We start from the raw sequence: 72,089 nt of genomic DNA, 5'->3' as shown, positions 1-72,089 counted from the left end.
AGGGATATATCCCTGATTACGTCCTTCTGCCCCACTGCTCTGACAGTCACACATTGATCTGCAGACCAAAACCAAACTAATGCGAATGACTTAAAATAAAGTGCACTCTTTGGGGTGTTCATAAATAGTGATTTATGATGCATTATCACTGAGACTATGAATATGCCATGTAGAAACACCATGGCAAAGTACAGCCAGCGTAGAAAAAGTTTAGGGCTTGGGCTGGAATAAAACCACCAACAGGATACTGCTGGTGGGGAAAACCTGGCTAAGGGGAAAACTGGGCTCTCCTTCGCTTTTCAGAGGGACATGAAAAACCATTATGTTTGTGCTTGTACAATAACCTTACAGCAACTGAGAAGAAGGTACGGAGATCATTGGAGGAAGATAATTGTGATGAAGAAAGACTAACACAGCAGCCTTCTTGCAGCTGAAGGTCACTGACCATCAGCGTGCCCTGCCAGGCTCTCATCCCCAGCTGTTCCTTGCCCCGATCGCTGGCCAAGGCAGTAGGGAGCGCCATGCCACCATCACAGCACGCATACCAAAATAGCTTCAGCAAGGCTGTTAAGAAACTAAATTACAACCTTGATGTCTTCTGACTTCCAGAGGGTTGGTTTTGTTTACAGGATGGGTAAAACCCAGTGGACTCAGCTCAGCAAGAATAGAAACCCCTCCATTACTGTGAGGCTGGACAACAGATGGCAGGAAGGTCAGGGGCTGGGTTTGTAACCGCAGGGCAGCCAAATGCTGACCTGATCTTTGGGGACACACAGGCTTGGCCAGCAATTCCCTAACCGCCCTGTCACAGGCAGCATTTTGGGTGCACTGCTCTCCACCACCTCACTGATGACACAGTGGCTCGGGGCAACCAGGGCGCAGGTGGCCCACAAGGTTGTCGGCATCAGCTTCCACCCACGCTGCAGCAGGCCAGAGACACTCGCAGGGAGCCTGAGAGGTCAGGAACTGGTCCCTCTAGGTTATTTCAGGTTGGTGATTGCAGGTTGTGGCTTTCACTCCCCTCTGCTGTTTGACTCAAATGTGGTCTGATGGTGAGAGCAGCCAAGGGTGAGGAAGGGCTGTGAGGTTGCTCTGGGGTCAGGATCATTTGCAGTGGTAAGAGCCACCAATGATGTCACCGGGAAGGTGAATGGTTATCTGCAGCTTTGACATCAAATGACTGATGCTGCTCGGTGCTGCTTCTGCTGGGGCTGCCTGGACCAGCACACCCCATCATTGCTTTTTCCCTTTCCATAGCCACCTCCCAGCTGAAGCTCCTGGTTCACCCAAAGCTTGATTAATTCAGCTGGGTCTTTCAGCCTTTATGTACCTCCTGACCAAGGTGCTTTTAGCTAACAGCAGTAATTATGAGTTCCTGAGTGCATGACCATTGCAGTTCCTTCCAGCCAGCACCCTGACTTTGGCCATCCAGATGTTCCAGTATCACATTCCACTCTGTCCACCCCAGAAAATTTCATGGGACATTATCACATTTGTGTCAAGGTAAATGGCTGAAATACAGAAACATGGTCCCAAGAAAGATGCTTAAAAAAACAGGCAATTAACTATCCTCTCATGCCACACATCCCTTGGAAGTGTATGAAGTCACTGTCGCTGCCAGCACGGATGTGGGGATTACTGCCTCTGTGTGATGTATGAGTGCCCATTAGCTCTCACTCCCTGATTCCCCTCCTGCCTGTAGTACCACCATCACCAGGAAAAATGGGGGCAATTATTTTGGGGCCACTCCAAAATTACCTTTAATTCTTAGTGCAATGTGCCCTTACTTTTCTCCCTCTCTTTGTATTCTTTTTCTCTATTTTGATAAAGAATTATGGTTTGTTTTATTTTCCTTTACAAGGTCTACTGCAGCTTGAACAGGAGAAGCTTCTCTTGCCTTTTGCATGATGCTTCATAAAAGACAGTAGCTCTTGAACGTGGAGTGAGCCAGAGAGCATTATTTCTGAGGTACCTCAGTAATAATGCACACACCATCCTCCACAAATAAGAAAATAATGTCATTGCCAGGTTAACTGTTGTTTGAGAAATACAGAAGCCCTATTCCTGGAGGCAGCTGTCCTCTGATGGAGGAGCACACAGGTCGCTGTGGCAAACCAAACTGAATTGGCAGGCTGCAGCAATGGGCTCCCTTTGCTGGGGAGCTCCAACAGTGCAGAGGGCAGCCCTCTGGCCTGGCTCCTGCTGGAGCAGAGGGATCTGCCACCAGTTCCCTCTTCCTGGCAGGTATATGGGATGCCCAGGCAGTGACAGGGGTGCACTGCAGCCCAGCCCTCTGGGGTGCCTTACAGCCCAGTGCAGCTGAGCTCCAGTAAGGGTGTTACATTCTGACCCACAATTACCTGTTTAGGTTCTGCCCCATTGGCAAAAATGTTTTCTATGGAAAGTAATAGGCTCCTCTGCTTGCCAAAAGTAGAAATCAGTCCTATTGAAAGGCACTTGACAGAACTGTAAATAGAGATACCTTGAAACAAACATTGGAGGAAGGCTAATTTCTGAAACCTGTAACTCAGATGTCAGATCAGATTTGTGAATAGTGAAGAACATAAATAGATGAGAAGACTGTGATTAATGAAAATCAATTAACTATGTAAGAGGGGCTTTTGCAATCTGAAAGACAAAACCAGGTGAGCAGACCCCTGCCAGGTGCTCTTGGCAGGGCAGCCAGGTAGGAATCAAGGGTGTCTGGGGCCAGGTCCCTTTTCCCCTTTCCTCGGAAGAGGAGCTGTGCCAGGCACCACACCAGGGATGCACCAGGCTCATGCCCTGTCCTGGGGTTCTGGGAAGGCTGCTGGCACCCAGAGCATGTGGCTGACATGTGCCTGGGGGTTCTCCCTCCAGCCCCTCATCACACCAGCTGCTCCACCAACACAGCCAGCCCTTCTCTCCAGCCTCAGCCCCAGCTCACACCAGAGCAGCACAGCTGCAGCCAAAGAGGAACGAAGTGTCCCTCAGTGCCGGAAGGTGGTTAAAAACATAATCTAACCCTCTAACCCTGCACAGCCATCTCCTCTCCTCTGTGGCCCAGGGTGCTTTGGAGTGCTGCCGGGTGGCCTCGGGGCTGCTCCCCATGCTGGGTCCCTGGTGCAGCACGGGGGGCTTGCCTGGCCAGCACAGCACGGGCCATGGGCTGACCCTGCTGGGATGTGGCACAGCGTGGCCACACCACACCCGCCGGCTGGGGCAAGAGCTGCGCTGTGCTGCAACTGGGTTCCCCTCGTCCTGCAGCTATAATTAGATTTCTCAGTGTTAATATGTTGAATTAAACACCTACTTCTGGGAGGGGAGGAAAACAGCGGGTTGTATTTTTTTTTTCCTCTGCAAGTAAGCAATTTGCTGCATGCTGTAATTTGTCTGCATGCTGTCCCTTTTTTTGGGACACATGTAATTTTGCTTTGATGAATGACACACATTAGTGATAGCCCTCCTTGCCGGCCAGGCAAGTAGGCACTGACAGCCCGCGGGACGTTTACAAAGAAACTTTGTCAGCAACCGCAGGAGCCACGGCCTTTCCAAGGAAAACAAGCTGGGAGAATGGGGTGACTGAGGGACCGTGCTGATGGCAGGTCAACAGTGATGCTCTGCAGATGAGGAAACCCAAAGAGGATCAGCATCCCGGCAGGTCATGATTTTGATGGGATTTACCTCACAGCCCCTCTTTTTATGTTGAAGACGAGGAACGGCAGCAGGGAGATGCTGGGGGAGTGGAGTCTCAGCAGAGGCAGGCTTCTGAGGGGGAGGAGGCGTCAGGGGGCAGAGCGATGCCAGCCAGAGGGGGCCAACCCCCTGGCAGGCGTCACTTTCCCCCGATGTCTGCCCCATAAGGGCTGCCATACGGGCAGCAGATAAACCACTTGCCATATCCCTCCTAATAGGGGCCGGTGCATGGGTGGCAGGAGCCAAAGTGGCGGTTTGCTGCACAGCCTGCCAGTGAATTCATGACTCCCATCCAAGCACTGCAGAAGCGACTGGCAGTGGGGGAAAGACCTTATGGCATGCAACAATATTTGGAAAACATTTTTTTTAAAAACCTCAGGGAAGGGAAGACTAAACATCTGAGTTTTCTGTTAATAGGCTCTCCTAAACAATGAGCACTTCTGACACTGGTGTGCTGCATGGGATGGCCTTTCCTCACTGAAACTGAGACCAGGGGCTTGGGCACTGAAGCAGCAATCAAGGGCACATAGCCTCATAGAGCACTGCCTCTCTAGTTGTTTAAAATGCTGAGAGGAAGGCATGTATTTACTCTTAAGGGAGCAAAAGTATATATGATGCAGAGGTGATGCCTGAGCATGGATTCAGTGCACACCAGGAATTTAGGAGGGATTCCTGCACCCATGGGATGCTTTGCTGCCAAGCTCCCTGCAACCAGAGCACAATTTTGACCCCCTAATTGAAGTAAAGAGGCTCTCCTTAAGTACAACAAGAGACACAAATATGAGCAATTGCTTGCTAAGCAGAGATGATCATCTCTCTGTCACTCAGTTTTAAGGAGGGCTGGCTGTTCTCTCCTGTGCAAGGCATCTCCCCTCCCTCCCATGCAGGCTGCTGCCTCCTGAGAGCCTCTCACATCATGGTTATCAGTGCTGGAGTGCACTTAACCTCTCCCAGACAAAGCCAGCCTGGATCAAGATGGGCTCTTCAGCAAGGGTCATTTGAACCCCAGCTCATGCCACTGCCACCAAACCACCAGGTAGCATGAGTTAGTGCATTGTGAACTCACCACAGCCTTCACTAACTTGGTAAAATGAAAGACACTGAATCAAAGATCCCACAGTTCCTTGCTCTGTCACTTAATTTTGCAAAAGTGACTCTTACAAAGATAAAGGAAAAAAAAACATTTTAAAGCCAGAATACAAAGTTAGTTAACAGCTTGTGAGAAAATTTTGACATCTGAAAGCAATTTGCTGAGAGGTTCCTGCTGCAGGGAGAGTCTGCAGGGTGGATCAATCCTGCTACCAGCACCTTTGTGAAAGTCCACCCTCTCACCGTGGTCTCCTTCCCTTCGATGTTGGGATGATAATTTTCCAAGCTGATGATTAGGCCTGTGCAATGCCCTGTATGGCACAGGGGCTGCTCCTACAGCCAGGAACGGCTGACTGAGATCCCTCAAGACCCCAGCTGGACAGGAGGGTGGGCAGCTGCTGCCTCACCAGCAGCCAGGGTGTGAGCAGGACACACATCCTCTGCCAAAAACATGCTCTGCCATGTGCAGATTTGTGATGATCTGTGCTGGGTAACCCAGCTGCTGGAGCAGCTGCAGTCAGACCACAGACAGAGCATTTTGGGTGCAGAGCAGAGGGAAACTGCAAGAAGCAGGGACAGCTGGAGACAAAACTCCACTGGACCAGCTGGATGCAGCCACCTGTGCATCACCACACAGGGGATAGGAGGGCATTGCCAGCACTGTGGGATAACAGGGCCCAGAGTGGTTTGGGATGATTGAGTCTGCAGAGTTCCTAAAGCCCTCAGGGATCAGACCTGCTGTCCTGGGGCAGGGGGCAGTGCGGACACTGCAGGGGTACAGTGCCAGGGCCCACAGGAACAGGAAACCTGGGCAGTGCATAAACAAATCCCATTCAGCTTGAGGGTAAATGCAAGCTGAAAAACATCTGGGGGAAACTAATCCAAAACACATACGGGTTTTTTTTGCCCAAGTGATCAGGAGGACATGTTCATTCCTACAAACGGGTGTCTGTGTAGGGACTTGTGCCTTTGCCTGGCTGCTGCAGCTTGGGGATAGGGACCAGCCACCAGTGAGGAGGTCACAGGAGAGCCCACACAGCAGACATGTGCCCCAGAACATGCTGGCAATACGCCTGGCCATAAGAAGGGAAACGGAAATTGGGAAGGGGGTGGTCTAAAATGACAGAAGTGTCCCCACTAACACCATAGCAGCAGCTCTGGGAGTCAGAGGAGCCCTTGCAGCTGAGACCACTTTGGGGCAGAATAGAAATACTGCTGTGATTTCTTAGCAGTGTCCTTGCAGCATCAAGAAACAAGGGGAAGGGCCTCCTCATGCAGGACTCATGCAAAGGCATTGGAACAAGAGAGGGCTGATGACCCAAAGTGTTTACAATCCCAATGACAACATATAAAACTGCTAGTATTCAACAAATCTGGTTGATATCATTCCTTCCCCCTCAGGCAAGAAGGAAACCAGCTTTTTAAGAGAGGACTCCTCTATGCAGCCAAACATAACACCCATTCTTGTGCAAAGCTTTGCAGGAAAAGATTAAAACATCCTGTTGTTTCCCAAGCCTGCTCCAAGCCCCCTCCCTGAACGACCCCAGTGTGCCCCACCAGTACTGGGCAGTGTGCTTGGAGCTCCTGGTGGGGATCTGGGGATGAGGGGAAGGGAGAAACAGGAGACCCCTCAGTCTTCCCATGAACTCAACTGAGTGAGGGTGGGGTCTGAGTGGTCTGCAGAATGCAGAGAGCAGCCTGGCACTCCATGAACTGCCTGGCCTCACAGCACAGAAGTGAAGGCCCAAATTTGGTATCAGGATCACACAGAGTGTTTTCTCCAGTAGGAAGAGAAGATGACACTAGTGTCAGCTGAAAGCTGTGCTTAGATGTTCCCCAGGTGACATGGCTGTGACATGAACATGTCAGTTACCCCAGCGCTTTCCCAGGCTCATTATTTCCCAGCCGAGCTCAGCCCATGACTTTGTCCTTCTCTCTTGTTCACACATGGGTGCCTCACCACAGCACTTCTTGGATCCTTCTGCGTAAAAATTCTAATTTTAAGGTATTTTGAACTCCACTCTGGAAAGTCCCATTTGCCCCATTAAACAGGTGCTGGAACTCAGCAAGTTTATGTTTTTCCCAGACACTGTGCACAAGACCTGCAGTGTGAGATGAACTGAAGGCAAGAACTTTAATTTGCTGAAATTGAAACAGAGCTGTAGGCGAAAATCTGACTAGAAATACAACCATATCTGGTAAGCTACAAAAGTTTATTTGCTTCAGTTTATTCATATCACCAGTCTCTCTGAGTAAAACCTGGTCCTTGCTGCAGCCAAGGACAGAAGTGCCAGAGGATCGTCATCGCATTGGGGTGACACTGGGCCAGTGGCACAGAGCTGTTCTCAGGCAATGGGCTGCAGTGATGGCATCAGATTGCGGGAAGGACCAATTGCAAGGACAGCAGGCAAATCCCACGTTTCTGTCTACCTCTTAGGATAAAAGGGTTGGGATGGAAAGAGAAGACACCAGCTGGTGGGGTGTCATGCTTTGCTGGGCTCATGCCCGGCATTAGGCTCCTCTGTTGGGGTGCCCAGTGGTCAGGAGAAGGGGCTGCCTCCTTCTTCCTCACTTTCCCAGCCTGGCAATGCAGGTTGCCAGAAACATGCCAAGGTGCTCTGTGCCCTCTATCTTCTGCAGCACAGGGGAAAGTAATTTATCTTAGCATTGCCAAGATTTAGATATTTACCACAAGCTTGTCTGGTTGGTCGCCTCCAAGCATGGGGGCAGAGGGATAGCAGCCTGCAGGGCATGATGGTTGGCTTTTGTGAATGGCAAGAAATGCTTCAAGACAATGGAAATCAAAGCATTGTGGGAGGACCAGATGAGAAAGACAGAGAAGCCCCACATTGTTCCTGAGTCCCTAAAACATCTCCTTGGATAACGTTTAAGAACGAGAAATAGAGGGCAAAGATTATTTTGAAGTGTGAAATTAACAGACTCTTCACCTTCCGTCTGGGGAAAACTTTCAAGGCCACCAAAGATAAAGAAAAGGACCCAAGGACCTGAGCCACCTGAGATGTGCAGACGCCACCGCTCTGCCGATGCTGGAGACCTTGAAGCGAGTAAGTAGGGACTCAACAACACCATCAAGGGACAGGGACGAAGAATCCTTTTACAAAACACTGAGGTGCCATTGATTGCCAAGACAATACCTGAAAAAGCTTCATTGCAAGAGGGAAATAATCAAGAGGCACTGAGGGGTCTGCTCCTCCCAGCTCCATGGGACTGAAGAGGGGCCAGGGGCTTCTCTACAGCTTTAGCCCTCGGACACATCATCAGGGAGATGGGGACAAGCAAAAAAATGGAGCACAGACACCAGCCATGCACAGTGTATAGTGACTACTCACTGTCCTTGCAGCAGAGAGGGAGGAGAGGGCTGAGAAATCAAAGGGAGAAAGACAGCTTCAAAAATGTACAAGAGCTCATCTGGATGGACTGGATAAATAACACATTGCTTGTGGATATGTAGAGTTTAAAGGTGTAGAAAAATATCTGTGAGATGCACAATTATTCCTTAGACCTTCTTGAAAGGAGAACAGAGGTATAAGTATGGAAGCTTCAGAAATAAAGCTATGTTCCAAAAGAAAGGAGGAAGGAGGCATGAAAAAGGGATTGACAGATTTTTTAAGTTTGAAGGAATTAGCATCCCTAAAGGCTAACAGATATGTACAGAGGTAATGTTAAAATAATTCAGCTTTTCATGTCTAGTTTTCTGGTAGTGTTAGTGTTAGTGTTTGCTGGATATTAATCCTCCTGGCACTGGTTCTTCATCCTAACAAGTTGACTCAGATGTTTGTGAGCCCCCAGGTCTGCAGACACTGTCCCATCTCACACTTAGGCTGATACACTGATACCCTAAACCTGTCAGCAGGGAGGAGACCCAAGTGTGTGACTGCAGCCAGCCCCTGCTTGGGAGCAAGAGCCAGGTGAGATTGCATCTCCATGCACTAAACACTTGCTGTATTTTTTTAAAAATCACATTCTTCTGAAGTGAATTTACTGAGTGAGACAGAACAGAAACCTTTATCTTGACAGACACCCAAAGCTGCTCCTGCCTCTGTAGCCTGACTCCACGTGTGGGTGCCCACACTGAACTCTTCCAAGACTCTGAAGCCAAGAGCTTGCCATCTCTGACCATGATACATACCATTCCTAGCACCTGCAGGCTTTGGGCTTTCAAAGATGCTTATTTGCCCCTAAATCCATTCCCACTGATCTCAACAGGACTTCAACTGGGCATTGTTCAGCAGTGCCATTGCAACAGCCTTGGGAATCCAACAGGTCATTGCCAAATGCTTTCAGATATGACTCAGGTATTTAGGGAGATGCTCAAACCTAACCAGAGTTGGGTATCAGCAACTCAGCAGGTATCACTGGATTAACCTTTCCTTATGTGAAATTTGGCTCTCATACCACACTCTGCAAATGGGAAAAACATTGAGGGACACGTACATTGCCACAAATCATGATTCTGAGCTTGATGGTACATGCAGTGAGGCTGAGAGGAAGATGAAGTGAAATAATAGTGATACAATACAAAAATAAAATGAAAATGAAGATGCTTATTTCCATTGCCCAATGCAATTTTTTTTTCTTCATGAAATAAAAGTGACTTGAAAGAAGTGAAACAGCAGGTTAGTGCTGTTCTTGGCTGTTATAAGACATGGCCTTGCAGCAGGAAGCTGAGCAGGGTTTGGAGCCTTGAGGTGCTGGCTGACAGCTCCTCCTGCTGTGTAGCACGGCATGCCTCCTGTCTCGACTGGTGTGGGTAATTTCAAGCTATCCCACTGTTTCTCCACTCCAGAAGTTCCACAAGAATGGCCCTGAACCCTGCCTCCATCAGATTCTGGTGTTTGCATGCGCTGGTTTTCCATGTGCTCACTAAAAGAGATATGCAGTCCTGGGTCACACAACGTCCATATGGATATAGACATAAACTATGGGAGCTGCTACATTTGAACCTTTAGAATCACTGTGAAATTCTCTGCCTTTCTGCCACTGAGTGCCCAGTATGTGTGATTCCAGCTGGGTGAAACATCTGAAAAACCAAAAGTCCTGCAATGGAGTGAAAACAACCCTGGGAAGTCATCTAGGGTCAGTGCAGGAACTTTTTTATTGGGAGTGAAAAGCATGAGAGGTAAAGCTGTGTCTGGGAGGACAATGCCATGGGGCATTAGCCAAAAGGTTGCACTTTTTAGGGTAAATAGAAATAGGGCAAAATCTAAAGCCCTGAAGTCAGTGGAAAGAGTCCCTCTAATTCCAGTGGTCTATGAACCAGGCACATGTGGATTTGGCTGAAAAAATGTTTCATTTCATGGTACTGTAAAATGGAGTCTCCCACAGTAAGCCTTTGATGGTTTATGGGACAATGGCATTTCAGCTTAAGAAAAGGAGCCCAAAGATCACCATCAAGAGTGGCATTGACAGACACAATTTCTCTAAACTAATTACACAAAGAAGAAACGTGGGAGAATGACAGCTGCCTCTTAAGATAATAGGAAACCTGTCTCTTTAAATGTGCTGGGGTTTTTCAATGCAGACCAGGCAGGACTATAATCAGAGCAGCAGTGGGTCAAATTTAGGTTCAGTACAGTATAATTCCATTGCAGGGACCATCCAAGAATACTTTGGCAAGCTCAAATACATTGAAATTGCCTTGGCTAGTGGCTTGCAAAATGGCTGTGGAAAGTCAAGATAATTAGAGCATTGTGGAGAGGAGAGACAGTAAAATAAAGGGTAGAAGTCAAAAAAAGACAGGCCAATAAAAAAAAAAAAAGGGTTAGAGACATGAAGAAAGTTTCAGAACAGAATAATTGAAGGAGAAGGGCATAGCCAGCAGATTGGAGCCATATCATTTCTACAGCAGGAAAAGGACACACACACCAAGGAAAAGAAAGAACAACCTTCCAACAATTTGAGATTGATAAATGAATTTAAAAATGACAAGAAAGACACAGCTGGAAATTACACAGGGTTTTTGAATGGACCTAAGTTAAAAATCAGAGGAAGCATGAGAGAAGAGAATAAGTACTTTTGGAAGTAACACTTTTCATTGATCCTTTCCTGTTTTGGCCTGACAAGTAATAAAAAAAAATAAAAAAAATCAGTTGTATAAACTCAGAAGCCTTTCACTTAGACAGCAGCACCTTAGTCAAGTTAGCAAGTCTGAGCCCTGTTCAGCAAGGTGCTTGAACCTGTGCCCAAACACATGCATGGCACACACCATCACCCCTACAATTACACACTTAGGAGCCCTGCTTAGTACCAAATCACATCTTACCTGAAACCTGAGATGATTATACAATGTACCCAAGCCAACAGGAATTTTTCCAGCAATGGGATGAGTTCTGCAGGCATCTATTTTACAAAAAGTAGGTGCTGCACTAAAACCGGTGAGGTTGTGACCCCTTCCCAGTGCTCCCTATCTCCAGTGTTGCTCATCCTCCTGTAGAAGAGCAAACCATGCACCAGCACTGTACTTGTGCACAGAGTGTGCTCTCAGCTCTGCCCGTTACATTCTAGTTTCCCAATCCTGATTTCTATTGCTATTCGTTTTGTGTTTGAATGTCCAACAAAATGTATTTGCATGAGAGTGTGGGTCTACACAAACACTGTAAGAGATGTTTCTCTCCCACACAGAATTATGCTTCTACATATTACTTACACATGTATACATAATTTATATGTATACCTACTATAAACACAGAGATTTGTATATAACAGTCCTTGTGCAGTTCCTCTGTTTTCCACAGAGGAAACAACTTTTATACCTAATGAGCAAGACTATCACCCATGTTGCTGTGATCAGTTATGGAAGTAGGCAGGATAAAGAGTTTCTGAGCCCCTGACACCAGCCCAGCTCTGCAAGGCGAAGGCAGCAGCTGGTGCTGAGGGAGCAGGCAGTGCTTTCAACACACCCCGTGTGTCCCAGCCCCGAGCAGGGTGGGCTGTCCCTAGGGCTGGTTATCACCTGATACGAAGCACAGTTCCCTGCAGAAGCCTGGCAGCCCCCGCTCCCCTCTCACCCACTATTGATGCATTTCCTTCTCTCTGCTTGCACTGGGTAACTGGTTGGATTTTTTAAGGCTTCTGGGCCTGATTCTTAGCTGAGTAAATTCACACAGCTGCAGTGAAATGGAGCAGCATCCCTGTATCACAAACAGAAACCTTGGGTCTTGAAGACTGGTGTTGCTCACTGGCTGACACAGCTATTGCAGTGTGGGGTGTCAGCATGTTCCTCCTCATGTCATCTTTCCTGGAGATTTGCATCACTATCACATTTATTTACCAGTACTAACAATTGCAGTAAAAAAACCAAGAGGATTTCCAAAGAAACAGCAAGTCAGGACGAACAGTGCTCACTTCCAGTTGGGACAGGCAGAGCACATTGCTGCAGCAGGGACCTCTCACAACTCAGGACACGAGAAAGCTGCTCGTTTGCACAGGTTCACTAACTTTCATTTCAAACTTAGCATTACAAAATTTCCTTCACCTTCCTCTAACTCAAGTGGCTTTTGCCATGGGTGGGAGCAGGCTGCAAAACCAGACAGAGTGATGGTCCATCCAGCTTGGAGATTTCTCTTTTCCTCTGGCCTTAGTCTGGTTTTCTGCTCAAAGAGGAGAGCACCAAAGCAAAGAACTTCCCAGAAGAACACAATCTGTGTTCAGCAGCAAGACACAGTTAGCATAAACTGTGAAAATCGTCACCAAAGAAAGCACTAACTGCAGCCACTTTCATTAAATATCCTCTGGATATGGATGGGAAACTCATGGGCCACAGCCCTGTGCTGGGACACACGTTTGTAAAGGAGCTAAGCTTTCCTGGAGAAGCATGTTTTGGACATCAGAGGAGTAAAGCTCAAAGGTGTTGGGGTGAGGGATGCAGAGGTTCTGCTCAGCCCCGCTGTTCAGCCACCCCTGCCCAGCCACTACAAGACGATCTCTGCCAAGTGTGCACCATACCCACAGCTGCAGTGGTCCCAGCTCAGGCTGTCCTCTGGCTGTTTCATCTCACAGGCTGTGACAGACACAGGAAGACGAAAAAATGTTTCTCACTTCCAACCGCAATGTGGCTATAGCCCATCCCGAAAGCTTAACATGTTAGCAGGGAGCACGATGAAAATTTCATCAGGCAGCTGTTCCCTCTGGTCCTTGTGGGGACTTGTCCCAGTCCTGCAACCTCCCTCTGCTATGCCAGCAGGCTTGAGGTCCTGCGATGAATCATTTTAATCTGCAACACGGAAAAAATATTACCTGGAAATGCCTGGATGTGCAACTCCTGATGCAATGAGCATCAGCCCCGCTCTCTTTTCATCCTCATAGATGTGCTTCATTATTAACTTTTCATGTGACAACTGTTTGTGCATTAAGAGTGCTTCACAAAACATAAATATTGGAAGTGAGGACTTCTAACAGCCCATATTAGCGGGTCCAGCCTTTTAAATGATGGTGACTGAGAAAGTGGAACGCAAATCAGCGAGGTCTGCTCTGACCATCCTACCCTTGTTTTATTTTCTTCATTTAAACCATTGCTTTTAGCTATTCATTTTTATCAGTATTATATAAAACTAGGACAGAGTAAATGAAAATTTATAATTTATAAACAATCTGGAGGAAAAAAAAATCACTGAATTATTTATGGCACTTTTGAAATATGTGTTTGTTACTTGTACAGGAATTAGTTGTTAGGTCTTAATCACAGCAGTGCCACAAATATGTTGGAAATTAGGGCTTATAAACCTGCTTGTTTGGAAAGAAAAAAAGTCCTGTAATTCTACCTACAATTGAAAAACCCAAACCAAACTGATTCTGAATGGTCTAGTCAAACAAGTGCCAATTATTGAATAATTCTCTGACCTAAACAGAAAGTTATTGTATATGGAAAGATTTTTTTTTTTTTCCCAGAGAGTGCTTTATACCAGATGCCCTTTTAAATTGTTTTGAATTCTCTGTAGGCAGTAGATAACTAAACCTACAGAATGTAGTAATGGCAAAAAGGAAGCAATCAAGTTGGCCACTTCTAGTTAAGAGTCATGGAAAAGGCATCTGTTCTATATGAATTGCAGACTATAGGAACTTTGACAGGTCATAGACCAGACTTAATTTATTAAACTAAGTTTCTAATATAAACAGTAATTCGTTTCAGGCACTGACACTGAAGGTCTGGATTATGTGAATAAAATATAGAGACCTCCACTGGCCTCCTGAAAAAAAGGTAGTTTTGCTGCACAGGAAGAAAATAACCAAGTGTGCCTTAGCAGCAGACATCAGTGCTGAGGCCATACCCTGCATGCACCAAGGCACAGGCTGCAGCCCTCCCTGCAACCCTGGCCCAGCACAGGCAGTGCTGGCAGCAGGTCCAGCTGGCATTCCTGCCCGCCTCCTGTCACCTGGGCACAGAGCATCCTTGAGATCAAGGATGGCAGCTGTCAGATGTCTTAGCAAAACTGCAGTTTGAAGTCTTCGGAGAGAAGTTCATTTGCAAACAAAACAATGACTAATAGGATGAATGTTGGGGGAAAAAGATTGAAGTAGGAATGCCTCGATGCTGTGTGCCTGCTGCTTATCTAGAAAGGCTGTTACCCCAGCCTATGCCAGGGCATGGGCTGGTTGGGCACCCACCCACACCCAGCCAGCCTACCCAGGCAGAACAGGGGACACGATGATGACTGGTGTCTGCAACATACATGCACATGTGCGTACCAAGATAACTTCTCGATGGCAGGTCTGCTGATGCACAACAACAAATACTGCTATGAAGTGCCTGAGAAAATTAAATACTTAAGCCATGACTTATGGGAGACCCTCACTTTGTTTGCCCCGTCTTCATCCAAGTCTGAGAGTAGCACGGACTAGGGGGTCTCAGGCCATGATGTCAGCAAATGTTTATCTTCAAACACTTCAGTAATTCAGGTGAATGCAGGAGGACAATTTCACTGCTTAAAATTAGGCAGGTACCGAAACAATTTCCTGAATTAAGTTTGCATTCATCTCAAGTTTCAAGCACTGGATTTGCTGTAGCTTTGACCAAAAGTTTGGTCATAACTCAGAAATCACACACAACCATTTCCTTATGTCATCAGCCCTCAGCAAAGATTGAGTATGGAAAACCTCAGCTGGGGTTTTTCTGTTCCAAAAAGATTATGGATATGAGTAACGAGATGAAAGCGTTTTGCATTGGTGCTGACCAGTCCACTGCTGTTGGTGAGATTAACAGACCGAAGTTCTGATAGCCAGGGTGTGAAAGCAGCTGCCCAGCCTCCTCTCCAAAAGCCAAAGGCAAGCTCCCTGTTGCCCCACACTCCAGCAGGAAGCGAGAGGGATGGCTTTTGTGCAGCACTTTACTCAGGCTGAACCCGCTGTGTTGCCACCCCCAGCTAATTGTTTGATTCCCCATCTCATTTGCCTGAGAACGACTGAGAATGTGAGACAGAGTAGGGTCTATAAAATCATTAATTGAATTACTAGTGTGGAATAAGTAGTGCATCAATTTGAATTCACCATCATCCCCCTCCTCTCCTCCCCCGTGTTTTAGAGACCAATCCTACTGTTGATATGTGAACAGCTTCAGAAGCAGGCTCAATAAATAGATGTGCTATTCTAGCTAAACAAATTTATTTTTCCAGCTGTTCTACTGAATTAGTAAATTGTAATGTTGACTTCAGACTATCTTCCCCATAAAATATATGCTGGCCTGTATATTTTACTGACACTTCTTTTGTGACACCTCATTAAGGGCTGATCCAATCTGTATCCCATTCTTTTGGAATTATGCTTTGACCCAAATGAGCTTTGGACCGGAATGCAATACTGATTCAGTACCTTTATTATATTTTATTGTTGAATCATTAGCAAGATTTTTGTGTGCTCTCTCCCCTTACGTGGTTTTCTAAGAGATTTTAGGACAATAATTGCAGGTACAAGTGGGCTTGGGGTTTTGTGCCAAGTGTGCTGTCTGAGCACATGTGGTTTCACTGGCACACACTGATGACTGCTTGTCTGGGAAGCAATCAGGAATTTTTGTACAGCCTTGATATGGACAATTCTGTTTAGCCTGTCTCTGTGTTCAAATGGACTCAAAATCTTTTATAAGTTTTAGTTTGCTATAGTTTGTCATCTTCCATTTCATTTACACTAAGGCATAGTAAAGCAAAAGTGTCACCAGGTCCCAACAGCAGCATAGCAGCATTTTGATTCCAATGTAAATGTAAATTAATTCTGGGCTACAGTTCAAATTTACTATTTTTTAAGCCAACACACATTTCAGCTGAAATGAAGCTTCAGGTAAAGCTGAGCCTGGTGGCCTTTGCTCCACAGGTCCATGTCACGCAGCAGCACATAGTCAGTCACTGCAATTTTGGGGCTCCTGGGTGGCTTTGAGGAACAATTCCAGTAGGGACAAGTCCACAGACACCCTGTCTCCAGCATTTATCAACACTGAGCAGAGCCTGGCAGGCTTGCCATCACAAGGGCAGGATGACCCACATGTTTTGGAGATCTATTGGCTTTGGCAAACCATGACCTTCCTGTGAAAAATGGGTTTGTGGGGTGCTGCTGGGAAGCTGTATTCCAGACAGCAGGAACCAGGACCACTTTTCACAGAATCACAGAATAAACTGAGTTAGAAGCAACCCTCCAGAATCATCACTCCGACTGCTGGCCCTGCACAGCACCATCCCCAGGAGTCACACCCTGTGCCTGAGAGCATTGTCCAAACCCTTCCTGAGCTGTGTCTGGTGCAGGCTTGGTGCTGGGACCACTTCCCTGGGGAGCCTGTTCCAGCGCCCAGCCACCCTCTGGGTGAAGAACTTTCTTCTAATAACCAACCTAAGCTTCCCCTGACAGAACTTCAGGACATTCCCTCTGGTCCAGTCACTGGTCACCAGAGAAAAGAGATCAGTGTCTGCTCCTAGACTGAAGCCACTGCCATTTGTTCCCATCTCTGCTTTTTACTTCTTTGAAAGGTTTGGGTTCTCCCAGCACCACCAAAATAGCCTTTGATAACAGGGAAATCAGCCTGAAGTCCAAACACGACTGTCTAAGCCTCGGAAGAATGCTGCCAGGCTGTGTGGAGGGACAGAGGCAGCTCCCCGTGCCCCTGAGCGCTGGCAGTGGGAGCGATGGGCACAGCACCTCCGGTGCAGCGGAGCGGGCAGCGGGAAGGGCTCCACTGGGCTGGCAGAGGGGCCGGGTAGCCCACAGCAACAAACACACCCCAAACAAAACCAGCTCTGAACTTAAAAACAAGCAAATAAAGAACAAATAACATGCTCTTAATGTCCTGATGCGAGAGGGATCTAATACCATTTTCACATCCATTAGGCAAAGGATTTTGCATGTTCCCTCACAAAGAGTGAGCATTCTCAGCGACTTTCTCTTAAATTAAGATGACAGGTTACTGCTCCGGTGCTGTTAATCTTTTTCTAAAAGCTTAATGTTACTACTTAGTAGTTTACTAATAAATCAGAGAAAATATGTAATGTCATTTTGGTTTAGATATAGATGGATGACATTTTAGTATTTGTGAAGTTGTAAAACAGGTACTGCCACGGCCCTTGGTGGAGGAAACAGTACTTGCTGTGGTGGCTGTATTCCTTTCTGCCCTGGGGCCACAGTGCATTACACCACTCACGTGTTCAAAACCCATTTAATCCTCTGTCATATGTACACCACCAGTAACTGGCTTTCAGCTGTCCTTCACGCAAGTTGTATTTAGGATGGCTGTTAATTTTTGTGTACTTGCCATTACTTGAGCCTAATTTTCATTATTTTAACCTTTTTTTTGCCTGAAAATATTCTGATCATAATCTTTAGGATTTTATATTTTTAAGCATACATCAATGCTACTGTGATGCTGCAATTGATTTTGCTGCTGAATTTTCTCTTCTTTCTGGATTTACTGTTTTTGATGCCATACAGGTGTATTCAAATCAGTAGCCAGGAGGGGACCTTGCACCTAGAGCATGACAGGTAGCAGCTGGTGCATCTGCCATGCATTCCCCAGGCCCCAGTGAGGGGCTCACCCTGGGATTCCAGCAGCACTAATCCTCCCTTTACTGACAGGTCCACCTTTGCCTACATGGACAGGGCATTCCTCAGAACCAGGGGTCACCAGTAACCCACAGCACTGGAGGCACAACATCCCCTCAGCAGAGCAAGGAGAGAGGAGAAATGCCTGCTGCATTCTGCCATGATGGGTCCCAGTCTTCAGCCACCAGGGCTGGGAGTAAGATCCTGAGGGAAATGCACACAGTCCTAGTTTTGAAACCAGAGGACATTTTTGAAAAGCCTCTCTGAGGTTGGCTTTGGCCATGAGTTCTCCCATCACTTTGGGTAAACCAGGAGTAACCCAGTGAGTAGGGTTAGCGTAAAATCAGTATGAGCAAGAGATGAAACACCTGTGATACACCTGAACCAATCCCACAAGCAAAAACCCTTGGCCCTAGCACACACCTTCCTGAAGGCATTTTTGCCCAGTTACTGTCACTACAGACAGCAACAGCGTCTTTTAGCTGTCGGCACAGTGGCACAACCCTTTCTGCAGAAACACAGTGGCACTCTGGACAGAGGAGGCAGCCCCTAAGAGGGAAGTAGAAGATGAGAAAACCTCTATTTCCATTCTGGTCAGCTCCTGCTGCTGCACAGGCACTGACAGCAGCTGGAGGGGCTGCAGCTGTGCAGGGGATAGGGGGAGCAGAAACACAGACAAGGGGCCCCTGCCTGGCTCCCCTGGGGTGGGGACAAGCCCTGAACAGGGCGACAGGAGCCTGTGTCTACCCTGCCCAAGGCCATGCATAGGCTGGCCCCGTGCTGGGACATCCAGGTGCCAACTGTCCAGGGAGCCAGGGCCTGCTTCCCCTTTATGGGGAATTTTTACAAGAAAAGGCCTGGCAGCCCGTTTGTACTTTCTAACACCAGATCTTATCTATATTCCTTGGTGCTCCTAAGGCCTCCTAATTATTGCTTCCTGGTCAGTTTTACTTCTCCTTATTAACTTAATAGTTTCTCTTATAAAGCAAAAGCAATTGCAAGCACCCAGAAGCCACCACCAAACCATCCAATTTAAACCAGAACTCAGGATTTTATGCCACTGAACTATGCATTTTTTGCTGCACAATAGATGGCAGTAGAGAAAAAAGGCTGAGACAAGACAATTTATAATTTGGAATATATGCAGATGATTTTTTTCCCCCGTCAAATCACCGTACAGTATTTGTTGCTTTCTTCTCAACAGAGAGCTTTCCTAGAAAAGGCAGTCTGGGGCGGATGAGGCTAGATGAAATAAAAGATTCATGCATGAATAATTAACATATTGGAGGCCTCACTTGAACTTGTTGGCTTACCCAGATGAATGAGTTAACATGTTGGAGATTATTATAAAGAGGGACTATTCTGCTCCAGTAGATCAATTCAGCTGAAAATTATGAAGTATCGACGCGCATATAAATATATGCTTGGTACTTAAAAATAATCCTTCCAATAAGTATAGTCATATTGGAGTTCTGCTACGCTGACAGTCGCAGAGACAAGATAAAAAGATTTGGCATGAGTCATTCAGTTTGACTTTTGCACTGAAATGAGATGCAAGCCTGGGAAGTCGCTCTATGTAGGGCAGCCGCCGCGCAGGCGGGCAGCTCCCACCTCCCCGGTTTCGCGGCGCGGGGGAAGAGTGGCGGCAAGCGGAGCAAGAGCACCTCCAACTTCAACACAAAGACTGCTGGATGAACGCACAGGGCTCGCCTGCTGCTGCCTTCCATGTGCAGGGCCTCACTCAGGTGCTGAGGTGAAAGCTCAGCCGAGCATCACCGGCGGCCACGGGGTCCACGCAGGCGCTGGCAGAGAGCGATGCAGTCTGACAGCGGCCCCGCACCGAGCAGAAAGTGGCCCTTAAATCTAAATAACCATGCTTTGCCAGTCTTTTTAATTTAGCCACTGCTTTCCATTACTGTCTACTTCTTTGAAGGATAATTGCTGCAAAAAGGAGTCTTCCTTGTAAATTGACATCAAATTCGTGCTAACCATGGGAGGGAGAGAAAATTTAATTATAAACTTTAATTCTTACCTCAGCTTTACTAATTTTTAATTGTGCCTAATAATAGTGAAAACCAAACTGGGAAAAATGTAGGGGATTAAATTCACTGAAAATAAATTGCTAAATTTCCTATCCAAAAGTATGCCAAGGCTTTTCTTCCTCTCCATACCTCTCTATATCTCAACGCACTAGTAGTAAAATAAGGTTGGGAAATAAAGCCATATCATCACTTTTCCATGCCTCTGTTAAATAAAACCCTTTTTAATGCAGGCACACAGAGCTGTGGTGAGGCAGGGAGCTCGCGCCATGCATGTGAGGTGCCTGGACTGCAAAGGGATGGCAGCCACAGGCTTGTGTTGAGCAAGCAGGGGGACTTGGCAAGGCAAATTGAGAGTGCAGCACACCCTGTCCTGGTTGTAGCTCTCATTGCATTAGCTGTAAGAAATTATTTCAGAATCAAATGATTTCTCTTTCAGCCGAAGCTCCTCTAACAGCATTGCAGCCACCTCTCCACCACATGGCAGGTCACAGTGGCTGTAACACTCGTGCTGAGCAGGGGCAGCACAGGGTCACTCTGGCATTTGGCACCGGGGAGATGATGGGTCCTTCCCACACGGGTTTTTTGGTTTTCAGAGTTAAAGGTGTACCATTCCATGACACTATCCAGGGCTGCTGGAAAAATAAAAATAGATTGGAATTATTTTGGAGATGTTTCTGTATATTATCTCTCAGCTGCACAGTGCTGTCAAGCAAAATTTCTTCTTTCTTCAATCAATGCACAAACATAAACCAGATATAACAGGGCACGGAATTTGTGTGTGTGCAAAACCACCTGATTTCTATGTACAACTCAGTTTTTTTGACAAACTTAAAGTTACCACTAGCAGCAGCTCTGGGCAAAGCAGAGCTTTCCTTCCAGCCATGACAGTGAACCAGGGCTTGCCAGATGCCTGCAGCCAGTCTTGGGCTGCCAAGGTCTCCAGACTCACGGTGAGAATTGAACAGCACTTTTCTATACATGGCTCCCCCAGCTGCTCACACAGTCATAAGGTGATGCACTTATTTACATGCACCTTCAGTAAATTGATGCTCCCCAAACTCTGGGCAGCACTAGCAGCACAGGCATGTGCTGTGTGTGCCTCTGTGGATGTATTCAGCTATCCCTGAGGCTGCTGCTCAGGGAGGCGTGGGAGGGAGGTGATCCTCCCTAACACCCAAATACTGTGCTTCAGAGCGTGCTTACTGATGAAACAATCCTGCTCTGCAGACAGTCCAGGGATCTGGTAAGAAAACCTTCACCTGCTAGCAATATTTTTCCACTTAGATCTGTTCCTAAAGCTTATTGCCACATCAAATCCCATTATAGAAAATAAGGAAATGTTAAAATTAAGAACTAATGTTCACATGAAAGAATTTTTTTTACTATTTCCTTCAGCAAACCAATGAATGTTTAACAGTTGAAATTGCTTTGAAACAGCAATAAATTATTTCATGCATACATGCCAAATATTAAAACCAGAAGTTTTCTTAATATGAAGTCACTGGTACTAAGATTCATGTTTGTCTTTGTTAATTATCTACTTGTTTATTAGCTTAGTTTCACTGAGGAGCTGCTGATATCCCCAAGTTAAGGATTTTGGAGCTGTTCACAGGATGTAATAATACAATTTTATTGGGTGCTTGTTCAGAAAGCGTTTTTAGTTGTTTGCACTTAAGCCATAAAACTGCCATTTTGCTGCCTGCAGCCCCCTGCACGGGTTCCTGCTGGCCCATGTCTCCCCAGGGCAGCCACGGTGCCCCAGTGCTGCAGGCATGGATGCTGAGGGAAGGTGGGATGCTGCCCTGGCACAGCAGCTCAAGCAGATCTCTCCCCTGAACTAAAACCAGCCTAAGCCAGGACAAGCCTGCAACCCAGGCTCATGCTCCCTGCGACCCAGGAGGGGCTGCTTCAAATCAGGTTTGGAGTAGGCCAAACCAAAGAGATACAAACTTTGCTGTTGATTTAATATTTGGGCAGATTTTTTAATTATTCTTTTTTAATCAGCAGACTGTGCTTTCTCTACACAGCAAACTGCTCCAGGCTGTAAGGATTTCCTTCGGGAGGGAAAATCAGTGGCACAGACTCTGTGAGTATGTTACTATTGGCTAAAGTGTTTTTATCACTATCAGTAATGAGTTTTTCCCTCAAGTATCACCTCCCAGAGCTGGGGCAGTAGAGTCAAGTTTGAAAAAAAGTTTACGGTTGTACTGACTGCAAGGAAAGTCTTCAGGTACATTTGGGGTGAGAAAACAAATGCTTCCAAATCTCATCAGTTAGCAAGGACTTGTGGTATTCAAGCCAGTGTAATCCCTCTGGAGTACTTGATGTGCTCAGTACTGGCAACATCAAACCAAACCATGTCTCCCCAGCCATCGATCTGCCTGAAGCACCACTGCCTCCAAACAGTCCTGCCCATGCTGCCTGCTGTGAGTGCCCTGCACCCAGCACCCAGCAGAGGTGGGAGCAGGGAGCTGCAGGGCAAAGCCCACCTGGCCCCTATCCAACGTGGAGTGCCTCTGTTTGGGGAGCCTGTCCCTGTGCCACCTGGCAGCCATGGCAAGAAGAGGGCACTCGTGGCAGAGCAGGCTGCTGCTACAGCAAACAACAAACCCTTGCTTGGGGCAAATTTCATACACGAATACTAAGCTTTGCTCTGAACCTTACACGTGGCTTTGAACTTGGTCTTCTTCTGAGCAAAAGCTCATTTACTTCAAACTGGAGTAGTCAAAGAAGAATATAATAGCCTTTCCTAAAGGAATACCAGCACAATGGGTAAGATGGGACAGGTCTCAGCTCCTGTTTGGGATGTTTGACTCATCCTTAGTCCACGGAGCACAGCAAGAGGACAGCATCAACTTTGTATTGCAATGTCTTCTCAGTTTCCAGTGGATGCTGGGAGGCCTCTGCAGACACATCCAACTGCACCTTGCAGAGATGCAGTGCCCCAAGGCACTGATGTAATGAAGACTCCAGGAGAGAGGCTGGGAAATGCATCTTGGCTGCAGGCAGGAACCTCTGACCTCCTGAACAAAAACATGTTTTCTACTGACTGGGAACATATTACACAGAACCTAGGGCAAAAGAATTATCTTATGTTGTCCCCTCTCAAATGCAGCAGATCACTTTTCTAGAAATGTTTTTAACAATTTTTCAGTGCAACTGCAGAAAATATCAACTTTCTTTTTCAAAGTCTGCAATATTTTGAAACTCAACTTTTCCTGTTGCTGCTTAAAATCCACAGAAGTTTAACACAGAACTGCACAATTTAAAAAAAAAATCCTATAAGTAATACCAAATACATTAAACACATTTGACCTGCTCTGGTGCTTCTCAGAGGCAACACAGGTCCTGCATGGCAGTCCCTCATGGGGTGCACAGTCCTTCAGCCTGACAGTAACCAGCTGCAGGTTACCAGCAGACTTGGAGAAGTGCTTTTCCAGAAAGATAATAATTTTTTGGACATGTGTGGCAGATGGGAGTCTTAACTCATAGTGCTAGGAGTTAACCTGATTGTATTATAATGTGATAGCTCCACAGCTAATGCCCATCAGCACTGTGGGCCATTTACTTTATCATAAAATAAAATTAATTGAGTGAAAATAAATTGCAGAGAGATACAGAAGAGTTTGAGAACATATACATGAAATATACAATAGCTCGAGTCTCCTGTGACACTTATCTTCATTAGGGAGGAAACAATTATTATTAATTCTCTCTTTAAAAATAAATATCCTGAAACCCACAACAAGATTTACTGTACAGACTGCGGATGCTGATATGGCTACACAAGCGCTAAAATTTCCTTTGAAGGAGGACTTTCAGACTCAGCAAAACATTACAACAAGGCAGCTGCTAGTACCCACATCCTGCTGAAGCCTGCCCAGAGCCCTCAGGGAGCGGGGAAGGGGATGTGGGGGGCCCTGGTGCTGCTGTGGGAGCACCGATCAGGTGAGCAGCAGGCTGCTGGGCTGCAGGCACTCGAGTTGGCTAATGGGCTGCAATATTTCTAATAGAAATAATATTTCTAATAGAAAATGTTTATTTGAGTGCATGCCTGCATTTGGCAAGTACAGCGAAATAATGACATTGAGGCTTATTGATAATAGTTATAATTCCATGTAATGACCAACTGAGCAAAATGATACAGGCATCTCTCCTTCATCCATTATATTCTGCTCACAAAGATTTCTCAGTTAAGGGCTGTTTATTTCTGCAGCAAGACATAGACCAGATATGCAGAGTATAAACCTTCCTATTAGGACTCACTCATATGGTTTTTTTCCTTCCAAGTCATTCAGTGGCACACAGTTTTGGGGATCAGTTTTCTGGTTGTGTGTGAGCTAGGAGTCAAAAATGCACTCATGATCATTGTGCCAAGTGAGAAGTAACCAGCCTGTCTGGTCCTGGCTGCAGACACCCCCTACACTCCCACTCAAGAGAAGCTTTTATTTATCTTCTTACAAGTCAGTCATAAGTTCCCACAAGAGGATTTCTACATGTGCTAGCAATGGCATTTTACAGGTCACCATAATAAGTTTCCCTAAATAAAAGTAGGACAAAAGTTTTTTTCTTGTCTTTTTGACATCGGTATAGTGGCAGTCTCCCAAACTGTCCAATGTCAGCTCCATGCTGAGGAGCAGCTTGTGGGTAGCCCTCCCTAGTGCCAGCAGAAGGAGGCATCACTGGACATAGCAAGAATGCTGCTTCTGACACAGCCACCCCAGGTCCCTGTCAGGTCCTGCCCTGGACCCATTCTGCCACTCCAGCAAGGCTGAGGAAAGCCCACAGGGCTGCTTCGGCAATCCCAGACACCCTCCAGTTCTGGCTTTTACAGATCTGCAATAAAATTCACATCTACTCACAGCAAACCACACTGGCAGCTTCTGCATTTTCTGAGCAGTTGCCCATAGGTGCAGATGTGAGGCTTCACTTGCAAAAACACCCTGCTGAGTCCCCCACTAACGCCACCTCCTCTGTTTAACTGGCACCAGACACAGATTTGTCACCTCCAGGTGATATCTCCAGCCTGGCCACTGAGAGGCTGGGCAGTAATAAACCTCCTGAAGTGCTGGGTGAGCAGGAGAGACCCTTTAAACTCAAAGGCATTTTACTTTGTTACTGAAGACTTCATGTGCCTTTTACATGATGAGTTTTGTTCCTGGGTCTCAGCCCTCCATGCTGCTCAAGGTTAATTGGATAAACTTAATAGAAATAGCCATGTTTGAAAGAGTTCCATGCATCTGCCTCCATCTTTATAGGAAGGGATAACCCTCAAGCACTTGACCAGTGTGCAATAACTCCAGGTAGTGGGAACCTGAAATCAGATTATATCCCCCTGCAATTCCATTAGCGCTGCCCAGTGACTGGGTGCAGGTAGTGGTTGCTGGGCTGCAGCACAAGGTGAATGCTTGGTCGCAACACAGTCTTTGGGCACTGCTCTGGAGATGCAGGAAGACAGATAAGATGCAAGGGATGTGGTTTAATTAGACCACAACTTTATTAAGTTAACTCATCTGGGATCTATCCAGCACAATTCTTTCGTTAATCACTCCCACATGGTGGAGAGTTGCCATTAGCCCTCCTGCTCCCCACAGCTGGTAACCAGTCCTGTGCCGGACTCTGCCACCCAGGGCATGTACAAGGGTTAGGTTTTCCTTTTACAAGGCACCTTTGCTGCCATGGATGCCATACCCAGTGCCAGCTCAGCTTGGCAGTGAAGCATCCCACTCTGCTCCCACAAGGACAGCCTGTGGCACAGCTCCTGTCCTGCCACAAACCCCAGAGCCACAACAACCCAAAGACACCCCTGGCACAGAGCAGCAGTGTGCAGGGATAAATGGCCCCTAAGATGCAAAGATGAATTAGCATCATGTCCTGGATCATAATTTTTTTTTTCTAAAAACTGTCTCTTTAACCCTGTAGGAAGAGTAATAGCCAAAGTCTATTTTAGCAAGGGAGATCTGTTTCCAAGGGAGAAAAGAGCTAGGCTTCTTCCAGCTATTGTCCATAGCATTGCATAGCAGCCAGTGCTGGCTTTTTTCTTCCTCCTGACGAAATGCAGACTGCCTTCCTGCATTAGAAGATCTTGGTAACTTTAATTATCCAGTCGTGTGTGTTTGGGGCAAAGAGAGAGAGAGAGAATCCTGAATGCAGAACGGACATTACTCTGCACTGTCAAGTCCAGCGCTGGTCACCAAGCTGCAGTGAGGGGCTCTTCCCCTGTCCATGAATGCACACTTGCACCTTTCCACCACCCTGTCTGAACCCAGCAGTATCACTCGTGCTTTGATGCGGAAATATTGGCTGTGTGTGGGTCATCAGCAGCCAGTTTTTAATCTCTCTAGGAGATGAGCTTGCCATTTTCCTGCCCAAAAGTCAGCGCAAAAAACATCCTCTGAGGGCCATCTCCACATACCAGAACTTCAATTCCCATCTAGGGTGGCACAATATGGCTGGCAGGCAACAGAACCTGCCTTGAGGTTGCTCACTGGTGTGATGCTGCGTTTCCACAGTGTAACTTGAACTAATTCAATGTTTATTGTGTCATGGATGCTACTTTTTTCTAGAAAACATCAGGGGTCAGAGGAAAAGGGCATCATCTGTTGCATGACTTTGTTGTTGTATGCTGGTTGCACTGGAAGCAGCAGCAGCAGCATCGTGCCCAGGATCCACCACTACACAACAGCAGCTGTTCCTCCTGCCACGCAATACTTGGGCTTTGCTTTTCTCCTACAGAGCATTATGACTTGTTTTTATCTTCCTGATTATTATAAGCCTTTATTTGGCTGCTGCAAACCAAGGTCTTAATCAAGCTCAAGGCTAAATTATGCTGGAAATCCTCCGAGGGAGCAGAGGTGATGCCAAGCTGTGGGCTCCCAGGCAGGGCCAAGTCCCTGACTCAGCAGCTGTGTGGCATTGTTTATTTTAAGCTAACTATGTATGTGTGGAGCAGAGCATGTGCATGACAGAGACCTGTGAGAGTCAGCGGCCCTGTACTGAGCACTGATGCTGTGGCTGCTCTTGCTGGAGCAGCCAAGATGTGCCTGTGCTTTTGGCATTTCAGTGTTTCAACAAAGTGGAAACATATTTTTGCTAACATACCAAAATCTTGCTTTACCCCCTCTCCGTCCCATCCTGGGGTGTTGATTCTAGGTCCCTGACAAAGCAGTGGCAGTCATGAGCCTCCAAGAAAGGCTGACCCCAAATCCAGCCTTTGGGAAAGGAGCCATCTGCTGGTACCCCCATCAAACCTTGTGTTTTGAGGGACACTGAAGAGACTTGCATCTGGCGATGAGCCTCACAGTGATGTGCTGTGCTCTTACTCCCCAAACCCTGTGCAGAGTTGGTTTCTCCCAGCTGTTTGTGCTTTCCCAGGCTTCTCCCACTGCTGCAAAACCAAGCTACCCAGCTCTGGAAGTCACTTAGCTGTTACCTGTACTTGCTCCATACAAATACAGCAACACACCTGTTTTACTCCTTAGGTGACACAAAGCTTTCTCCAACAGAAGAATTGCATCAGGCTTCTTTTGCCAGTGAGCAAGAATAACCCCTGGGGAGCCCAGAAACCCTCAAATCTCTGACATACCCAGACCTGAACCTGCCAAGGGGCCAGAGGACAGATCATGCCTGTGTTTAAATGTCTATGCTTTCCCACCAAGGACAATGCTACTAAAGTGGGATCTTGGTGCACCCCAGGCAGTTATACTCCAGGTATCACCCATCCCTGTATTGTAGGTTAACCCGTGAGCTCTTAGACCAGATCTAAGGTTTTTGTTCTTCAGTGGAAAGCAAGTGAGGTGAAAGAGAGCAGGAAGGCAACGGTTGTGCTACCTGCCTGCACTAAGGTGCTCAAGGAACACCACTGTTCCTTGACTTTGAGCACGTTTCCACCTAAATCTTTCTGGGGGCTTATTTCTTCTCTGCTGTCCTACTGCTAACTCCTTCTTCTTCTCCCTGATGAATTTCCCTGAGCTTTTGCCTTCTATCCTCTTTGGATTCGCTGCTCTGTAGAAGTCAACAGAGCTGATATCCCAAGGATATGAGCTTACTTTACATCTACTGCTGTCTAAAGAGAACACCACATGTGGTATCCACAAAAGCACACAGTCTCCTTTAATAAATCAGTCCATTCCACAAGCAGTTAATATTTCCTTGTATTTATATTGCTTGTATATTTTCCTTCTGTGTCCCTCAAATACAAGCCTTTCTCTCTTGCTGTAATAGAACATTTGCCAAGAAGAAAATTAACCTTTCTCACTGTGCAATTGAAGTTATACAGCTCTTCCAGACCACACATTCAGCTCAATCCCTGTATGGGCCATTCATTTAAGAGTTGGACTCAATGATCCACATGGGTCCCTTCCAATCAGAATATTCTGTAAATTGCACCGAAAGGGGACAGTGTGCTGGGGCTGACACAGTGACACACTTCAACTACAAGGACACCTGGAAGATCAAGGTGTTTGATCTTATCAAACACAAAACATCTGTTTATGATTATTTCCTTTATAATGCACAAATACATGAGGCAGGTTTCAACTTGAGATGCATGGCTTCCAAAATACAGGGAAAGATGGACAAACACTATGTTGGCTTTGGTCAGCATTGATATACACACACCCCAGAGCCAAGACATGCCAAGTTTCCTTGTTCTTCTTTCCACTTTCCTCTTGCAGCTACTGATGGAATATCAGCATCTTGTCATTATGTAGGGATTTAATCTCAGCTGGCTATTTTATAACTTGCTTTGTCCCATCTCTATAATTAACATCTAGCATTAACATTTTTGAATATGACTTTAAAACCTTTGAGCAAATATAAGCAGAGATGTAAATGTATGTACCTATGTAAAACAGGTTTCCTTGGCAGGATGGCAAGCCCCCTGAAATGGCAGGCATGAAGGCTGTCTCTCTTCATGGGGTACAGTGCATGCTTTGGAACTGTTTGATAGTTTTAAAATATTTCTGATGCAATGGGTCATAATGCTTTCCAGATGAGTACATGGAGTGCAAAAGGTAATGGCACAGACACTTCACTGTTCTACCTCTTGTCCTCTTTCTGGCAATATAAGAAGAATCAGTCTCATCTTATCTCTTGTTTGCTGGTAAATGTGAGTTATTTGCTTCCCCCCCTTTCACTAAACTGAAAATGTTAAATGTACCACAAACAAAACTTATGAACTTTTTTATGTGATTAAAATGGTCATAACTATCTGATGTTTCTTGCTGATTGGATCTGCCACTTCCATTTACTAGGAAAATAAATAACACATGTTTGCTGTCTTTCTAAAAGGTTCTATTTATTCTGTGGTCATTTCCCACTTATGATATTTCCAGCTTAATTTCATAAAACAGCTTTTACATAGCTAAAAAAAAAGGCTCTTATTGTACATTGTCTTCAAAATATTTTGCCTTTAAGCTGTGGGCTTTTATTTGTAGGAACAACCAACCACCCTGTTTGTGAGGCCTGTATTCCTCCAAATTAAAAAGAGAAACAGCTGTAAGTCTTATAAACGTCTGCAGAGCTCCAGTGAGATACTGCTGAATTGTTTGCTTCCCTATCTTCCCACAGGACATGCCTCCTAAATCTACTGCATGGGAGAAAAGCATAGGTAAAAGCCAAACAAATGTTCTCCTCTGGGCACACGCTTGTAGGCACAAGTCATCCACACATCTCCAGCAGAGAGTTTACAGCTACATTTTGGGATTCACAGATATAAATGTGAACACAAATAGTTTGATAAAAAGTGATGGACCAACACATAAGTTGATTCAATTTTCTGAGCAAGGGCTGCCACACCTAATTTGTCAATCATCAACACAATGCTAATTACAGCCATCTCTTGGTGTTTCATTGAAAGATGTTTTTCTTCAATCCGCAGCCTGCTGAATTCAGATGATTACATGATTCAGATGATCTCCATCTCTCACTCATTGATCTCTCCAATTATACAGGTGGCATAAAAAGCCACCCTGTATCAGAGCTAAAAGGAGAAAATTTGAAAACAGGAGGGACTCTAAACTTGAAACTCTGGACAAAAAAAAAAAAAAGGCAAAGTAAGAAAGATTCATGGCTGGTTTTGTTGACAGCAACAACAAATATATCTGAGCTGATTTTTAGCCTACCTCACAATCCATGAGTGCTTCAGGTGGGTCGCCGTTTGCCAGCTGCTAATGAACACCCACTGTGTGCTCAGGCATCTCCAGGTCCCACAGGGCACTCCTGGGGGCCGAGGGCTGGTCCCAGCTCTTGGGGCAGGATGTGAGCTGCATCCCGGCACATCAGCTCTCACACATGCCTACCTTGTGCAGAGTTGCCAGTTTTACAAGATGGGCTGTGTTGTGTTCACACATAATGATGAGCAGATTTGAGCCCTAAATCTGGAGAGCTCAACAGCTGCCCCCAAGTCAAACAGGAACAGAGACAATGCATAACTGAAATGGCAAGTCATGGGATAATTAAATTATTTGTGACAGTAAACCAAAATAGAAAGAAACAAAAAAACCCTAAAACAAACAAACAAACCAGACAGAGCCATATGCTCCCATGCGCTGCACACCGCAAAGAGTTATTGCAACACAGCACAGAGACCCCACAGCCCCGGCCAATGGCTGTGCCGGGCGAGAGCCTCCGCAAAGCTCCAGGATGGAGGCGAGGCACAGCTTGGGCATATGGAGGCTGGAACCACTGGTGGGCCTCTCCATCCCACACACGTGCAGAGATGTGTGGAGGCTTGGGGCTGCAGCCTTGCTGGGGAGGATGCTGGTGCTTGACTCCTTCAACCTAATCAGAAGATGAAAGGCAAGAAAAAGGCTCTTCTCTGATAGCAGCACAGGGGCCCTGGGGTGATACAGGTGAATTCCTTCGTAACATCCCAGCTGATTGTGCTGGGACAGCTCCACCACCAGTGCTGTGCTATTAATTTACTCCACTGGCCCAGAACAGTGTTGCACCAGGCTGATGTGTGGAGCAGAGGGCTCTGCTCTCAGGAGCACCATCTCCCCTCCAGTTACCAGCTGTACAGGCATGCATACAGCCATGTCAGCGGGCAGCTGCTGTGGGACTGCCCTGCCAGCAGCACCACACAGCCCAGCTCTGGTCCCACTCCAGAGAAGGCTGAGGCCTCTGCAGCGTGTTTTCTCCTGAATGATAGGCACCGTTTGGCATCGAGTGATTAATGCTAGCAGATGGTAAAAGCCCAAAAAGCCAGGAAAAAAGTTCCTAGGATCTGTTCAGTGAAGTAGATTAAAGAGAGCTAAACTGACAAACAAACTCCAAATAAATCAAGTTTCTGCAGATGATCCAAAACCCATCCATAGTTTCTGTGGACTGATCTTTGAGAAGTTTTGAGCAGGCAGCAATCAGCCCCCATTCACAGGCAGGAAGGGACCAGCAGCTGCTTTCGTGTCAGTCCCACTGTGGCCACCTACGGCTTGGTATAAGCCTTTAAATAAGCCTTCAAGGAAGGCATGCAAAGGCTGTGAAGGGGGTTGTTGGGGGTAAAGGGCAGGCTGAGGAATGCAAAGGGACATGGGGTGAGGGGCTCTGGTGACCACACTGCCACCAGTGGCACTCGCTGCTGCCAGGTCACAGGGCCGGCTTCGCTCCTGTGTGCATCCATGTGCGGTTTCCTTTTTAAAACTGATAACTTGCAGAGTAGGAATATGGAAATATGGTAATGTTTATAGGCGACAGCAGCCTCCACCTTCGGATGTTAATTATACATTAGAACTGGACAAATTATTCATTGGGAACAGTTTGGGCTCAGGGGAAAGAAAACAGTTTTCTCCTCTAAATACTGCAACCAAAGTCTTTGTCAGTGCACTTAAAATATATAGAGAGGATTTGTGTGCACGCACTTTACAGCACAGCTATATTTATGACCAATGTGATCTGCCTGCTAACTCAAGTTCATGTAAGGGTCCAACTTTGCTCATCTATAAACTGCTCAGAATGATTCAGGTATGTTATTCTTCCAACATGTTACCCCTGCCATGCTGGATTTGCAGCCCTTGCCTCCAGTTTGTGTGCCTGGACCTATCTCCCCTAGAAGTAAAATCGTCTGGGAGCTGGGTTCCCGTCTGTCAGGAAAGGGTTGCTGGGCTTTCCCACCCAAGACAAGCATTTGTCATAGAATATCTTCAGACATGTATGAAAATCTCATTAAAAACATTCTGATAATGTGTCAGCAGAGGGTGTCCACATTTAATGTGGGCTCAGGTATCTCAATCACTCTCAGAGGTATTTGTCCCATCACCAGTGGCTGAACCTCAAGCTGCCCAGGAAAGTTTCAGCCACATCATCCTTTCTGCAGCCACCTCACTCCCTGCTCTGCCCACACAAGCACAAACCTCAGACATTGTGATCTTATTCTTTGACTGGGTTTCCATGAGTGGTGAAATCCCATTTTAACTATGCAGCAGTCCCAGAATTACTTTAGCACTTGAAAAAATACTGCTTCCACTAAACTTCGTAGATTTTAGGGAGACAAAGCCCTTACATGTAAATTGCTTGATGTTTTGAGGAAAGAAGAAGAGGAAGAAAACTAACACCAAAACTTTGGGAGGGAATTTTGTCATGAATTAAACTTAAAGGAAAGAAACACTAAAATAGAACAGAGTAAGATATTTACAGCTTAATGCTTTTTTAAGTCAGCAGAACAAAACTCTGGTTTTCCTGATTGGCTGTTAACCACAATAACATCAGACTTGCTCAATTTCATCTTTGTTCCTTTAATATTGGGAATTTCTTTTTTTATTTTATTGACGAGGAAACATCCAGTTTTCTGGCTGGAGCCTATTATGTAAAGAAAGCATAAAAGGATTCATTACTTTTTAACTACTAGCAGGGAAGCAAACAGAAGAACTGTATTCTTTTCGGTGAGTTCAGCAGCTGGTAGCATTAGTGTTTCAAGCACAACACTTGTAATATCCCATCTCCCAAACTCTTTGAAAGAACGCCAGTGCAGGATCTGACGACTACGTCATGCACACACGTACGCGTGGGGGCTGACGTAGGTTACAAACGATGCATTTGCCAACACACAAGGGATCACACCTCATCCTCCTTCCATTAACTGGCAGCGCGTGTCAGAGCACAAGCACTGGGATTCAGTCACTTCGTTGGGAATTCAGACTGGTTCTCCGTGCACTCTCCTGGTTGCAGTGGGACCCAATGCAGCTGAGCCAGTGGGACATGCTTTGCTCACTGTGCCTGTGCTGTGATGGCAATCCCCCGGGCCCAGCTGTGAGAGCCATGCCTGACTTTCCCCTTGGGAAAAGGAAACCAGACAAACAGCAGGGATGCTCAAGGAGACATGCTCTTCCCTTTCTCCTCAAACAGAAATCCTACTCCTAACACATCTCTCCATAGTATCTCTCTTTTTTTCTTTTTTTTTCTTTTTCAGAGACTAAATATTACAAAGGTTTGACATACAGGACATTTTAGGGTAGGTTTTGGGGTTTTTTTGAACCCACACAGTAATTAAACCAGTGGGTTAAGCAGCAGAAGAGAGAATCTGCCTCAGGGCTGAGGGCTGTGGAATACCATTCCCACCAGAGACTAAACACTGCAAACCACTCTGCTGGTAATGGATGGGCATTTTAAAGGAGGCAAATGATAAACAGCAAAGGAGTGTAATTGGCGCTGTTTGTTGTGCACTGGCTGATGAAATGCCAGCGAAACTGAGTCGCTTCAAAATGACATGTTTATGTGACATCAAAGAGGCTGAGCTGACTTCACATTATATCTGTGACAAATGTATATATTGGATCGCTGTTTGCCATTTAGACCTCCTCTGATTACTTCTCATTGTAAAGAGAAACATTTGCGATTCTGCTCACTTGGTAAATCTGTAGAGTGACTTGTTAGCAACACATGCAGGGAAAGTTGTTGAAAAGCCCTTCTGGGCCTACCGTAGTAAATATGTATTCACACACCCGATAACGTGCTGCTGCTTGTTGCCTGAAAGACGAATGCAGACAGAGAGTGCTGCACACAGCAGTGCTTCCACACGTGCTCCCAACCAACTATTTGCACTTCAGGCACTAAACTCAAGCCACCACCACCTCCTCCTCCTCCCTAGACCTTCATGTGAGCCCACTTCATGTGCTTTTGCCCCTCAGACATCAGGAAAGTTTGCTTTGCTGCCTGGCTGAAATACTAGGATTAAATTGTCCTGGGGAATGGAAAATAAGCAATTGTACTGGGAAGAGTTAGAAGCAAAAAGTTGCTTGCCTTTCCCAAATATGTGTCTCTTGTCTTTAGGGAGAAAACAAAAGTCCAAGGAAGCATTCAGTACTGGTATATCCTGGCTATAGCCTGGGAGGGCTGGGATTTTTCCCAAACCCAGCAGCCCTCCCTCTGGCAGTGGGGTGGAGTGCAGCACCTGTCAGCAGAGCAGAGGTTGCAAGCATTGGAGCTGACATAGCTTGGTGGCAAGTTATGGACATAACTTATGGAGGTGGCACAGGTGGACATTCCCAGCCACCCTGATCCTCTAGGTACCACTTGCCACCTCGTCCCCTGGATACCTGTGGCTGCTGCTTGGATCCCTGTGTACCCCATGGCCTCACAGCTCAGTCAGTCACAGGACACAGTTGCAGAGTGAGGTGTCCCTGTGCAGGGAGGCCATGGGAAACATGGGGCAGCTGGAAGGAATCCAGGCAAGCCTTTGGGGTAAAGGCCATCTTTGATGCATTCCACTGTTTCTTGTGCTTACTAACAAGCAGGTAACACGTTCAGGCTGAAAGGAACATGATATCATTGAGATACTTGAGCATGTGCTTCACCAGGAAAGCTAACAGTTCCCACAAAGCAAGGGAGCAGGATGTAGTGGGGAGAAATACATCTCCAACTGCTAATTCCTACCCAGACCTGCTGGGTTAATGGCTCCTGCCAGGCTCAAAATTCTGGGTGCCCCACAGAGAGCAAACAGACACAGGCAACTCCTCTCCATCTTTCTCTCCCTCAAAAGACACTGCCCATCAGTCCTGGATAAGGAAAGCCTTGGAAGATGTTGCCCAAAGCACTCCTAGCAGTACTCCAGGCCAGGGTACCACAGGAACTACCTGAAGAAATATCTGGGGCCAAGCATGGCATCATCTGATCATAGCAAGGGGAAGAGAGAGAGCACACTCACCTGCAATCTTGCTGGCTCAAGAACAGTTAGTGGCCACAGGGTGCTTGTGCCCAAGCAGGTGAAATGAAAGGACAGGAAAGGAAAGCAATTGCTTTGTGCTGGGGCCAGCTTGAGAAGCAGCTTTCCACTGAGGGCAAGCCAAAGAGAAGAGACTGGCCACAGAAAATCTGAGAACATTATTAGCTGAACATCAGAAGATATGGAGCCCTCAAATCAATTTTAAAAACAAGCAAAGCCCTGTCACACAGCTAACAGCCTTGCACCACTTACTGCTTCACGTGCAAACTGTGGGAAAGCAGGTTTTGAGCCCAAGAACAAAGCATCTGCTTTGGGAAAGAACAGCACACCCCTCTCTCAAGGGACTCAGAGCTGGCTCACAGATCCAGCTGTGGTCTCATGGCAGTTCCCTCACCCTCGGCACAGGGGAGGCAGCTAACAACAGCTGAATGCACCACATGGCTTCCCCCTGCCTCTGTGGGTCGATACATAAATAGAGAAAAGATTTTCAAGCTGCTTTCTATTACTTCTGTTATGTTTTAGCCTTCCTTTCCCCTCTGCCCCGCCAGCCCCCTCCATTTGCCCGGCAGGCAGCGAGTGGGGCTGGCTGCTGTCACCCTCCTCACCACAGCACTGCTGCTCTCACAACAGGCAGCAGCTCCACTGTCCTCCGAGAGGGCAGAGGCTGCCAGGACGATGAAGCCCCAGCCTCAGGGCCTGCAGCACTCTCTTCCCACTATCTGGCCAGCTTCTATGTTTTGTTTTGATCTTGTTAGCCTTTTTTTTTGTTGGGTTTTTTTTAGGCATGTTGATGATTATCATACTGGAGGAATGCACTAAGTACATAGCATAACTGGAGGAAGGAATTATTGCTGGGGGAATGTATAACATGTGTGTGCACAGCTCTGTAATGTTATTCCTGTCTCATTGATAAACTCAGGCAGATTTCAGAGGCAGATATATTTGTAAATATTGCAGGGAGCGGATGGTCTTTGAGCTGACATGCAGACGGGCTCAGGAAAGCAGCCCACACCTGAGCTTTGGTGCTCCCCAGCAATGCCCCTTGGCCCCAGGAGGGGAGAGGCAGCACCTCCCCCACCAGTCCACCACCCAAATGGTCTGTGCAGCCTTGTCTGCACACATTCATATTTGAGAGCACATTCACCTGGGGGGCAGCAGGGGCTTTTGCCACTAGAGAAAAACTTATATTTCTCAAATTAAAGCAGAGGTGGTCTTTTACCTCTCTTTATGGACATACCCTCATTACAGCTAGGACTCATGATACTTGTTCCAGGGAAGAAATGAGAAGATGCAGACTGGATGCTTTCTGCTTTCACTTGGATAAGGAAGACTAAGGTATAGTTTTTCTTAAACCAATGCCATTACAACAGCACCACACTGCCACTTCCACCTCCTGCACGGATGAGAGGGAACCTGAAGCCCCAGCTATGCTCTGGCTCACTCATCATCATCAGCCTTCCTGCAGGTCCTCCCTGGACCACTCCAGGAGCGCTGCTTCCCTTGTCCCTGTCCATGCATGGCAGGCTATGAACCATAAACTGACAGCATCCCTGCTGCAAGCTGTCCTGTCACTGCCAAAGTCTGCAGAGTCCAAGCACCAAGACCCCATCACTCTGCTGTAGGCCAGACCTTATTAGATACCATTTTTTCTTCTAGCCCATAGCACACACAACACAAATCTGCAGCATTTCCAGTCACAGGCAGCCACCAAAGATGAAGCTCCAGGCCTCTCTACAAAGCTTGCACAGGGGTAAACACATGTGGGGCCCAGAGCAGACGTGGTGGTTGCTGCAGGCCCTTTCCATCAGAGGACATGGCTTTGCCCTTGTGTAACATGTGCCACCGATGGAGCTGCGATGCTCTTGGAGTGCCAGCACTCCCCTCCACAGCTTTGTGCCTGCAGCACCCTGTGCCCAGCCCATCTGCAGCTCCCAAGGAATCAGTGCACTCCCAAACACACCCCTGCCTCCTCGTCTCTGCAGGGCACCTCCAGAGTTGGCCTAGTGAGCATGTTTACTGGTGGGTTACAAATAATTGCACATGTTGACATGCGATTGTTAATATGTCTGTTGATATTGATTAAATAAGGAGTAAGATGTTTCCCTTCTCCTTGGCGCGGCACTTTGCCTGTTTGTTTCTGGCTGGCGCCGGCGCCGAGCACTGAGCAGGGGAGTGACTGCCAGCAGCGCTTGGCCATGCCCGCGCCGATCGGCAGAGGCTCTGCAATGGGCTTCACGTTGGATCCTGCAGATTGAGCTGGGACAGCACTAAAAGCATGACAGACTACTTGGATCCTTTTGTGAGTTTTGAAGCAAAGCATTTTTCCAAGATTAGGAATGTTTTGCTGAACTTTGAGCTTCTTCCTCACCAAAGCTAGGACTCAATGCCTCCCATGGGAACTTCATTTTCTACATCAGTTCACACCAAAGGCCACAGGTCCTGAAAAAACCTTTTCCTTCCTGGCATGAGCACAGCTGCCACGTGCTTGTGCCAAAACTGGGACATCAATACCAGCACCATGCCTAGTACCCTCCAGTATAAGACCCTGCCCTTGCTGCCCATGAGGGACAGTCACACAGTGTCACCTCAGAGCAGGGCACCCTGTGCCGCACCCTTCACCTGAAATGAGCCAGCACATCCCCCCTGCCCATCAGAATGGTGTTTAAACACTTTCAGTCACCAGCAGTAGCACTTCGGGAAGCCTCATCCGGATTCAGAAATGCAGAATATTCCCCTCCACCACAAACCAGTCTAATTCCCTGGCTGCCCAGCAGTACCTGTGTGCCTCATTTCAGTCCTGCAAGAGCTCTGCAGCTTCCAGGGCACTTGTTGAGGCAAAAAACCCTGTTTGCAATACCAGAGCCTAAAGAGAGAACAGGTGTGCCGAAAGCACCATGTGAACCTCCAGCTGGGGATGTGGGAGAAGAAATAACCCTGGTATTCAATAACATGTTGTTAAAATACTTAGATTTTTTTCATGGTATGATTTATTAAGGAGGCAAGATTTATGCAACTATACTATTTACTTTCTGGTCCTTTCTGGTCCTACTGTGCTCTGATGGCTGATTTCAGTCAAAACTAATGCCACTGAGGAATCTCAAATGTACCAGATTCCTAGGAGTCTCAAGAAAATATGTAGAAAGACTTGAACTGCTGTCATCTCTGAAGAATAAGACTGCAATGTAGAATTACCCATGCTATTAGATACCCCAAATCCTGCATGGGAAAGCAATGCTATACTCCAGCCCCAGAAAAGCTTTCATCAGCATGAGCATAAGATAATCAAGCCATGGGAGAGAGCATCAGTGAGAAAAGAGTATCCCTAAGTTCTGTTGTTCTTGCAGCATTTTCCCCTCTTAAAAACTGAATAATCAAGAGGCTCTTTTTCCAGCCTTCTTTTCGTGCTCTTTTTGGATTGCCTCTCTCTAGCTGCTTCCAGGCAGCACAGAGGTTACTGGCTTTGATACTGCACAGCATCCCTGAGAGCCCAGGGCTGAGAAGGCTTCAGCTGGGATTTTGGCAACTGCACAGCTGCATGCTCCAAGAGGGGAGAGGAAAGGAGAAAAATGCTGCTATTCATGTTAGCCTGTAGCTTCAAATCTTAGTTTTGCTGCTTATGAGTAGCCAGGTGTGAGCTGAGAGCTCAGCGATGGGCCCTGACACTCTCCCTACCTGTGACAGGCACTCCCCAGCACTGAGGGGGCAGCTTGGCACAGCTCCACATGGGTACTAGCAGTGTGGTAAGCAAATGGCTTTCAACTAGAGATGAGGAGCAGTCACTGCACAACAGCAACCAAAGGCCAATGGCAGCAGTGCTTCCGGAAAGCAGGAAAGGAGACTGCACCAGCAGCTCACTGCCTCCCCTTCCCACTCAGGCTAAGGGCTCCACAAAGCCATGGCAGAGTTGAGCATCCCACATTTTTGACTTGCTACGCAGATGTGCAGAGAACTGGATCAGGCTGCTGGAGTTAAAGCTCAGCAGTTTAAGGGCTTAACTGGGCCAGGTTTTGGCTAAAACATTCTGGCCCTGCTGGACCCAGACACATCACCCAAGCTCCATTTAGAACAAGAAGGAGGTGAGGAGCCAGAGGAGCTCCCTGTCTTCCCCAGAAGCAGGTCATGCTCCATCTTGAATCTGTGCCATGGTCTGACCAGGGCAGCAATGGCAACAAACAGAGGCTGTCGGTAGACGGGGCTGTCTGCCAAGTTTAGTAACTATGCCCACCCTGTTGTTTTCCTTCAGAGAGGGACAAGAAGGAAGTATTATTATTTTGTCTTTGCCCTATACAGGCAGTACAAGGTCCAATGAGATACCCTTAAGCTGAGCTTCCACTTTAGTGCCCCAAGGCTGTTTCCTTTAATGCTGTAGATGAGTGGGGTTATCCAGTCACTTTGGCACCTCCCTTACAGCCATCTGTGTCCTTTCTGTTGTGCCACTCTGAACAATACAAGTGCTGCCATTCCTCCTGCATAGCCTTTCCTCGTCTCCACCAACACAGACTGGCCAGCCAACCGTTCCAGTCAACCACATCAATCCTCCTGCCACTCACAGTCATCTCAAAGGCATTTAATATAGACATAATGCACAAAACACTTTTACATATTCTGATAACATCCCACTCACATTCCCCTGTGTGCTGTAAGCTCTTTGAAAGAGACACACAAATGCTCCCATTGCACAACACACTTCTACCACAGGGCAGGAGTAGTCCTGCATGCTTGAAGAGGGATGGAGAGCCCTGCACTGCCCTTCTGGGCAAGTTGTGCTGCCAGACTTTCAGGATACAGCCCAGAGGGGACCAATGCTGGTCAAAGAGGTTGGGACTCCCAACTTCCCTCCAAAACCTATCTGAGCTGGGCATGGAAGGACATAACTGCAGAAGGGTTTAAGACACAGCTGGATCATGCATTTGATCCAGGGTCAGTAACTACATGTTCCTCTGCTTTTAGGGTGTCCTCAGCAAAAGCATGTTTCAGATAAAGAAAGCAGCCTCGACAACTGATTTTAATTTAGTGGTATCAGCTCCACAGGTGTGGAATAGGGTTTTAAAGAAAAATAAGGTCTACACCTCTTAATGAAGCTTAATTGGTTCCATCCACAGCTCCCCATAGCTATTGAACTCATTGTACACCTATGTTTTATGCATAATGACTTTTCTATCTGGTATCAGACAGTAATCATTCCAGAAGGCAAAAATCTCAAAATAACCACAATATATGCATACAGAATACATTTAAAAGAAAATCTAAATTGACTGTTCAGACCTTCCCTCACTTGCCAGTGGATCTTCTCCAAACAGAAGGCATTCCAAGTCGGCGTAGGAAATGCTAAGATAGCATGCTTTCCATATTGTGTTATCGGAGCGTCTTCCAAAAACTCAAGCTTTCCCGTACAACAAAATGTCATGAAGAAGGTTTTACTCCAGTCTGCGTATCACAGGCTGTACATACTGCTTCAGCTACTGTAAGGTTGGCAAGCAAAGCTTGTAATGACTTGAAGTACAGTTTAGGAGCAGAAAAACTTTGCTTCAGAGCCACTTGCTCCCACTGTCTGATTTTCATTAGGAGGGGTTTAATGTGCCTTTGTTTTTTCCCCCAGAAACGAAGACAGAGATAAATGTCAGAGGGAACTTTTTGGTTTTCAATTTACTGCACGTAGCTTGATTAATTGAGCTGATGTTGTATATGCAATGACAGGAGGAGGAGTTTCCCAGAACCAGATAGCCTGGCTGAACTGAGAACTGGGTCAAACCCTGGCAGCAACAACGCACTTCAGAGCACAGTGAGCATCTTGGTTTTAAAAACAGATTTTACACCCAAGCACATAGCTTTTCCCTCTCCCTCTTATTAACATCACTTGCTCTCATCTCTGTTTTCACAAGGCCATCAAGAAGCAGTCTCTGCAATACTTCACTCAGGCGCTATCACAGCAAAACCACCACAGCTGGTTTCAAACAGTACGAAAGGCAGTAAGTAGTATCAGTACCAGGATGCCAAGCGTAACAACCCACCAGAGAACCACAAAACAAACCACCAGGCCACAAATACATGCTCATACCATCTTACCTGGCAGAGTCCAAACCACTCAGTGCTCTTCATGCAGCATTTCTAGTCCTGCCGCAGCAGTGACAGGAGGGCAACAGGGAACCTGGGATACAGCCAGGAAGCCTTTGCTACACATCTACCTCCTGGAGCTAGTTGGTGCAGCTCAGCCCTTCTCACTGCTGCATGTCCTCTGCAGGTCAGCCTCAGCTTCCTTCCTCTCAGGTTCAGCTGAAATCAATGCAAAAAACCCAGCTCACCCAGAGGTTAACTTGGAGCACCTAGTGCCCAGGCCCTGTTAAGTCCTGCCCAGGGGCACCTCCGAGGACTATGTTCAGTCCCTGCTCTAGCAAGCCCTGTGCTGCCCTAGAGTGTTCCGACAAGACCCAGGCCCCTGGAGTGGCAGGCACCCCACATCTGCCCTGTGTGTGTCTGTGCAGATGAAGATCTCTGGGGGCTTGACTCCTCTGCCACGCTGGTAATGCTGTGCACAGCATTCAGGGCAGTGAAGGTGCTGATCCTTCAATCAGGCCCAGGCAAAAGGGAGAGGAAACAGTTTCACTAGAAACTCAGCCTTTGGCACATTGATTCAAGTTAATTTCTGAGTGAAACAAAATATGCTTAAAGACTTTAATAAAAATCCATTTACCCAAATAGAGTCCTCATTTTCCTTTTTTTTTTTTTTTTTAACTGTCAAAAAATTTGACAAATTTGATCAGATCATATCGCTGAGCCGAAAGTGTGAGTTCTGGGAATGAGCTATTTGCATCACTGTAGCTCCCCACTTACAGTTTTGGGCTTGCTACATGCCCCCCTCTCTGCCTACTCTGCTATTACAACCCATCTGATCTCACTTTGGGTGGAAAAACACACTTCTGCAGTCACAGAAATCTTCACAGCAAAAAGACAGAGTTCTCGTCCACAGCTCGAATGGGGCAGGCTGGGTGTCCTGGTGGGTGTCCTGTCTTGCCCCTTCTGGTCCTACCAGAGCCCCACCTCAGTCCACACTGCTGGGTGGCAGAGCCCCGGTGTGCTGAGCTCCACACGACACAGGTGCCAGCTGCAAGTTGTGTGCTTAAGTGTAAATGTGTGTGCAGATACATTTGCTTGCAAAGGTGTGGGCACAAAATTTGGCTGAGCAGCTGTTTGACCCAAGCTCCAATTAGACAGGATGGCATAAGGTAGATCTTTCTCCTAGAGGCACATGACAGTGAGTAAATATTCATTTCTCTCTCTCAAAAGCGAGGGTCATGCACAAGGTCCAGTTTGGCTGAGTCGCTATGACTACATGATGGCCACAGGAACTGCATCAGTTCCTCTGCAACAGTTCCTCTGCACTGCCCTGGCACAGAGAGGTGCTGCCAGCTTGTCATGGTTGTCTTCCATCAGAAGATGTCACATGGAGCTCACACACACGTGCTGCTCACAGGCTCCAGCTCCCACCTCTGCTGGAAAGCAGCCACTCTTCAGAAGAAACCCCTCTCAGCAGTGAATAACAGCTGCTTTGGTGAAGACCAAAGTACTGCTCTCTTTCATTTATTTTCCCTGTGCACAACAAATACTCTGATGACAGGAGCAGGACAACCAAGAAGTCCCCTTTCCCTCCTAAATTCCACCTTCCCTCAGGACCGGGCACCACTACAAGCCAGACGTGTTCCCCTCCAAGCAGCAAATCCTGGCAAATTTTCTGAAAGGTTTGAACATCCCAAGTGGTCATGCAGAAGCACCCTCCAATGCTGGGGGGTCCCTAGACAGTTTTTTTCTAGGTAAAAATGAGGATTTAAAAGGAAGCACAGCAGCAAAGCTCCCCAGACACAGGCTGTCACCCACCGTGGCAGCTGCAGCCACTGCTGCTCACAGCCTGCTGAGGAAGAAGCCCACAGCTCAAATGTAGCAGTGCTCTGTGTCATCCACCAGTGCCATGGCGTGAAAATGCCCACAGCTTTGTTGATCTGCTTGCCTGCTTTGCCTGTTAGTCAGTGAAGGAGAGTACAAACAGCTGTGGTGTGGCTCCTAACAGTGTCAGTTTGTGAACAAGTGGACTGTTCATAGGGATAAAACTGGGGGTGAGTTATTCAGGTCATCTTCTGTATGTGCTCACCTGTGCTCAGCTGTTCAGTGCAAGCCAGTTTTCAGAATAATTCTGATGTAAAACTGAGTATTCTGGAGAAAAGCTTGTGGTTTCAGAGGCGGTGGTAGCACTTGGCTATCAGTTCATTCCTTCTTTGAGCCTTGTTGCCCAAGCAGTCAGTGTGCCAGAAAGCGAGTCCAGCTGCTCACGCCTGGGATGAAAAATGAATGTTTGTCCTTTCAAACTCCTCAGAATGCCCTGACATGTCCATCTCCTCTCACCAGGATCGCTGTGCTCCTACAGTGTGCTGTGTGTCAGATGCAAGATCTGAAAAGTCATCCAGGCAGGAGAGAAAAGCTGGCGGCTTCATCCTGAGTCACTTCTGGTGGGAAGAGGGAAGATGGTGATGGGGAAACAGTTCTAACAGCTGCTCTGAGGTGAGAAGCAGCAGCGTGGAGGAGGAAGAGAATATATAGAAGGAAATACCTTGGTGTTCTTCAGAAGCTTGTTTTTCCTTAAAGAACCCAAACCAGAAGGTATTTCCACCAATCAAGTCAGGAGTCCTGCAATATTCATAGCCTGGAATTACCCCTGCTCTGTGGAGGGTTTGCTTGTTCAGCTCCTCAAAATGACCTGAAAATAATTGTACAAGCCATTAAAATAAACTGAGTTATGGATTTCCATTTTTCCCTTTCACAACAGACAGGTAGTCTCTATTAGAACAGTTTTTATTTTAAAACAGATTAGAAAAGCAAAGACAAAAGTAAATTTCTCCAGATGCAGCTCCATTTCCAAACATCACCAACCAAAAAAGCTTTGAAAGGCTCTACAAAATAGGACTGAAATAGATACTGTATTGTGGTAAACCTGAAATGTGTCATGACAATTTTGACTTTTTTTTCTTTCATCTGTAGTTTTCATAAAACTGTTTATAACATTACAAATAAAAATGGTTTTTATAAAACAAATTTCAACTTGAAAAATCAGAATATCTCCATCTACAAGTATGAATGCAGCTGCTTAGGATACTATATTTTCATTAAATATTTTCTTTTGATGAAACAGCATTTTTATGATAGAAATTTCCCAAGTAGCTTCAAGTGCAAGTCAATACACTGCAACAAAAAACTCCAAGCTTAAGATTCATGTTCTCATATTCTGAGCTGGCCATTGGGAAATAAAGGTTTTGCTCATAGACTGAACTAGTTTGGTATGCACTTGCTGAAATCTAATAAAGAGGAGACCCTGGAATGTAACCATAGATATTGGCATTCAAGTGAAGCAGGTTGAACCTACGCTTATTTACCTCACAGTGTTTTCTTTACAGAGTTTTTAGCTGAGTGAAAACATACATGCATTTGTCCAGTTCCCTATTCCTTCCCTAAAAGCATCCTGGGAGCATGCTGGGTTTACCACATCTGGTGGGAAAATTTCTCTGGCATGTCTGTGGCTGCTATATTAACAGCAAGTTTCTGACAGCCTCATAATAATCACCTAATCTTTTTATGTCCAAAGACAAAACACTTCCATTGGCTTTCCAAGAGATAGGTTTTCATAAGAGGATTTTTTTTTTCCAGCACTGTGGAAGAGAGCAGGGAGAGTTTCAAAAATGCCAGCATCTGCTCTAAGTCAGCTCAGGGGACCTGCACAGGGCAGGGCTGTACAGAACAGTAGAAGTGGGCAGGAGGGAAGGTGTATGCCTGAACATGGAGTGTCTCCTGTTTCCTGGGAGCACATGCTGGCCCTCTGCAGCTCAGGATCAACATGCAGCATCTGAAGGGTTTGTACAGTGAAAGTGGTAAAATTACAATTGCACAGTGTGAGTGCTGTCATTACTTAACTGTGTGCCTGTGCTGGCTATGTGTATGTGCACAGGACAGTTTATCAGGGGACTTCATGAGGGTACTGTTCCACAGCAACCTGCATCCCACTGGCACTGTAATGGTTAATGCCTAAAACTTGCCTTGGCTGAGATCCTTCTGCTGTTTGATGGCTCAACTGAAGCTTGATGTTTATGGTGGAAATTGTCTTGATTTCTTTAGATGAGATGAGCATCCATGGAGTTTGAAAATGTGTTTTAATTAAGATTCTGCTAAATTCTACCAGACACCTACTTGGAAAACAAAGCAACTGAATAATTAACTCTGATGAGAGCAGATGCTGCTCTAATGACAACCTGTTACTGCTCAAGTGCATCATTAGTTGTTTTACTGTGTTCTTTTAATATGTCCAGAGATCCTCAGCTAATGAATATATTGGTAGCAATGTATTTAAAATAATTCTTCAGTGTGGACTGCTGTTAAAAAAAAAGAAAAAGAAAAAAGAAAAAGCCTACAACCAAAAATCCCAACATACTGAGTTCAACTGAAATAGTGTTTCCACTGGTCTGCGTTCTGTGTGCTTGAAAGCAGACACTTCTTTAGTTATCCTTGTGGGATTATTTTAGCCATACATCAAGTGAAGCTTACAAATTGATGAGAATCTAATGATGCATTTATTTACAGATGTGCAGTTCTGTTCCCTGTTATGTTGCCGAGGGGTGAGAAGAGGGAAGGCTTTTTCTCTCCCCTATGTAATGTGCACAGTCGTGCATTTAAGAAAGTGACTAGAAAAATACGACCAGCAAAATTTTACCCTGTTATTTCCAGCCCTCAAAAAATAAATCTGTATCATCTCCTAAAATATAGACAGAACTTTTAAAAAATAGAAAATAGAATATTTATACTTAAATAACTCACTTTAATGACACACTGCACTGTCTGTTTTCACAATATCTTGTGGTTTCATCTAAAAGCATGTATTAAAAATTGTGGGTTTCTATTTTGGACTATCAACACCAGGAAGGTTTGGTCTCACCATAAAAGTAATGAGATTAAATTCAGTAAAGTGAGCAAAAACATCAAATGGGAGTATCTAGCTCATACTTTTATATTTCCTTCTCTATTTTTTTATAGTGTCAGAATTACATCTTCTACCTTCAAAGATATACTGAGGAATGATTGAGGTACTCTGAGATGTTTTTCAGAGCCTATTGAGCCCAATACTCACCAGTCTAGCAGAGCCAATGGCACCAGAAAAATCTCTAATCCCTGGAGAGAAGCTAGGGATTGCTGGGAAACGTGTGCAGGGGCATCTCCATCAGCCCCTGGGGAGCAGCAATACTCATCCAGGCCCAGCTGGATACCCAGAGTGAAGCTTTTAAAGCCCCAAGTTCTGCCAACCCAGCAAGAGTGCAACAAATACTGCCTAGCCCTTGCCTGGCTCCCCTCAATCTTCCTCCATGGGTCACAGCCCCAAGCTAAGATGCCAGGGCCACTGGCAAAGCCCCCGTGTCCCTCACAAAGACAGCAGCATTCTGAAGAAGGGAAGAAGCACCTGAAGCACCTGTGAAGAGTCACTCTTCTAAGAAAGATAGTCAACCCACTTCATCCCAGCATCTCACACTGCCTTTTTAACAATGCTTTACTGCAATCAAGCTGCTTGCATTCTTACTAGGGAGGGAGAAAAAAAAATCAACAAAAACAAATAACAAGTTTGGTTTCTTCTGTGACCAGCACCTAACTGCAGGATGCACAGCTTCACAGGTCACCTTTCCTACACAAAGGATAGAGGAGCCCTCTGAATTTATAGGGCTCACAGCTGACTGCTATGCCTTTTACAGAGACCTCTTTGGGTCTGATTAATTAGTAGTTGGGGCAGGAGCTATGCACTTCAGTGACTCTTGGTGCCTTGATTGTAAATCGCAATCTGGTGCTAAATCTCAGCAGGTCACATTGCTGTTTTTGCTGTGCCCCAGTGACACAACTTTAAACAAGATTAAATCTGTGTAAACAGTATCTTAACAGAAATATTTTGGGGGGTTGGGGGGGTGTGGATGGCTGCCTTCAGTTTGGAGGAACTGAGTAATGTATTTCTGTGGTTTCTGTCTGTTCTGAAGCATTTTCATCAATTGTCAGCTGTCCCAACAAGACAAACTTATGGTTTTAATGGGGCCTTTGAAAGATTGCCCACTGTGGGGGCTTTTAAATAGCGAGTATGCACTCAATTCACACACGCAAACCTAGGATGATAAACAAACTCTCTCCTGGTGGCTTTACAACTAAAGAAAGGACAAGGACAGTACTAGAACATATTTTTTTTCTGCATGTTCTCCTGCCAGGAGGCCCCGCAGGGCCTGGTGTGCAGCCTCCTCATCAGGCGTGCGCAGCACAGCTCACCTTGTCTTTGTGCTTTTGACCATGAGAAACGTAGAGCTGTCTGCTTTACAGGTTACTGCAGAGCAAGCAATGGCCCCACATGTCCCAGTCTACCTCTGGTGCTCCAGTCAGGGCCCTGGCTGACACCACCTCTGTATCTGCCCAGCTGGGTTCTCAGGCCTGTCCTGTTCCCTTTCCATGTGCTAGCAGGGCCGGTTTTCCATGGTGTCGCAGCCCCTGTGTTACCTCCCCCTCAGGAGATGCTCCTTATCTGTGCCCCTGTTGTTGGTGCGCTCCCCACAGACCCTTCCTGCACCCCAGATTCTGAACCTCGTGAGGTTGAGGCCTACCAATATTTTGATGCAAGGAAAGCAAAATAAGTTACTGTAAGACCATTGGAGAAGTATTTGACATGTTGCCTGCCTCAGAAGTTTGGTCATTAAACACCTGACTTTTCCCCCTCCACTTAATTCAAAAAAGCATCTTCATAAATGTCAGATGCAAACCAATGAACCTGGGAAATCACTGCCTTTCCTCAGCTCCTGCTTCCTCTCCAAGCATCGTAGCTCAGTGCAGGTACAGGGTGTTTCTCGGGCCACTACCTTTGCATTATCCAAGAACAACTGCCTCTGATGAGACAAGAAAACATTTGCAATATACTGTAATGCCGAACAGCTGTTTCCGTACGCTCTTTGGGAAGGAAGTATGTTTATCTGCAGCACTGATGAGCTGGAATGCTGTCCATGACCTTGCAAGGATGTCTCTGCTGTGTGGAGAAGAAGCCAGCCACTGTTCCCCATAATATTCCTTGGAGTGGTGGGGGGTGCATGGTGTGTTTACATTCATTTTCATGACACACACAAATACATGGCCAAGACTGAGGATTCACACTTGAACTACCTGCTGGCTATTGTGATTGAACAGAATCTGACCTGCTTTTAAACTATGTTAACTTTGCACTTACAAATTCAGATGTTCAAATTAGTTCTGCAGAATCTGGCTCTGGTACCAGGGGAGGCAATTTGCTCCTGAAGTTAAAGGTGGAGTTAAAGAGCTGGTGCACACTTTCTTGGATGGCATTCATGGAGGAAAAGGAAAGACCTGTGGAGCCAGTGGGGCAGCTCCTCTGAGGTTCACAGAGATCCTGGCCACAGCAGGCTTTTCTGAGTACGGTGTCCAGCTGGTGTCCAGCCTATGTCCCCACCACGGCCCCAACTCATTAAGTTTCGCTAGTAGTAGTAGACCCAAAGTAGAGCTCAAAGCAAGAAGGAAAATGTTCCAATGCCTGAACTTAGAAAAAGGAAACTACACAGGAGAGAGTATCAAAAAATCCCAATTTAAATTTGGCATCAGAGTTGGGAAGACCTATCCAAAACTTATTTCATTATAGACCCCTGGGATCTGGAACAGAGATTAAAAAATCCTGGAAGATCAGAGGAATGTTTTGGGGTGGAATTCCGGGAGTTCATGACTTTTTTCCCCACCAGGATGTTGCTGCAAGAATGCTTTCCCTTGTGCTAATTTGTTACTTCCTCTCCTGATTCCAGAAAACAGCAGTGAAGCACACAGCAGTGGAGTTAAAACTACTGAACTTTTAGAAGCCTCACATAAATAAATTCTGGTTGGGTAAAAGCCTTGTCTGTTCTTATCTTGCCTGAAATTGTTTGCCTTGTCTAAAGCTTCAGCACAGTCATGTTATCTAAGGAGCTGGAGAGTTGGTGACAAACTGGAGCACTAGATGAACCTGTGCATCACATTCTGGGCTTGTCATGATGAGAGATGTGTTCACATTAGCCAGTTCAAGTGGAGAACCACACACAGATCCAGTGGGGGTTGTTTGGAGCCAGCATTCGGGGTAGGCCGCTGGGGAAATACATGTGATTTGCAGAGTTCAGTCCTGGATTTTGGCACGACAGACTGAAGGAGGCTTCAGGTCCACAACTGGTGTTAGGACTAAGACTGCTTCTCCTCAGATCACTGCCTCTCTGGTGTGCAGCCTCTTACTGTCCTGTGTTGCACAGGCCACCAAGTGAGTTTCAGTCCATGAGACCAAGATGCTGTGACAGTGGTCTAGTGAGTGACCCAGCCTTTTTTCCTCCAGACACTATAGTACATATGGCCCTGGGATCTAAACGTTAAGCACATTACTTCAATGCTTCTGGAGACTAGGGAGAAATGCCCTGATGCCTTTAAGTAGGGGTCAGGCTGAGGATTTCTTATTGAGATGCATCAGGCAAAGTGTAAGAAATATAAAAGCATCTGCCAGAAGGCAAACAGCAGGTCACAGACTGGGCAGCAATATCATTCTATCTCCTGAATTCTACAAGACAGTGCTTGTAGTCTCTCCAGCCTTTCAGTCAGTTCCTCAGTATGGATTCCTCTTCTCTTTCTCACACTTTTTCAGTGAAGAGAAAGATCCCCAGCTGCTTTCACACGTAGTAGTTTTTATCTGACTAAAATTGAGGCCTTGTTGAAGACATCAGGATTTTGCTACCAACTTCAGTAGTCACGTCTGGAAGTACTGGAGCATATGTTACACTAACTGCATGGCAACTATTCACTGTGCATCTCTTAATTGCATACATACAGACAAGATGTTCTACTGCACATGGTCAATTCCAAATGAGCATGAATCCCGCTGATGAAACTAGATTTTCTCCAGAGCAACTGTAAGTGCTGCTCCTTATTGAGGACTTTGTTCTTGCCAAATTTCAAGATTTTAGCTCTATCCATTCCTGCAGGAGCCCTGTCTGAATAATCGTGGTTGATTGCTCCTGGAGTTGTGTGAATATTCACAACAGCATTTGTCATCTTCTTGTTTAGTGTTTTTTTAAGAAAATAATCTTGCTGTCAACAAAATCCTTTCTTGAATGAAAAGCTAGTAGCTAAAGTAGCATTTGAAAAAGAATGGGTTTTTGTCATCAGTTTGCCAAACTCAGCACTGCTTCAGAGCTTAACATCCAAAGGATCAAAGTGCATCAAGGGCTCTGAAATGTCTGAATTCTTTTTCAGCCAATGACAACTATCAGTATTCCATTACAATGATTAACCATGAGGTTTCTTGTGCTTTACTCTTTCTGTTCAAGTTGAGTCCTGGATCTGCAGAGCAAGAATTGGGTTGCAGATGTATGTCTCTGTTCACAATAATCGCACTACAGGATCACGGCCATCATCTGGAGCTTCTAAAAACAGCAGTCCATCATCTGTTTGCCTAGCTGATGGATAACACATATTTACATAGGCTCTCATCTTTGGAAGTTTCATCATCTCTTGCGTAGGAGAATGCTGAAATGATGTTTGCACCATAAATGTTCCAGATTCCACACATGCTTTCAGTCACCCAGCATGGTCTTGCAGGCAAAAATATGCGAATACCACTGTCCTGTAGGGTAAAAGCAGTACATACCTCATTAGAGTTATCCAGCAAATTCTTGGATCTAAAAAGCCCTGGCCTTCAAATGTTGGTATAGGATTATTTGTATGTATGTAAGTGAAATATATTCTTTAGCATTTTCCTTAGTAGGTCTGATTCACCAGGATGCCTAAAAATAGGATTAAGGGTGTGAAATACAGAAGGTAATAGGAGCATTTGCCCACTTCAGTTTCTTGAGTCAGAGTTTAACCCCTAAACAGAGTTTAAGCACTGATCACCAACTCAAAGTATACAATCTGAAATTTAGGAAGTGTGTATCTTTAGGCTCAGTTAAACTGGAACTACATACTTGGAAGCAGTCATAATAAAAAGAGCAAATGCAGCCACACTTGGAACAAGGGGGTTGCCCAGCCTGATTATGTGCTCCTCTTGCCATGTGAACTGACAACACCAATTGACCATGGCACAGGGTTAGCAGGTTTTCAGCCCCAGGAACCCCAGCTTTGCCCTTCCCTCAATTATTCATTGAAATTAGTCATCACCAGACCAATTCAATACATTTTCAAGCCCCTAAGCTTTATTTATGATGTATTTTGGTTTAATTCAGTGTGAATTCGATATACAGATGACAATTTCTTGCATCATCATATTGAGGGGTTAATACAAATTACTGTATTAACACTTTTTTACTCTTGCATTACATGTTGATATTTTGCAATCATATGGCTAAGTAAATTAAGAAAATTCATATCCTGTGCACAAGATCTGTTTGGGTGACAATAACTTAAAATAACCTGTCAGTCAAGAAAGATGGCTGGAGCTAAGTATGGAGTTCTCTGGGTGCACACAACACATCACTGTGGGAAGCTTGCATTTATACAGAATCCTTTGGTGATATACAAAAAGTATTGTGCTTTTTGAAAGCTCTCTGGCTGATCTGAGGCCTCCAAATCACACTCAAGGTCCATGAAAACATGGACCTTAAACAGTTTTTAAAGGTTCTCAGTATCTGAGCAAGAAGAATAATGGGAAATTAGTCAGTATGGAAGCTCTGGGAATGCTGACTTCAAAGCACAAAGCTTAGCAGGCTGAGGAGCCAAAAGAGTAAATACCTGCTTCGAAAATGGCAAACATCAAATAGATTTGGTAAAACCATAAGAAACCACATTTTCCTCCTAAACCTCCTAAATTTATTGATTTCAATAAATTCTAGTGTGTTCATTTTAGGCAGACAAAAACAGCAGGAAGCACATTGCTGGCAAGACATTGACTGTAGGTGTTATGAGAAGTTTTCTGGTGTGCTCCACAAGAAATTGTTCAACTTTCAACATTTTATGAAATTGGCAAGTTTCATAATTGTAATTTAAATCCTTTAACTGATGTACAAGGGAGTCAATATGCAAAGAGAAACCCCAGAAGGCTGACAGGGAAGGATTATTATTGTGGATTTTGTACCACTCTGGTGATACAACTTGGTTGCCCAAGAACATGAACTTTGTCAGGAAAGAGTGAAATGACAAATTAATGCTTAGAGAGGACAATGTCTGTAATTTTATCCAGTTTCACTCATACACTCAAATCTCCCTGCCATTTCAGGCCCAGCCCTTGAAAGTGGTGTGGACAAAGACTGGGTTTGCAACAAAGACAAGGTAGGACACTAGAAAAGGATAAGCACAGCTTGCACAAGGAAAACTTTATGAATGAAGTCATTCACTTCTGGTTTGTGAATAAATAACTCTCATGGTCCCTGGTCCCCATAAGAATTCTGCAGACACACTTTATTTTATTGCACCTTGAAATCTAAAGGACTCCTTAGGAATGGAAGGTTAAACATGCACATAAGTGTTCACAAAGCTGGAGCCTTATTTGACTAATTTCTCCTAGGCTGATAATCAAATACTAAATAGCCCTGGCTTTTGGAACAAACATTTCCCCTAAGGACAAGCCTCTTTACTAAGCAATAGATCAGAAGTGAACTGGCACTCCAGAGTTCAAGGCAGACCCACTGTAATTAATTCAGTTAAAGCACAGCAATTTGGAGGTAGCAGAAGGATGGCAAATCCCACCCTGTTTCCTAATCTTCCCCAAAGGAACATATTTATTACAAACTCTTAAAATCACTTTTTGATAATGTTGAACAGTCTGTGAGGGGCCCATTAAGGCATACAAGGCAGACCCATTTTAGTCCTTAGTACCACTTGAAGATTATCCATTTTAAATGGCCTTGCAGAGCTTATCATAATTTTGTAAACTATTAAAAAGTATTAAAAGGCACTACACATCTATCTGATGAGAAGCCTGGGCTCCTCCAGCCTGCCTGACAGAACACACTGTTTCTCTGTGACTGCCTGATGGTGAATCCAGCTGTGGCAATCCAGATTCTCACTGGTACATAAACTTCCCCATTTCACTGAGAGTGAATTTTGTACTATAGGTATCTGGGTTAGTCTGCTCCTCAGGTTGAATCCAGAGAGGTCATTTTCTGCATGAAGCACTGTCAACCAAAACCAAGACAACTAACTCACAACTGCCCATTCTTTTCAGGATACATAGTAACTGGCATTTAAGGCATATTGGCTTTTAAGAGTGTGTCTGAAACAGAGCCATGCTTCATTTGTTACTTTATAAAAGGTCTCCAATCTAAATTGATAGAAGAGGAGAAAACCGAGCCATTCAGTGGCTCTAGGACCAGGCAGTGGCTAACACTGGGTAGAGCTCTTCACACACACTGTTGAGGCAATATGAGAATAATATTTTCCATGGGGACTCAAGAGTCCAGAGTTTACTAGTCTCCCCGCTCAAGAGTGGGTGAATCAACCTCTGTTCCTGAAAACCCATGAGATTCATCACAGCAGTTGCAGTTACTGCCTGCAGGTCCATGTCAGTGTCTCTTGGTGCATTTTTTCAGGTGCAGCAGCTGCTCATAGCTCCTAAACACAGGCTGCTGCATCAGTAACCAATTCACACGGGAAAAGGAGAAAAGGAAAGTAGAGCAAAGTGCAGTCCCACCAAGAGTGCAGTGAAAGAAAGATAGGTGTACCAGATTTCCTGAAATGCCTTGGAATGAGTAGAGCCCCAGTCAGTTTATCCCCCACTAACTGCTGTTTGAGGAGCATGGGGGACCACGGAGAGAGAGGAAAGAGCTGGGCAGGTTGTTCAGCTTGTCTGACTTCCTGCTGTGACCCTGAGTTTAATGAAGAGAAGTCATCATGGATGAGACCTGTTGACTTCTAAAACCGCAAGTGGACGATCTGTCCCCTCCTCATACCCTGGTCTGTCTTCACTAAGTGAGCAGTTATCACACTTGCAGGGCTAAATGCTAAAGGAAAATAAATGTGACCTGATGAGAGAAGTGCATCACTGCATGTTTGCTTTTCACAGTACAGAAACTCAGGAGAGCAGGCACAACAAACCTACAAAAAGTACAAAAATCACAAAAAGTATACAAAGCATGGAATGAGTGGGATGACTTGAAAAAAATGGGGCACTAATTATCCTGGTTTGAGCCAGATAAGTAGGGCTTCTCACACAGCAGCACCCACACCACATCTAAAGCCTGACCTGCAACACCAGTCTGGGCTTGAGAGTAGAGAGGCGTTCAGGCTGAAATTGAGCAGATTAGAATGTGAGGGGAGGCTGCCAAACTAATTTTCACTTGGGATCTGAACCACAATTCAGTCCAGGTGACATTTTACATATTTTCACCATTGTTTTTGTTTAATTTGTGAAAGTAATTACACAGCCAATTGAACGGTGTAGAGCAACTGCTGCAATAGTCACTATTTCAGTGAGGTACAGTGCAGCTCAGCTTTTCCAGTTAGGATATGCAGGCATAGCCCTACAGTATCTGTGCCATTCATCACTGACACTGCCATCTGGCTTACCTGAATCCTCCCCAGCTACAGCTTGTGCTGAACAAACCTGACTTTTCTTTGGGCTCCCTTTGAAGAAAACAAGGCAATGAAACATCTTGCACTGCTGCTGCTATGGATAATGTTAACTGGCATTCTCAGCTCTTAACTGAAGCATGACAGGGGACAGCTAAGTGACAGACGAGGCCAAATACACTGGGCATCTGGGTGGTCACTTTGATGCAGATAATTGATGGCTAGCCCTGCTGAATTACACAGAGTAAACATGTAATATTAGACTCTTACAGGAGTGCTTTGCCCTTGTGACACTTCAGCTGAACTACCCTGAGTTTTATGGCTGTGGCTGAAATCAAACCTGTTTCTCTTTGTCGCGGTGTGATGCAGGAACCACTCCTACCCCACAGACTGGGGCTGAGCCAGCAGGGCCCAGTGTGCTGTCAGGACTGTGTTGGGACAAATTGGTGATGCAGGTGAGTTGCTGAGGTGGTGTACCAGTGTCAGAAGAGTAGGAGATAACTGTGCACACAGGTTCATGGGGAGATGGCGGTAGTGCCGCTGTGTTACCTATGATAAATAGCCTGTGTCACCACAGTAGTTGGTCTCCAGATTGAAGCAGACTTTTGCGAATCAGCAGGGTCAGCATTTGAAAAGCATGTGAATATTGTGCACTTGTAAATATTTGAGCACATCTGTTTAGCTCCCTCTCAAAAACCACTGGGAAAAACTACTTCACATTGTGCCATGCAATGCTGTTACCCTGCTCTAATTGTCAAATCTGTTGAGTGTTTTTCTCATGCACACAAAAATTAAAAATTACTATCCTCATTCATGATTAATTCAGCTGCAGTGCTGCAATGTGTCGCACTGCATTTTTTAAAGTATTAAATTCCACCTCATAATCAGAAGAGTTTTAATTAACTTTTTGCTAGTTCATCTTTTTTTCCCCCTCTTTCACATAGCCCCAGACAATCTCCAGAGCTGCCTTCCCTACAAACATCTCCTTGGACGTTACCGAGAGAGCGACGGAGTGTGGAGTAAAAATTGTCTTCACCAACCCAAAACTATTTGCCTCTTCAATTCCTCCCTGCTTACAAAGCTAAGGCCTGTTGGCTGTCTGTGCACAGCCAGGACATTACAGAGATCTAACCCATGGCATTTCTTAGTTTCTTGGAAAGATCATCTGGTTATTACTTCCCTTCAGCCTAATTCTCCAAGCAGATATTGGACTGGTCTTTTTCATTACATCTCTAGGGAAGTGAAAGAGAGGACTCCAGAGGAGATATATTCCTGCCTGTATGTCATTTTTCTATAAAAGCATCTGCTGTTTCCTCTGCACCTGGTACACCCCAGGATTGCCCCAAAAGGCTCACACACCTCTTACATGTTTGCAGATGGGCTTTCCAGGCAGGGACATGTCAACATGTAGGAAGAGCCATGCTCCCTCTCTTCCCCAAGCTGGCCTAGATGGGAAAGAATGAAACAGGTTATTAAACCTCATTAGTTTCAGAAGAGAGCAAAAGGAAAAGAAGACAGCATGGAAAGAGGACACATAGGAGATTCAACTCCCTCCCACTTCATGAACCTCTCTGGATCAGTATGGGTCTTTAGATTTGACTGAAAGTGATTGAAAAGCCAATAGCAAAGTGGGCTTGAAAGTTTTGATACAGGACCTTGATACAGGACTTTTCATTTTGAACAGAAAGAATAGAGAAAAGCAGCAGGAGCTCCTCTCTCTGCCCCTACAGGACCCTGATGGAAAATTGCCTCAGCAATACGACCACACTGCTTCTAGATGGTTTTTCCTTGCAGGACCAGCACTTACTCAGCAGATCTCCTTAGGTTTTTCTGACCTTGGCAATATTACAAGGGACATATTTTCACATGGCTGAATTGTTTCTGAACAATTTCTCCAACGTATTAGGCACAAACATGCTATCTGTCAGCACCAGGCATGTCTAATCTCTCCACCTGCTTTCTCCCCCAGCAGTTACATTTGGTATCTGTTGCATGGAAAATCCAGCTTTGTTTTGGTTCTGTTTAGAAGCAAATTCCCACTGCAGGATGAGGGAGCAATCACTCTCCAGAGGAAGAGGGGCCAGATGGGTTAAATTGACATTGCTTTCCAAAGAAAATGTCTTCTTGTGTCCCTGATCTCTATTAACTAGAACCATTATTCCCTTGAAGGGACATCAGATGACCTCTTTTGGGTCCAAGGTCACTCAGAGCACACCCCTTCCATGGCCCCAGTTGTGGGTGATTCGTCTCCTAAGAGCCTGTCTATGTGGTAAACCAGCAGCTGTGGTCCCAAGCCTTGGACACACCTGTAAGGCCAAATGCCTCTTTTACAGGGGTAAGGTCTCACAAGCAGCTGGAGCAAGCAGGCACCTCCTGGCTGACAGGGAGCACGAGCACTTCCCCCACGGTATGTGCAGGGTATGGCTGTGCTGAAGGGAAGAACTGTGAGCTCAGGGCAGGGCAGGAGTGCCCTCTGGACTTCTGGGCTGGCTGAGCAGAGGGAGGTTTCCATGGAGCACACAATGTAAAGGACTGCTCTGCCTCTCCTCCCTGCCCATATAGAGGCCTCACTACCCTCATTAATCAGCACTGGCAGGTTTCAGGGTAGAACTGGCACCAGTGAGGGCTTGAATCCCTCCTGAGGGGCAATGGGTAGAAGTGAGCTCTGAGAGAGTCCCTCCACCTGCATCAGGACAGCCACACCACAGATTGCTATGCAGCGACATTTGTCACAGTGTACAGAAGCTGAGACAGAGGGTATGTAGTTTGGCAGAGCTAATTCTGATTAATAAGGCATGGGACATTCTGGACAAGAAACAAGCAATAGGAAAATGGAAAGCAAACAAAAGACTCAGACATTTCATTATGGGAATATCTAACAGTGGTTTGCTGCACATTTGAATGCAGGAAGAGGGCAGTAGCCATTCACCAGCTCTGATCCAAAAGGACACAGAATACTCTGCAAAGGCAGAGGTGACACTGATTTGCTGCTCACACTGACATCTTACAATGTCCACAGCTTTTTTGCTACTTTTTTTGTCTCTTTAAGGATCACATTGCTGTGGAAGTTCTCTGAGCCTCTGTAAAGAGCTGGAAATCCTGTCAGTACTTGAGAGGATAAAATGTGGTCATGTTTGATATATGAGGCCAGAAGAAAGATCTTCTAAAACATTTGCTTTTCAGTAAGAACACAAGCAAAGGCATTCCTGGCCTGGGGCATTTTTGGTGGGATTTCCTTAAAGCTTTTTTCCTAGCCCCTCCTGTCTGCTTCCTTCCAGCTCTGAACACACTTGAGCATCACATGGTGGCAAACAACCGTTCTCATGCCAAAGCAACATGAACCTCGTCTAGACAGGAACTGCTCCAAAGATGATGACTCCTTGCAAGCTGCTCTTTTTCTGGCATAGAATCATAGAATCAGTAAGGTTGGAAAAGACCTCCAAGATCATCAAGTCCAATCTTTGATGAAACACCACCATGCCAAGTAGGCTATGGCACTAAGTGCCCTGGTGGGAAAGAAGCTGTACTCACCAAGACACTTTAATGCCATTATTTTCTATTTGCTGACACAACAGTTGTGTGCACACAACAGCTTTGCCCCAGCCCTGCAGCTGTCAAACATTACCAGCCATTTGAGAAATAAACTCATGTAATGACTAGACCGTGGGCTATTAGGGCAAATCTTACCAAAACAATCCTGTCTGCCCTGGGGTTTAAGCAGTACAGAGTTCCAAGGGTTAAGACTGTGTTTATCTGCAGATAAAAATATGAAGAACCAAAAATATGGAGTGTGGCTGATACTTGCATGTGAGCACTGCAAGACTGAGTAAGGGATTTGGACATTTTACCACTAAAATTAATCAAAGACACGTATTTCAGTCCCCTAGGCTGATTTGCAAGTACACCTGTGGGTCTGAAGTGTAACAGTGCATGTGTGTAATTGTCAGTTCTCGTTTATTTGGAATTGATTCAAGGTAAGATAAACCAGACAGAAATGCAGGCACTTGGGTATATTCTGAATTTGGCAGAATGGAGAACACCACCTACCTATCTGCCTGGAACCATTTGAAAATGCTTATCAATCCTGCATGTTCAGCTTGCAGGTTATTCTCAAACAGCAAATTGTGTTAGCCTTTTTTGCTTGGAACTTAGAAGAAACATGTAAAAGCAGGGCCAAATCTGCAGTTGTAAAGGGACCCCTCTCCCCAAACTGTAATTTTTATTAATTCATTCTTAGCTATCCCTCTTCTGCCAGAGGCTGCCTTCCTCCAGCCCAGCAACCTCATCTCATGCCATACACAGCTTTTTTGCCTTTCCACTGCCAAATCCTCATTAGCACTGCCCCAGGGGCACAACAGGACTGTTACCAGCCTCTCTGCTTGTGATTCTCAGCTCTACCATAAGCATCAAAGGGCTTCTGTTTCTGGGCCAGAGGCAGTAGCTTTAAAAGAGGTTTGTTTTGTTTACTCAATAGAATTTCTAGGTATGGTGAAGTTCTGTGTTTCCCCTGCTTCAGGATACAGAGATGCTTTGGCTACCATTTGACCTCTAATGCATCTCTTTCCATACAAGTGCTTTCTCTTAAGTAACCAGGACTGAAATAAAATCATGCATGAAACTCCATTACACCTTAACAAACACCCTCAAAGACAAAAAGAGGACATAGAAAGAGACTGTGCTCTGGATAAACTTATGAAATATGGCCAACCACACAACAGAAAAAGGCTGTTCAAGAGTTTCCTATAATTCAGAATGATGGGCTATAAGGGATATCTCAGGGGAGAAATTCCCAGGGCAAAATGAATTTGGTAGATCCTTTGGCTAAAAGGATAAAATAGAATTCCCCAGAAGTAGCTAGGTAACCACATATAAGTTAAATTGTAGCTCCTTAGAATATTTTTCAGCTGATTTTTGGTCACAGAATGCTGTCATTAAGATCTGAAAGTTAATAAAACTTGTTTTCTCTGGATCTGGAAAAGGAATTTGAAATGTTTTTTATCTTTTCTTTATTATATATTTTATTTCCCTTCTGCTCTCTCTGCACCTTTCTATAGTGGGGTATGTGGTAAAGGGTAACAAAGGAGAGGGTGGAGATGAAAAGGAGGAAGTACATTCAATGGGAAGTGTATGAAAACAGATAGAAAAGAAAGAATAGAACAACAAAAACTGAGATCTTTCAACTGCAATTATTTTCCCTAAATTTCAGTAAAACCATTCATGAAAACAAAATATTACTCATTTTCTCTCCAGAGGTTTTTGAAATGGTTTCAACATTCTTCCCCAGCCTGGTTTTCTCCCATCTCCAAGCCATTGTGATGAGCGGTGTGGGAGGAGCTGCTCTACCCAAGCAGGAGCTGGGGAACATGGCATCACACTGTCAGAGGACACATTGCCCAGATTAAGAAATCACCTAGGCTAATCTGAATCCAGCAGGTTTTAGCAGGAATGTGCTGGCCACCCTGTCACCTCATCTTTCTGCATCTCAGAATCATTTTGTCCAGTATGGATAGTGTGATGTCATTTAGACAGCTGGCAACATAAACATCTGACAGACTGAATGCTCAGAAAGGAAAACTCAAATCCCGAGGAACTCCTTTGTCCAGGTCAACCCACTGTAATGCATTTGCAGTACAAGCTTCCCTGTACACTTTGGCTGGTAGAGATGAGTCCGCTAGTTGAAGCCAGGGGATGCATTCAGGGAGTTGTAGGACCTCCCCAGTACTTTGCCTGTGTCCAGGGCTTGGGCAGGTTCCCTTGCTGTTGGCCAGTGGGCACACACCAGCAAAGAGAGTGCTGGCCTTCTAAACCCAGAAGGAAGTGCTGGCTGATGGAGCCCTGCAAGCACTGATCTGAACAGCTTGTGAACCATTACTATCTAGAAGTGTCAAGAAAGATTAGAACAAACATGAAGCAAAGATGAAATAAACAGCTATTGTATGGGCAGAAATGGATTTTCAGTTTCCACAGTAAATAAAATAATGTGCTGTCTTAGTCAGTGCCCCTGTGATGATACAGTTTGCAGGATTTTTACTGGCAAGCTGCCATACTTACTTTCATTTATCTGCCTCAAAGCACCATTTCAAAAAGTGCAAAAGCATGTTGTTGATAGAGTAGATTGTTTATAGCTGAATTGAGTATTTCAGAACAACACACATTGTAATAAAGTGGGGGAGGGTACAAGAAAGCCAGCACAGCTGCAGTTTCTTGAATCCTTTGTCAAAAATCAATGCCAGAAAGCTGAGACATATTTGTTCTGTCTCAGGAAAGGCAATGCACAGACCCCTCACAGCTCTGCTCCGTGACAAGTGCTAACAAAGGCCAATGGCAGCACCAAGGCTCTCCCAGCACCTTGCACCGACAGTGCTGGCACCCCTGGATGGCTGAGGAAGGGACAGCTCTGCTTTCCCAGCTCGATGGTGACCAGTGCAGCCTGAGGACCCACCACCCCTGAGCAGCACCACAGCTCTGCTGCTGCATGTAGGCAAAAGGGAGCACATGGCACAGTAACTCCTCCAGCAATCAAAAGACCACGTAGGTCTGGGGGGAGAGTGAGAGAAGGGTATGAAAAATAGTCATGTGCATAAAATCAAGATGTTTCAAGAGCAGAGTGCAGTCCTCACACAGTGGTGAGCAACCTGCCGCTGCTGCAGCAAGGTGGAAAGCTGTAGCAACCCACTGCAAGTAGGAAGTGGTGTCTGAAGCAGAAAAGTGGCTTGTCCCAGTTCACCAGTCTCCCTCACACTGACAGAGTCTTCAAAAGGACAGTAAGTCACACAGACTGGTTCTCCGTGTTGAAAAACAGCATGAAAAGCACACGCCTCTGGAGGTTTGCACTGCTAACAAGGGCTGGTTTCCCCAGCACAAACAATAAAAGGCTGATGAGTGAGGATTTCAGTTCTCCTGAGACCATTGCATCTAAACAAACAACAGACTGAAAAATAAAACTAAAATTAAGGTGAAAAGAGAAGACGACTTTATGGAAGGATAACCGCAGCTGCTACCCAGACTTAAAAAAAATGGAAAAAATGTGAGGATCTCTTTCTCCAGCCCTGCTGGTCCCAGAAGAAGACATCTCCCATTCACACCACTCTGGGGCACAGCAACATTTCTGGCCAGTATTTCTGTAGCTTACCACAGAAAACTGGCAGGGAATTGCCTTCAGCCTGGCAGCCAGAAGGTACTGGATTACAGGTCATGGGAGACGCACAGCCTCTGTTTCCTCCCTCACTCCCAGCTTCCCATGGCCCACAGCTCCATGCCAGTTCATGCTGTGTGGGGTGGCTCTGCTGCTTGTTCCTGGCAGGCTGGGGCCCAGGCTGGCCTGGCAAAATGCTGTGCTGGGGCATATCCACTGCGTGGGTGACTCTCACTTTGCCATGCCCCCCTTGGCTGGTCTAGCTGACACCAAAAGCTCTCAGCACGATCCATACAAGCACAGCTCTCTCAGGCACCACAGGCTTTTAGGAGATATTGAGGTCCTTCAGCTCCCTTTGTCAGCAGGAGCTCCTGGAGGCACTCAGCACCCCAAAGGAATGCTTAATCCTTCACTGAATCAAGCCCTATTAGCATATTTCCAGGCATTTACAGATGCCATATTTTCTACATTAATATTTAACCCACCAAGTCTTTCAAAGCCCATCTTTCCAAACCTCAAGTTCCCAGATGCTTTTTAATGCCCTTCTCAATAGTGCAATAAAAGTCTGATATTTTATTACTCCCATGAATTATTATCCTAATTTGTAATTTGCCAGACTTTTTTAAACTTCAAAATCTGTATTGTATTTTCCCACACACACACGCACACACACACACAAAAAATGCTGTGTGTGACAGATTTTTGACTAACAAGCTAAAGCATAATATCTAAATAGACACAATGTTTTTTTCAGAAAGGGCACACTATCTCTGTCCCAGTCAGCTAGGTTGTTTTATGATACCCCAAATCATATTTAAAGGTTTTCCCAAAACAGAAAGGATAACCTAGAAGTGTGCATGAAAGATTGGAAGCAGAAAGAAACAGTTATGTGTTTGCCTGAACTTTGATGTAATGTAAACTTCCAGGATGGTTTATAGGCACCATTTTTATTTTATTTTTTTTTAAGAAGTACACACTTGGTTATCTGGAATGCAGATGCTGGGAAAATTCAGAAGCTCTGGAATGCTTGCAAGCTGTGCACCCTATGTAGTAGACGCCAAAGATAATGGAGCAAAAGACGCTCAAGATCTCATCCCGCATCTGCTGGAGTCAACAAGGGCTCTTTTACTGACTGATCTGAGCTGCAGATGAAGCCTCCAAGGAGCACCTTCTTGTCAATAAAACTGAGACCTGACTGAATCTGGAGCACCAAAAATTAGGTGGGTCAAATCAAAGAGAGCAGAGACACTTAAAGGGTGAATGCAAAGCAAAGAATGCAAAGCACACCGAGAATTTCTAAACAGGGCAAGACTTCTAAGGACATGAGGCTGATTGTGTCCTACTTCTTTTGATACAGGTTTCCAAGAAAAGCAGGGCTTTGTATTGAGAATGATCTGTCAATGTGAGGATGGAAACCTCCACTTGACACTCAGTGAGAAGTGAATGTTTAATAGACATAACTCACAAAAGGACCTTCCATTGGAATTTCAGTAGTAAGTTCTGGAAAAGCAAAAGTGAAAGTTAATTGAAACAATTTTCTTTCTTCTTTCAACAAACCTATTAAAAATTAATGCAAAAAACTTCAGTGGAGTCCATCTATGATGGCTCAGAACTGGCCACAGCTTAGTGCAGGGTGCTACATCAGCATCCTGACTGGCAGGAGGCGAAAAATATTTCTTTTCCTAGGTGGAAACATGGCATCACACTTCCCATAGATATAGACTATTTCTCCTGGAATGAACAGCTTGATGTCAGAGAACTTGCAATATTTGAAGACTATCTAAACACTCAGATTCTAGAGCTTATAAAATAATCTGCTGTTGGACAAATCTGAGCCAGAGACGTTAGAGTGCCTTGGCTGGGGAACCTGGACCTGGGAACTCTCTGAAAAAGTGCTACACTTTCAGTATTGTTTTTCAAGGATCCTTTTTCACCATGGGAGAGTCCTACCTTGCATTGGACCTTTCAAGATCTATTTTCAGGTGTATTGAATATTAAATTGCCCTCAGAGAGTACTGATTCCTAGTGGTGTAAATGGAATTCCACAGAGCATCTGTGAAGGTGGATGAGAAGCTTCTTCAAAGGAACAGAGGTCCTGTTCCACTAATACTGCTTACTCTGCTTTCAGCCTTTTCAACAACTCCCTGTGCAAGGCCACTTAAAATTCACAGTAGAGCTGAGCTTCATAAAATGCAAAAAATGCTCCCTCACCCATCATACTTATCTCCCATTCTCTCATCCCCTTGGCTTCTTCTTGGCCTTTCAGTTGTTATGGGGGATCCTCTTGCAAAATTTATTTGTCTGGAAAACTTTAGAAGAGATGTAAAAAAATAGATTCTGGACTAAACAGAAGGAACCTGCTTCTTCCTAGAAATGCTCTTTGGAGTTCAAACCTCCTTTAGGAAGAATACATAACTTTTACTTGTTTCTGGTCAGCTTTGTACTTCATATAGGACCAGCACTAGCTGGTTTAGCTTTAAAAGGGAGCAACTTTGACCCTCTCTGAACAGCCAGGTATTAGTCCTGGCACAAATTTAAGCCTGGAGGCTAAAGCCAGGTCACTGAAATTACTTTGCTCTGTTGAAGTCAGGATTTGTTTCAGGTACAACACTGACCTAATAGTAAAATGCAATACATACATATAGAACTATTATGCTACAGCAAGTGGAATAATTTTACCCAGCTACAAATTCTTTTCTGTTTGCCTTTTTTTTTTCTTCCCCTTTAAACACCTTTCCTGCAATCACTTGTTGACTTGTTGAAGACAACTGTAGGTACAAAGATAACCCTATTGCTGAAGACAACTCTCTTTTGCTGAGTATGACTTCATGCCTTTAATTCCTCTGACAGTCGGTAAAGTAGACAATTTTTGCATCTCATCCAGCCAAGAAGCAGCCACCTCAGATGAGAGAATTCCAGCTGTCTTTTGCATTATTCTTATGGGAGGTTTTTGGAGAACTTCACCTCAAACCCATGATTTTGCTTGAGGCTGAGGGAGCTGAGAAGTGCAAATTCCCTTCAGCATTCAGGAACCCACAGTCAAGCTGTGAATACAATACAGAGAAGATGCACAGCTACACTACAGGCTGAAACACAAGCATGGTCAGGGACAGCACTGCCTCAAATTATCATGAATCTTAAAAAGTCTTTCAAAAGTGTCAAGGCAGAGTTGTAAAACCTTAGGGAAAAGTCAAATACATTCTCCTAAAGGCCACTGAGAAGCAGCGCAGACCTGCTCATGTTTTTCAGCTCAGGTAACCATGGTGTTCACCCCTGAAGTCCTACCACCAGAGGACTGCTATTGGGACCCTGTCAGCTCTGTGTTCCCCCTTGTGCCTCTTCCACTGCCTCTGTGAGCAAGCTCAGGGATGATATTCAGGAGTCCAGCTTAGCACCCAGCAGCATGTGTGTGATCGATGGCCTCTGTGTGGCACTTACCCTTCTGCTTATTTCTCAGGGCTGCAATTTATTAACAGTATTATCTTTTCTGATGAAATATCATCATCACATGCAAACATCAGTGACAGGCATTAATCACAAACAATGCTTTTAATCAACAATTGAACATTAATAAGCATAGACTCTGTGAATTAACACAGTGAGAGACTTGTTCTTAATCACTAAAGAGTATTTCTCATAAAGAAAACCCTCTCCTTTTGTTCCTAAGGAGGTCAAAGTCTTCTTTTCTCTATTTGACAAGGACAAAACCCACACATAGCAGAGCATATCTAGGCTGCTTTATGTGACTTAAATTATTTCCATCCACGTGTAAAAAACATTCCTTTTCAAAGATGTTCACCAAGTTTTTGTATGTGATCTACAGCTCACAGACTCTCTGTTCCTGAAATTATTAGGTTAGCTGCTGAAAGCAGCAATCAAGTTTTACTGTTAATCTTAAAAGCTAATCTTTTTTATTGACTTGCCAGTCAATAAACTTGTAGCTCTGAAACTACTTTCAGGTTTCCTTGAGTAATAAGAGGGTCTGTATATACCTGTGCATGTATTTCAGGCTGCTAATTTCCTTGCTGAGTAACTTGCACTCACAGGTTAAAACTATAAAACAATTTGCTTTATCAGCTGACAGGGGGTCTTCCATGAAAATCAGAATGAGGCTTGAGCTGAGAGAACTCGGGCAGTGAGGTCAGGACCCTCATCTGGTTACAGTTTATGGGGGGCTGTTACAGGGAGTGAATCTTCCTCATGAACTGAAAGGAGAGAAGGAGAGGTTTTGATCCCTTTTTTTAAGGGACCCAATAGATTTATTCCTGTCAATTTATTCTTGAATTAAAATCTGAGAGAGCTAAAGAATAGTTACGCATCACACAGATTTATCCTTCCTCAGCTCTAGCCAAAGAAAAGGGAACGAAGGACATGCCAGATGTCTCAGACTACTTCAAGTTGCTGTGAACCAGTTTGGCTGTATTCAGCTGTGCACAAGCTCTGCGCACAAGTTCCTCTTACGCCAGGAACTAGCAGCGTGGGACTCCCCAGAAGTCCCAGCATCACCTCAGTAAGAAGAGGACATGGTATGGGAGAAGAAAAGCAGGTCTGTTCTCAGCTTACATGCTATGTTGAACACTAAAATATAAATAGCTCTCCGAGCAGCAGGGAAAACATGAAGGCTTCCTTGGCTTTGTAAGTTGTGGTGGGATTTTCTTGTGTTGAGCTGTAGGCAAGTTCTGACTGAAGCTCTTCCCACTGGTGGGGGGCATTCAGGCTGCTACTCTGGGAGCAGCCCTTCTCTTGGCAGCATCGTTCATGCTCTTTGTCCATCACCAGTTCCCTCTCATCTGCCAGAGTTAAAACCTCTGCCATAAATAGATGCTGCTCAAGATTAGCAGAGACCCTGGGTTCAAAAGATGCAGGAGTTGATTTTTCCTCCCTCATTAAGAGTGAAATTTTCTCTTGGACTAGCCCCCTTTCTGAGGCTCTCTGGACAGCAAGCTGCTATCCAACCTTCAATTGCACCAGGAGACCACATCTGGGCACCTCTCCCACCCAGCACAGAGCAGAGGGCAGTCCACGCTCGCTGCCCACACAAGACAGGAGGCCAGCTCCCAGCCCCAAACTTCTGCTCAGCTTTCAGGTGGGGCCGCTCCCCGCCTGCTCTTAGCGTGTACACCAAGCTTCATGCTCTTAACATTTCCCAGAAATTCAAAGTGACAGAACCGGAGGTATTGCAATCTGGAACTTTTAACTTTCGTAAACTGGTGAGAATACTGGAATGTGCATGTTCCTTATTTAACTGCTCCACCAGCTTTTCTTATATGCTGCTCGGCACAGCCGTTCAGGATACATATTAGACAACTAACATCTGGACTGAATATCTATTAGGACCATATGCTCTACTCAGCTATAGCATCATGTTGGAGATTGAGAAAATCCAAACCAAATGGAGATATCAGAAACTTTCAAGGGTCAAAAATAAAGTAATTTTGGTTTTCCCAGGCCCGATGAATATGGTATATTGGCTTGCGCTCTACGCCTCGTGCGAAAGTCTCATTACAGAAATAACCTGACTGAAAAAAATGAAAAACAACTTGGGTATTGTGGTTGAAAATAGATCTATCTTGATGATTTTTTCCCTAGTAAAATTTTCAGTGAGTCAGTACTGAATGTCTCTGTCTCCTAAATGAGAACGAACAGCAAGAGCCTCAACCTTCTCGTTCCTGTTGATATTTTATGGTGGTGTTTTCCATGTGGGTGTGATGGTTTCCAGTTTCACCTCAATAGGATTTTCCTGGTTTATGGCTGAAAAGGGTTATATGTGCCCTAAATGGCTCTGCCTGGGAATGTAGTGCTTACATAAACAGAAGTAGTGCTTAAGTGTCGTAAAAGCCCCTCAAGATAGTTGATGGAGGATGGTGTGACTCCCTCACTACTGAATAATGAATTGAGGGCACTAAGCAGCTGAGACAATCTTATACATGAAAGGAAGACGGCAGGAATTGCTTTAACTGGCTTCAAGGAAAAAATCAAGAAAAAAATATGAATTTATAAAAAAATTATAAATCCTCACATTCTCACAAATATCTCAAGTAGGAGGAGACATCTTTGTGCTTCTACAACTTTATAGGTAAAGTCCCGAATCACCAGAGGTCAACCATGTTCTTCAGATAACTTATGTCCAAGTTTCCTGTGACCGTATCCTGTGACCACCCCCTTGACTGGGGAAAGGAGCAGAACTTAATACTCTGGCTACTTGGTACTGAGACAGCTCCAGACAAAGTTTTGCACAGCTCCAGATAAAGTTGGGCAGTGCACATCCCAGCGGTGTCTTGGACTCCAGATAAAAGGATTTCACCCAACTTGGTTGGGACATGTAGGGAATCACTGCACTTCCTCAAAGTAATATCCACACTGTATTTTCTAGGTCAAAAGGGAAACAAACACAAAATAATTTTGCATGAGAAAGCAATTCTTTTTTTTCCTATTGTTTTGTTTGTTACAAAATGAAATTAGTCAAATTCCACTACATTTGAAAACTTGACACAAAAACACCTAAATGTCCCTTTTTAACAATCGTTTCATATTTAGTTTTGATGGTTGGATCAACACAACAAAAGTAGAGAAAAGGAGTACATAGGAGGGATATTTCTGGAGCAGGAGAACTGGAAGAGCTGGATGACTGGAGTGATAGAAATGGGTGGAATTCAACAGCTTATGTGCCCAACCACAAGATGTAAGGAGTCAGAGCAGCATGGCTGCTGTGCTCTGGGAGCTCATTATCAGAGAATGAGAAATACTGGCTGATCACAGGACAAATGCAAGTAAACTAACACAACTTGGCCTTGGGAAAAAGGCATCTGCTGTGGCAGGTAAAGCGAAGTAATCCCTGCAGAAATAAGGTAGCAGTAACAGCTTTGTTGGAGGTCAGGAGACTTCACCAGGCAGACTGTTATCACCACACATGTTCAGGAAAGATGAGACAGGTAGAGAGAAAGACCATTAGGATGGCCAGGGAGGTATGGATCACAAGGATCTTGACTGGTTTAGTCCAGAAAAAAGAAAGCTTCAAGCAGACCATGATGGTGGCTACAGAATCATTGCAGCACAAAAGGAAAAGGAGGAATAAATGCCATGGAGGAAAATTCTTTTCAATAACTGTGTAGGCAAAAAATATCTAACAAGTGGTTAACTAGCCATTATTGTTTTCTTCAGGGTGTTCTACTGAACTATGGTCCCTCAGAAAAAGAAAAAATGTGAGGCTTGATAAGCCTTCTAAATCACTGACATCTCAATGAAGTCAACAACAAATTCCTGTCCTCCATCCCTGTGTCTGGTTTCCCGTGGATTCAAGCAGATGTTATTGAACTCCTTAGTTCCAACGCCTTGCCAAAGCCCTTTTTTTGGTACCTTTTTTTTTCAAAAAATAAAAAAACCTCTGAGGTCTAGAGACTTCTCTTTCTTCAGATGAAAGATTAGATTCTGTCAGTTCTGAGTACATATGTGGGCTGATCTGGCCTATGGGCCGTATGTTTGACACCTCTAGTATACTGTGTTATTGTACCCGGGGGAGGTGACGGGGACTTATTTATAGAGACAGTGTCTGTCAGGGGAATTTATAAGTGCGATTTCTGTGGGTTAAAATAGGAAGAGTATGTACTTTCTTAAGTGGACACTCCCTTGCTTTTAGGCATGGCCAGGGTGAGTGCCCTTAACGGATGCTAACGTATTTCAATTTATTACTTTTTTGTGGGAAGATGCAATATTTTTAGAATCCTCAGCTATATCTTTAAACTTGGAGAAATGACAAGTCCAGGGACTTCTGGGACACTTGAAGCAGATCTAACCTGTCATCTGTGCCGTGAGTAGCTGCAGATGCCATTGCAGTGAGTGCAAACAGTGCCTCACTGCAGGGCAGTGCTCAGCACCCATGCAGCACCAAGGCATCATGGAGCAGGGGCTACTGAGGCTTCAGCCCACTGAGTCCCCAGACTGCACCCAGCCAGGGTCTCCCTTGCCTCTTAGCTCCCCTCCCTTCCCACCAGAGGGATATTAAAATACACACAGAGCTCTGTACAAGCCGAATGTTTAGGAAGAACACTTCCTCTAAAACGCCTTAAATATGAAACAAAAAAAAAAAGCGGGTTAAGGAGGAGGAAAACATCTCCTGTTGACTTCATGACAGGGGCTTGGGGGCTTCACCCTGTCTCACTGAATCTGTTCATCCTCTAATGTAAATTACTTGAGAAGGAAAGTTTCCTGATATTAGCGTTTCACACATCACCAAGCCACATTGCTGGTGCTTGAAAAATAGCCAACAAAAATAAATTCCTTGCAGGGTTTAGGTACATAAGATTTAAAGCACCCAATGAAGTTTTCAGACTCCTAACACTTCAAACAGAAGAGATCCAGCAGTAAGCATACAGCTTAAAATCTTTAATCAAACACATTAGTTCACAGCAAGAGCCAGTAGATAAAACAGATGCAAGATTTCCAGACCAAGTCGTTCTCACATATGGTAACACCATCGTCTCTTAGGGGAAAGCAGTGATGGCAAACAATGAAAATGCTCTTATTTAAAAAAATTCCTTAGTATGTCCAAACTGCCACCTCTGTTTAATCTCAAACTTACAAAAACCAATCCCCTTGGTTAGGACTCTGTAGATACATTAGGTTGTGAAAAAAAATCCCCAAACCCCAAAAACCTCACAAGATTCCTCCTGTCCCAGCCCCACAGTTTCACAGAGATGCTGCTATGTAAGTTAGTGTGAGGGAATTTGCTCAAGATTGTTTCATATTCTGGTTTCTAACACAGAGTACTGGGACAACATCCTTAAAGGTAGGGTCCAAACCATGTTAGCCCATTGTCACAGGTCCCTAATATTCCACCAGCAGCTGGCAACAGACCCCAGACCTCCCACAGCCTCTGCTTGGCAGCCGTGAAACAGAACTGACCTGCTTGTACTCAAATTTCCTGGAAGACTCCTTGCATTTAATCAAAAGGAGTTTTTTTTATTCTCTGGTCTGGATTGGATGTGGTTCATAATCTCAGTGATGAAAAAGCCAATAATTCACCTTACTAGTCAGCTCTACATTTTCTATGATCATTTGTTAAATTAAATTCCAGCTGTTACCAACAATTCATGCACTGTCTGCCGTGTGTACACATACACATATGCTGAAACAGTAATGTTCATTAAACAGTAGTACTGTTAGGCTTGCCCATCTAAGAATCAGCTTACTAAGTACTATTTTCCAGCAAAAATGAAAGCTGTGAGTTTCATCCATACTGTCTCATGCAAACTCAGAAAAATAACAGACTGATTTCCTAGGTCCATATACCAGCACAGTGCTGCTGCGTGGAGCGAGGCTTCTTTCTCAGGTCTGGTGAAAGTCAGCCTCTTTGACTTTCTCATTAGTCCCCCTTTTTAAGTCATGCAGCAGAGGATTTTGAAACAAGGAAAAGCTGTGGGCTCAGAGGACAGGTCCAGGGCTGCAGCAGCAGTGCTAGAGGTGAGAGCATCCTGTGCCTGTGCCCATCAGCACTGCCTTCGGCTCCTTTTGAACCTTCTCATGCACAGGCAGAGAAGGCAAGATTTCAGGTTGCTCCAGCTTGCAGACTTTAGAAGTGGGGACATGCAGCTTCACTTGTTCCCTGGAAAACTCTGTGGTCAGGGGAAGAATGCCCTGCTCTCGCATCCACCTTGGCTGTCTTATACCCCCCATTTTGGGTACTTGGAAGTAAGAAAGAGAACTTCTTTGTTTAACTTGCTAGTGCCATTTGCAGGTAGGATCATGCCCTGAGCTGCTGCAAACTGGCAGAACCAAATTGGTGCTGGGGAGGGTCAGTCAGGGCACTCCAGCTGAGGATCTGGACCCCAACACCAGGGCTATGGGGCAGCAGCAAAACTTAGTGCCAGTGCCTACAAAGTAGTTGCAGAACACATTATCTGGATGATCTCACAGCTTTCAAGGCAGCAGATCAGTAACAACTAAACCCAGAGCTCCTCCTGAAACTGAAACAATATCAGCTTTGAGCAAACAGTTGTCCTAAATGAAAATTCATCCCCTGCTAAATATAACCAGGTTGCATGACAGCACATATGTGTTGATTTCAGAGAGGTTTCTGAGGCATGAGGGAGATCATAAATAGGCCTTAACATCTAAGAAAATTAGACAGAAAACACAGATTCGCTTTCCATTACACTTTTGTTTAGAATTCAGATCAGTATCTGCTCTTCCTTAAATGTCCTGACACAGAGTTTAACTATTAGCACAGCCTCCTTCAGAGGAAATGGTTACGTTTATTTCAGTGTCGTATAGAAGTTAATGGAAAAAAGTTATTTGCAACGTGAGAGTTTTTAACTTTTGCAAACTGTGAACCTGGCTGGGGTGCTGCAAACTCCTGTGTTTGTTCTGTTCCAGCAGTGTCAGGTTAATCATC

General features: G+C 45.3%; 1 long non-coding RNA gene across 1 annotated transcript; it reads right to left on the bottom strand.

Annotated features, from left to right (window-relative positions):
- Window positions 1-41,069: 41,069 nt before the first annotated feature.
- LOC148183868 (uncharacterized) lies at window positions 41,070-43,732 on the bottom strand. Its single transcript, XR_015773155.1, has 3 exons — window positions 43,595-43,732; window positions 43,139-43,490; window positions 41,070-41,268 (listed from the first exon to the last, which is right to left on the bottom strand). It is a non-coding gene; the product is annotated as an uncharacterized LOC148183868 (long non-coding RNA).
- Between the last annotated feature and the right edge of the window lie 28,357 nt (window positions 43,733-72,089).

This window comes from Pseudopodoces humilis, chromosome 8, assembly GCF_049639895.1.
Source record: "Pseudopodoces humilis isolate 2021_Gansu_Grassland_sample_001 chromosome 8, ASM4963989v1, whole genome shotgun sequence".
Taxonomy (NCBI): domain Eukaryota; kingdom Metazoa; phylum Chordata; class Aves; order Passeriformes; family Paridae; genus Pseudopodoces; species Pseudopodoces humilis.
This window is presented reverse-complemented; position numbering and strand designations above follow the sequence as displayed.